The sequence below is a fragment of the Cibotium barometz genome, chromosome 58, assembly GCF_041138505.1.
Source record: "Cibotium barometz isolate CiBa-2024 chromosome 58, ASM4113850v1, whole genome shotgun sequence".
NCBI classification, from domain to species: Eukaryota; Viridiplantae; Streptophyta; class Polypodiopsida; order Cyatheales; family Cibotiaceae; genus Cibotium; species Cibotium barometz.
This window is the reverse complement of record NC_141103.1, coordinates 37670689-37742777: the sequence shown is the minus strand read 5'-3', so window position 1 is coordinate 37742777 and position 72089 is coordinate 37670689. Positions and strand designations below refer to the sequence as shown.

The 72089-nt window shown below is 32.2% G+C and overlaps 2 protein-coding genes across 2 annotated transcripts; both read left to right on the top strand.

Moving 5' to 3' along the window:
• The first annotated feature begins 7267 nt into the window (after positions 1–7267).
• Positions 7268–8575, top strand: LOC147606243 (microbial Terpene synthase-like protein 13). The gene has a single exon (XM_086792930.1). The coding sequence runs from the start codon at positions 7268–7270 to the stop codon at positions 8573–8575; it is 1308 nt and encodes a 435-aa protein (XP_086649056.1).
• Positions 8576–56763: 48188 nt separating this feature from the next.
• LOC147606242 (microbial Terpene synthase-like protein 13) lies at positions 56764–58071 on the top strand. Its single transcript, XM_086792929.1, has one exon. The coding sequence runs from the start codon at positions 56764–56766 to the stop codon at positions 58069–58071; it is 1308 nt and encodes a 435-aa protein (XP_086649055.1).
• The last annotated feature ends 14018 nt before the right edge of the window (positions 58072–72089 follow it).

Sequence of the window (72089 nt, the reverse complement as noted above, 5' to 3'; positions counted from 1 at the left end):
CCTCTTTCTTTTGATCTTTAGTGTAATTCACTTGAGCCATCTTGCGTAAAATATGTGTTGATTGTTAGTACATAGACAATGTACACATCATGTGTCATGATAATATGTGCGATGCATACCACACGTGCATGTCCTAAAATGTAAATACTAAACATGTATAATTACAACTTAGCATATTATGACTAATTTCCTAGAGTGTGCGCCATATTACATGCAATCCTAAATAAATTGAATTTATAAAATAAACATGTATATTCATAGCAAAACATTTTTGTAATTTGAAATGCGCTACAACATGCAATCAACTCATTCCATTCGAAATGAAACATAAAAAATGAAATAACAATCATGATTCACATGCAATGATGAAGCAATACAAAACATTGCTTGATTTTTTATTTTAAAAATGACAAAAAAATACATCGTAAAGTGTGCTCTGAAGTGTTCACTACATGCTCTACATGCCAATTAATAACACCCCATCATCGTGTTACTACTAATCTTAGCACTACAAATGGATGTGACTAAACGAGATCGGTGCTGCAATGCAAGGAGAGATGACACAACTGCCAAATGAATGACAAAGTGCCAAGCTCTCGTGTACTCGCATATCTATGTATGACAACACTAACGGTCGAGTAAATGACAAAAGTGCCGAACATTATCTCTACTTAAACACTCAAAAAATGACACATACAGCCGAGTGAACGACCATGTGCCGAATCTCGCTACCCCTCACTTCTAAGAACAACACCTACGACCGAATAAACGACATAGTGCCAAAATTTATCTATTATGTCATAAGTACCAGGTGTTAGTTTCAATGACACAAACGGCTGAAAATACGATCCATGGGCCAAAGAAACCAACATACTTATGCAAACAACACATTAGGTCGAAGATACGACCCTGTGCTAAGACATAAGTACCTTTGTATGTCCTAATTAATTAAATTAATTACTTAAAATGAGACAACCCTTTATGCCGAATTAATGATACAGAGCCAAATCTTACAACATTAAAACATTAAAAGCTAATACCTGAAGAGCTGCACGCGATTGAAGGGAAGCTGGGTGGTTGGTTGGCTGGCTGGTTGAAGGCTAGAAAGGTAAGAAAATAGGAAAGGGAGAGTGGCAGGAAAGGGTGGGTGGGCCCAGCGGGGGCCACTCTTTATATAATTTTAAGCATCGCCGGGCTTCTATGACGACCTCGGTGGGTCCCGCCAAGCTTTTTGTGAAATCCGGCAGGCCTTGGTAAGAGCCCACTAGGATCGTCATAGAAGCCCAGTAGGGTTTTTGTAGGTTACCAGGTCACTGGTGACTTGTTCATGACTGGCCTCTTGATCACGTTATCATGAGCCTTTGTGATAACGTTAAAATAACCAATGATCACGTAATTTTCAATCGCTGATCAAGAAAGGGGGTGAAATCTGGTCTTTTGAAAAGAAGTAGAGTCAAAATATTTTGAACTTATATTTTTTTGCTAAATTGTCCTTAAATGATTAGGGGTATCTTCACATTGATTCACTACTAAGAAAACATATGTATCACGGGTGTTCAAGAGGTATTAAAAAACATCCTTATTTAATGGGTTTGTAAAGGCCTCTTTTCTTCATAAATTTTCTTCTGCTTTTTGTGAAAATTGATTTTAGAACCCCTTTTGTTAATTTTTTTCACATTTCCAAATAAATAAACCCTCTTGTTGAACTCACGCAATAGATTAATATGTTTCTTAGTGAACACCCCAAGGTCTACCTCAATGTGTAGAGAGATGGTGAATAAAACAAGGAAGGTGTAGATGAAATGGAATCACACTAAAAACAATATAATTTAGGAACAATAGAGAGAAGGTGTAGATGAAATGGAATCACACTAAAAACAATATAATTTAGGAACAATAGAGATAGGGGTCTTCATTGTCATTACAATTTTCATGTTTTTAAACAAACTAACCAAGATAATGACTTGACTATTGAAAATGTAGAGAGACCAAAAACTCAATAAAGGAAAAAGTGAGAGATGAAGAAACTCATGACTTTTTAATAAGAAATGATACAACATAATGGTGGGGATGGGTATTTTTGTATTCATTGTGTTACCTTGCCCACATTTTTTCAGTGACTAATGTGATTGAAAATAATGGGGGGAAATGTCAATGAACACATATAATGGGGGATTCTTGTTTTCATTATGATACCTTGCCCACATTGTTTCAGTGACTAGTGTGATTGAAAATAATGGGGAAAAATGGCAATGAACATGTATATCTTCATTTTTGTTTTGTTTCCTTGTTTTCATGGGCCTCTTTATGTACTTCCTCCTCATTACTTTATCATTATGAAAAGTTTTTAACTGGTCATCATCTTTGTTTCTATTATTGCCCTCAGTTTCAAACCATCCGTCATTGTGTCCACATATATTGTTTTTGTCTTTTAAAATAATTGAGTTCATAAAAAACCAAGTTGTCTTCAAAAGTCCATTTGGTAAATTTCCCTTTAATTGAAAAGATGGTTACTTTGAAATATAAGGGCTAGTGTAGACTCTGTAAATTGAATTCATAACTTCTTTAGTTGAAAGTTGATGACCTTCTTCCTTCCTTATTCATGTCCTTTATGCAATTTTCTTCAAGTAGGCATATTTTTTTGCTATTATTGTCTTCATATGTAAACCATACCCATGTCCATCTCTATTTTTGTCATTGCATCAACGTAAGCTCCTTGTTTTCAATCCTCTTAAACCAATGGCATGAGTAGTTTTTTTAACATGCTTTATGTATAATAATAACGTTATTAGGAATATGAGTTATCGATTATCTACTTCCTATCTTAATTGTAGATAACAAAAGAAAAAACTTTGTCCAAATTTATCATTTTTTGATTTTGTTATTGAGTAATAAGTCTTATTTTTTTAATGAAACTTCAAATGAATAATTTTATTCCCTAGATTACTTATTGAAGTATTTCATGCCTTATATCATTTGAAGAAGAGGTAATCATATATATAAGGCATGAAATACTTCAATAAGTAATCAATTACTTTAGTATACTATAATAATAATTCTATCATTATACATAATGGTAGAATTATTATTAAAATATATTGAATTAATTGGTCAAGAGTCTAACATGTATTATACAAATTGTAACAAATAGGTGAGTGAAATTGGTAAAATTCATGTTTTTCATCTCAAAAGAAGTGTAGTGATTGGAAGGATTTCATGCAACACTAGCATTTACCAAACACATAGGTAGTCCCTTGAATATGAAATATAAAATTGTGGTATAAAATTTAACTATGAAATATCAACTTTGTACACAATTTTGCAATGGTGGGAAGTTTATTGATATTTATCATGCTCATTTGAGCTAAAATATAATTGTGTGTCGATTGGTATCTTTTGTACAAATGCTATATATGAGATAATGTTGCACCATCAAGAGTTTTGAAGGGAGTTTAAGTGTAGCCTTTCTGCACATGCAAGTCTAGTATATTTGTGTGGAGCTTTCATAATATTTTTGTCCGCATCAATTTCTTTATTTTCCTTGCTTATTTACTGCCCATGGCTTCTTGATGCTATGGTCCAAGGCTTGTCAGAAGAGAGCCTATGCAATCATCAATTTTGTGGCTATCCAAGGACTTGGTGGTATTTGAGCCATATAAGTGTGAATGTTTGTGCCCACATCTAAGTAATAACCACCCAATGGTACTTCATCCCATATATGTGCTATGAGCTTTTATGCACACATCTAAGTTGCACTAGCAAACTAGTACGGTGGTGTGGCCCATCATGAATTCCACCTCAAATGTTATAGACATGTCTTATTTTTCCTTGCCTCACAATCTTCAAGCTTGTTTGCTTTCTTACCTTGTAGCCTCTAATGGTTCTCTCGCAATCCATGATGATCTACACATGCATGATGATATGGCAATGCTGAATGAATCACAAAAGATAGAGACTAACTAGCTTGTGAAGTGAGAAAACAAGAAAATATGATAAGTGTAATGCACCCAAAGAGAAAGGGAGAGCATATCAAATGAAATTGTGCACTACACAAGGTCCAAACAACTAATAAGGGATATACTACCAAATGAAAGTGTATAGGTGCACAAGAAAAATAAGGAAGACATTACCACATGAAAGTTTCTGCTAAGCCCACATGTATAAGATTCAATATTTTCTAGAGTGAAAGGAGTGAAAAGTCACCTTGTTCAAGTTTTTCCACAATGAGAGGCATGAGAAAAAATCCCACTAGGTGGATGTGAAATTTTAGCTAATGTGGTTTTCCCCTCTAGCAATACATGTCTACATTTTTCCGTATACCATTAGCTCCCAAGTTAGCCTAAAACGTTTTGTTTTCTAAAATAAGACAAATCGCATGCTGGCTTAATTGATGTTGTGAATTATTAGATGTAATTGTGCCTTATTATAAGTAAGCTCATGGAAAAAGAATAATTTCAAAATTGAACTTAGTACTGGTTTTATTGAAAAATCTGTCCACATGCATGAATTGGTTGTTTTCTAATTCATCCATTTTATGCTGAATATATATACTAGCATCACCAAGTATCAGTGTTTTAAGACCATCATGCAATAGTATGGTTTTATTGAAAAATCTGTCCACATGCATGAATTGGTTGTTTTCTAATTCATCCATTTTATGCTGAATATATATACTAGCATCACCAAGTATCAGTGTTTTAAGACCATCATGCAATAGTATGGTTTAATTTCTTTAATGCTTTTTAGTTTTTAACAAATCAACAAAATTTATGGAGCCTACTCCCAAATGAGTGTGCATAAATTAACCACAACAATGGAGGCCCCATAAACTATATCGAATTCTCTCAATCAAGTGTTTCATCTTATTGAGAGGAAGCTCAATCAATGCACTTTTGAATTATTACTTGGTTTGATGTATGTGTACATAAAATTTTTGATCTATTTGACATAATTAATGCATCTTATATTTTTTGGGATACATGATTAGTCCCATATTTTTATGGTCTTATTTTTTAAGTTTGGAATTTGTACTACTTCTTGGAGGTCAAGTTTGTCAAATTTCAAGGAGCATTGCAAAAGTTATGGGCCGATCAAGTTACCCACATAAAAAAGACTCCTTGAATTACCCAAGCTTGCATCTACCCCCAAACTAATCATCTTTATTTGATATTTGAAGGCACCACTCTTTTTAAGAAAACATTTCTTTCTACTAGAAGTTTAAACATCAAGATTACTATTTGTTTATATAATATTAGAAATAAAGGATCAAAATTTTGGGCACAATCAGCTTGTTTTAATATCTATATTTTAGAAAAGAAGTAGAAAATAAAAAAACTATACATTCATCAAAATAATTCAACCATTTAGGAGAGAAGCATATCATTATTCACACCATGGGTATTAAAGTACATTGATGAAGCATACCACCCATGATCTAATCACAATATAATAACTAGAAATAGGCATAGATTTGGAAACTTTTAAAAATTAAAAAGAGAATAGTGTCCAATTTGATATTTTAAAAAATAAAATGCATGAACAATAAGAGAAGGTTGGTGTAGATGAATAAGCACATGGTCGAAAATAGTTAAAATGAGACAAAAGTGGAGGTGGGCATGTTCATCATCCATTTTCCCGATACTTTCAACCAAAATAGCCAAAATATTGTGGAAGTGGACGTGAGTTTATAAGAATGCATTAATATATTATATATCAATAAATATAAAATTCCTATCTTGAAGTAAATCATAAAAAAGTGGGATGAATTTTTGTCTTTTGAAAATATAATGATAATCTAAAATTTAACTTGTTTTTTTTCCTAAATTTCCATTTACACAAATTACGATTATCTTCTTTTTTTCTTCTTCTAAAGTTCCATTTAAACAAATTAGGGTTATCGTCACATATGAGAACTAGTGGTAATCCTCTAGATTTAGTTAAGTTCAAGATTATTTTGCTTTCAAGGGGTGAACTACTAAGAAACCTTTGCATCACTTGCATTCAAGAGGGATTTTAAAAAAAAACTTATTTAATGGGGGTTGTAATTGCCTCTTTTCTTCAGAAAATTTCACCTGATCATTTGATTTTAAAAACTCCTCTTCTTAAATTTTGTCACATTTCCAAAATAATAAACCCTTTGTGTTGAACTCATGTGGTACATTTACTTGTTTCTAGCTGAACCCTTTGAGGTTTGCTTCAATGGGTAGAGAGATGGTGAATAAAAGAGGTTGTATATGTAAGGGAATCACGCTAAAAACAAGATAATTTAGGAACAATGGAGATAGGGATCATCTTTGTCATTACAATTTTCAGGTTTTCAAACAAACTACCCAAGATAATAACTTGACTAGTTGAAAATGTATAAAAACCAGAAAATAAATTAATGAAAAAGTGAGAGATGAAGAAACTCATAACTTTTAAAAAAGAAATGATACAAGATAATGATTGGGATGTGGATTTTTGTGTCCATTGTTGTGATACCTTGCTCATATTTGTTTATTGACTAGTGTGATTGAACATGCTTGGGGAAAATGACAATGAGCACACATATATCTCCATTTTTATCTTATTTCCTTTTTTTCATGGGCATCTTTATAATGGACTTTTTCCTCCTCTTGTTGCTTCATCATTATGCAAATTTTCAAACCAGTCAACATCTTTCTTTCTATTATTGACCTTAGTTTCAAACCATTCATAATCATGTCACCTCTATTGTTTTCATTATGTACGTATGTGTGCTCTTCTCCACCATTATTTGCAATATAGACCATGGTGTTAGTAATTCCAGCCTTGTTCAATATATGGATTATATCTTTTCATAATGTAGTCAATACAATGGGGTGCCTCTTATCTTCTTTTCTTGAAATATAGACCAATGTGCAATATAGACCATGGTGTTACTAACACCATGCAATATAGACCATGGTGTTAGTGATTCCAGCCTTCTTCAATATATGGATTATATCTTTTCATAATGTAGTCAATACAATGGGGTGCCTCTTATCTTCTTTTCTTGAATGTGAGTAAGAAGTCCATTGTTTCAATTATTGAGGTAGAGAGATGGTGAATAAAAGAAGGTGTATATGAAAGGGAATCGCACTAAAAACAAGATAATTTAGGGACAATGGAGATAACATCTCATGTTCCTAGAATCATGCCTAAGGGGCTAGGGACACCCCTTGGAAGTACTATATGTAGTCCACACCCCTCGAGGGCTTTTCACCACACCCTTGCAGTTGTAGCAAGTAGCACACACCCAAGCAACGCAATGGAGAAAATCCTTGGCATCACACTCTCCTCATACTATCCTTCTCTCATGTGCCCTTGCAATGCCTTCTCTTCAGTATACACTCTTCCTCATTCGCTCCTAGTACATAGTAGCTCCACCAGCTGCCGTTTTATTCCCCTCCATAATGCACATTTGATCACCTGCAATGCCCAACCCATTCTCCATAATGTGGAGTTGCCATTGCCCACACTCCATAACGTCTCCCTCCCTATCATCCCCCCTCTCCAGTGTTCCTTCCCCTTGAATTGCCACCCTCACGTTCTCTCTATCATGGAAACTTGCGACTCTTGGTCTTTGTCTCACTTCAACCTGGACCCTCAATCCCCTGAGGGGAAGTTGTTCCTCACTTGCCAGTACCCTTTCCTCGGATGCCTCTTCTTTGCCAACAGTATTGATACGAAGCGTGTGACTGCAAGTGCCAAATATCTCACCTGGTATTGCTTCTTTGATGGCAAACTGGACGTGCCAGACCAGACCCTGCAGGCAACTGGCTCTTCGCGAGCTGAAGTCATCCGTGGTGCGGCCAGCTTCTTTCATTCAAAAACCATTTCTGATCTTGACAGCACCATCAATCCTGGTGTGGCCAGTGCTGTCATGCACAGTGGGTGGAGCTGGTGGACGGAAGTGATGGAGGATTTGACTCCTACACAGCAATCTCGACTGTTTCAGATCATGATAGACTTGGTTGCTGCTGCCGAAGATCATGGCCCGTTCCGCAAATCGGGAACAGTTCCACAAGTAGAAACGTTCATCCGAAATCGTGGGAAAGCCGTTGGTGTGAGGCCATTATGTCTCCTCATGGAGTACTCGCTACATATAGAGCTAGATGAAGAGACACTGTCCCATCCTCTTATTTGTCAACTCCATGAGGCTGTAATAGGCCATGTCGCCTGGGTGAACGATGTGTGTTCTTTTGAAGCCGAGGCTGCCAAGGGCGATTACTTCAATATCCTTGCCGTGATGTTACTCAATGACGAGTTCTCTAACCTGGAAGACGCCCTTTCCAAAGCTTGCGACTTGATAAAGCAGTGCGATTCTGAATGCGTCCGCTTAATGAACGAGATCAAACAATCCAGCCTAATCCAGAAACCGGGAGTGGAGAGTTACTTGGAAGCGCTAGGGAACTTGATGGCTGGAAATTACTACTGGACCAGTATCTCTTCCCGTTACACCCCGGATGGCATCCCTCGACAAGCCAATACTGCAAATCTCCCTTTCGACCCTGAATGGGTAGCTCATTTGGAGGAGCTCCAAGCCTCCAAAGGGAACTGCAGGGCTTCCTGTTAAGACAACTATGGAGCACAAATAAACATCGCACATGCTACTGCAATAAATCGGGCTCGTTCTGGCTGGGATTTCGCCCCGGAAATGTGACTATGAAGCACTCATAAACATCGCACATGCTACTGCAATTAACTAGGCTTTCGAGCACGTGAGTATATACGTATGCAAGAAACTTGCAATCACTTCTATGTACATATTGCTGATAATGTGAACTTCTCTACTTTAGCACGTTACTATGTACATATTGGTGATAATGTGAACTTCTCTACTTTTGTACATGACCTCATTTTTGCAAAAAATGTTGCGGATTACCCACTACATTCTTTGAATTTGTACACTTGGTGTGAGTTAAGGCTCCAACTTTCCCAAGTATGGTCAATGGACCATTAAGCGCTAGATATGATGCACAAATTAGATTCAAGCTGGTATCATTCACTCCAAACCTGCTTCACCTTCCAATGGGATTATCGAGACCATGGCATCATAAACAAAGGACGCAGAGATGGTGGAAGGCGATCAATGGGAGCCAGGAGCCTTAAACCGATCGATATAAATTCCAACTCATGTATAGCACTCTATGTATACATTCATGGTATTCAATACCCTACTATAGTAATCATTTAAGAGAGAGAGAGATGGATTTCCCATTTTTTGGAAATCAATGTACAAGGGAAAGAGGGAGAATTCAACTAGCAATTATGTATATTTGAGGGGTGTGCTCAGGTGGTGAAGGAGTCATGGGCAAAAAAATGGGTGGGCTTTGAGAAAAGGATGGATGGTGTGGGCAAGTAGGTTTGGATAATGGCTTATTGTGAGCTCATCCACCCAATGGTACTTCATCCCATATATGTGCTATGAGCTTTTATGCACACATCTAAGTTGCACTAGCAAACTAGTACGGTGGTGTGGCCCATCATGAATTCCACCTCAAATGTTATAGACATGTCTTATTTTTCCTTGCCTCACAATCTTCAAGCTTGTTTGCTTTCTTACCTTGTAGCCTCTAATGGTTCTCTCGCAATCCATGATGATCTACACATGCATGATGATATGGCAATGCTGAATGAATCACAAAAGATAGAGACTAACTAGCTTGTGAAGTGAGAAAACAAGAAAATATGATAAGTGTAATGCACCCAAAGAGAAAGGGAGAGCATATCAAATGAAATTGTGCACTACACAAGGTCCAAACAACTAATAAGGGATATACTACCAAATGAAAATGTATAGGTGCACAGGAAAAATAAGGAAGACATTACCACATGAAAGTTTTTGCTAAGCCAACATGTATAAGATTCAATATTTTCTAGAGTGAAAGGAGTGAAAAGTCACCTGGTTCAAGTTTTTCCACAATGAGAGGCATGAGAAAAAATCCCACTAGGTGGATGTGAAATTTTAGCTAATGTGGTTTTCCCCTCTAGCAATACATGTCTACATTTTTCCGTATACCATTAGCTCCCAAGTTAGCCTAAAACGTTTTGTTTTCTAAAATAAGACAAATCGCATGCTGGCTTAATTGATGTTGTGAATTATTAGATGTAATTGTGCCTTATTATAAGTAAGCTCATGGAAAAAGAATAATTTCAAAATTGAACTTAGTACTGGTTTTATTGAAAAATCTGTCCACATGCATGAATTGGTTGTTTTCTAATTCATCCATTTTATGCTGAATATATATACTAGCATCACCAAGTATCAGTGTTTTAAGACCATCATGCAATAGTATGGTTTAATTTCTTTAATGCTTTTTAGTTTTTAACAAATCAACAAAATTTATGGAGCCTACTCCCAAATGAGTGTGCATAAATTAACCACAACAATGGAGGCCCCATAAACTATATCGAATTCTCTCAATCAAGTGTTTCATCTTATTGAGAGGAAGCTCAATCAATGCATTTTTGAATTATTACTTGGTTTGATGTATGTGTACATAAAATTTTTGATCTATTTGACTTAATTTATGCATCTTATATTTTTTGGGATACATGATTAGTCCCATATTTTTATGGTCTTATTTTTTAAGTTTGGAATTTGTACTACTTCTTGGAGGTCAAGTTTGTCAAATTTCAAGGAGCATTGCAAAAGTTATGGGCCGATCAAGTTACCCACATAAAAAAGACTCCTTGAATTACCCAAGCTTGCATCTACCCCCAAACTAATCATCTTTATTTGATATTTGAAGGCACCACTCTTTTTAAGAAAACATTTCTTTCTACTAGAAGTTTAAACATCAAGATTACTATTTGTTTATATAATATTAGAAATAAAGGATCAAAATTTTGGGCACAATCAGCTTGTTTTAATATCTATATTTTAGAAAAGAAGTAGAAAATAAAAAAACTATACATTCATCAAAATAATTCAACCATTTAGGAGAGAAGCATATCATTATTCACACCATGGGTATTAAAGTACATTGATGAAGCATACCACCCATGATCTAATCACAATATAATAACTAGAAATAGGCATAGATTTGGAAACTTTTAAAAATTAAAAAGAGAATAGTGTCCAATTTGATATTTTAAAAAATAAAATGCATGAACAATAAGAGAAGGTTGGTGTAGATGAATAAGCACATGGTTGAAAATAGTTAAAATGAGACAAAAGTGGAGGTGGGCATGTTCATCATCCATTTTCCCGATACTTTCAACCAAAATAGCCAAAATATTGTGGAAGTGGACGTGAGTTTATAAGAATGCATTAATATATTATATATCAATAAATATAAAATTCCTATCTTGAAGTAAATCATAAAAAAGTGGGATGAATTTTTGTCTTTTGAAAATATAATGATAATCTAAAATTTAACTTGATTTTCTAAATTTCCATTTACACAAATTACGATTATCTTCTTTTTTTCTTCTTCTAAAGTTCCATTTAAACAAATTAGGGTTATCGTCACATATGAGAACTAGTGGTAATCCTCTAGATTTAGTTAAGTTCAAGATTATTTTGCTTTCAAGGGGTGAACTACTAAGAAACCTTTGCATCACTTGCATTCAAGAGGGATTTTAAAAAAAACTTATTTAATGGGGGTTGTAATTGCCTCTTTTCTTCAGAAAATTTCACCTGATCATTTGATTTTAAAAACTCCTCTTCTTAAATTTTGTCACATTTCCAAAATAATAAACCCTTTGTGTTGAACTCATGTGGTACATTTACTTGTTTCTAGCTGAACGCTTTGAGGTTTGCTTCAATGGGTAGAGAGATGGTGAATAAAAGAAGTTGTATATGTAAGGGAATCACACTAAAAACAAGATAATTTAGGAACAATGGAGATAGGGATCATCTTTGTCATTACAATTTTCAGGTTTTCAAACAAACTACCCAAGATAATAACTTGACTAGTTGAAAATGTATAAAAACCAGAAAATAAATTAATGAAAAAGTGAGAGATGAAGAAACTCATAACTTTTAAAAAAGAAATGATACAAGATAATGATTGGGATGTGGATTTTTGTGTCCATTGTTGTGATACATTGCTCATATTTGTTTATTGACTAGTGTGATTGAAAATGCTTGGGGAAAATGACAATGAGCACACATATATCTCCGTTTTTGTCTTATTTCCTTTTTTTCATGGGCATCTTTATGGACTTTTTCCTCCTCTTGTTGCTTCATCATTATGCAAATTTTCAAACTAGTCAACATCTTTCTTTCTATTATTGCCCTTAGTTTCAAACCATTCATAATCATGTCACCTCTATTGTTTTCATTATACGTATGTGTGCTCTTCTCCATTATTTGCAATATAGACCATGGTGTTAGTAATTCCAGCCTTCTTCAATATATGGATTATATCTTTTCATAATGTAGTCAATACAATGGGGTGCCTCTTATCTTCTTTTCTTGAAATATAGACCATGCAATATAGACCATGGTGTTACTAACACCATGCAATATAGACCATGGTGTTAGTAATTCCAGCCTTCTTCAATATATGGATTATATCTTTTCATAATGTAGTCAATACAATGGGGTGCCTCTTATCTTCTTTTCTTGAATGTGCGTAAGAAGTCCATTGTTTCAATTATTGAGGTAGAGAGATGGTGAATAAAAGAAGGTGTATATGAAAGGGAATCACACTAAAAACAAGATAATTTAGGGACAATGGAGATAACATCTCATGTTCCTAGAATCATGCCTAAGGGGCTAGGGACACCCCTTGGAAGTACTATATGTAGTCCACACCCCTCGAGGGCTTTTCACCACACCCTTGCAATTGTAGCAACAAATCGCATGCTGGCTTAATTGATGTTGTGAATTATTAGATGTAATTGTGCCTTATTATAAGTAAGCTCATGAAAAAAGAATAATTTCAAAATTGAACTTAGTACTGGTTTTATTGAAAAATCTGTCCACATGCATGAATTGGTTGTTTTCTAATTCATCCATTTTATGCTGAATATATATACTAGCATCACCAAGTATCAGTGTTTTAAGACCATCATGCAATAGTATGGTTTAATTTCTTTAATGCTTTTTAGTTTTTAACAAATCAACAAAATTTATGGAGCCTACTCCCAAATGAGTGTGCATAAATTAACCACAACAATGGAGGCCCCATAAACTATATCGAATTCTCTCAATCAAGTGTTTCATCTTATTGAGAGGAAGCTCAATCAATGCATTTTTGAATTATTACTTGGTTTGATGTATGTGTACATAAAATTTTTGATCTATTTGACTTAATTTATGCATCTTATATTTTTTGGGATACATGATTAGTCCCATATTTTTATGGTCTTATTTTTTAAGTTTGGAATTTGTACTACTTCTTGGAGGTCAAGTTTGTCAAATTTCAAGGAGCATTGCAAAAGTTATGGGCCGATCAAGTTACCCACATAAAAAAGACTCCTTGAATTACCCAAGCTTGCATCTACCCCCAAACTAATCATCTTTATTTGATATTTGAAGGCACCACTCTTTTTAAGAAAACATTTCTTTCTACTAGAAGTTTAAACATCAAGATTACTATTTGTTTATATAATATTAGAAATAAAGGATCAAAATTTTGGGCACAATCAGCTTGTTTTAATATCTATATTTTAGAAAAGAAGTAGAAAATAAAAAAACTATACATTCATCAAAATAATTCAACCATTTAGGAGAGAAGCATATCATTATTCACACCATGGGTATTAAAGTACATTGATGAAGCATACCACCCATGATCTAATCACAATATAATAACTAGAAATAGGCATAGATTTGGAAACTTTTAAAAATTAAAAAGAGAATAGTGTCCAATTTGATATTTTAAAAAATAAAATGCATGAACAATAAGAGAAGGTTGGTGTAGATGAATAAGCACATGGTTGAAAATAGTTAAAATGAGACAAAAGTGGAGGTGGGCATGTTCATCATCCATTTTCCCGATACTTTCAACCAAAATAGCCAAAATATTGTGGAAGTGGACGTGAGTTTATAAGAATGCATTAATATATTATATATCAATAAATATAAAATTCCTATCTTGAAGTAAATCATAAAAAAGTGGGATGAATTTTTGTCTTTTGAAAATATAATGATAATCTAAAATTTAACTTGATTTTCTAAATTTCCATTTACACAAATTACGATTATCTTCTTTTTTTCTTCTTCTAAAGTTCCATTTAAACAAATTAGGGTTATCGTCACATATGAGAACTAGTGGTAATCCTCTAGATTTAGTTAAGTTCAAGATTATTTTGCTTTCAAGGGGTGAACTACTAAGAAACCTTTGCATCACTTGCATTCAAGAGGGATTTTAAAAAAAACTTATTTAATGGGGGTTGTAATTGCCTCTTTTCTTCAGAAAATTTCACCTGATCATTTGATTTTAAAAACTCCTCTTCTTAAATTTTGTCACATTTCCAAAATAATAAACCCTTTGTGTTGAACTCATGTGGTACATTTACTTGTTTCTAGCTGAACGCTTTGAGGTTTGCTTCAATGGGTAGAGAGATGGTGAATAAAAGAAGTTGTATATGTAAGGGAATCACACTAAAAACAAGATAATTTAGGAACAATGGAGATAGGGATCATCTTTGTCATTACAATTTTCAGGTTTTCAAACAAACTACCCAAGATAATAACTTGACTAGTTGAAAATGTATAAAAACCAGAAAATAAATTAATGAAAAAGTGAGAGATGAAGAAACTCATAACTTTTAAAAAAGAAATGATACAAGATAATGATTGGGATGTGGATTTTTGTGTCCATTGTTGTGATACATTGCTCATATTTGTTTATTGACTAGTGTGATTGAAAATGCTTGGGGAAAATGACAATGAGCACACATATATCTCCGTTTTTGTCTTATTTCCTTTTTTTCATGGGCATCTTTATGGACTTTTTCCTCCTCTTGTTGCTTCATCATTATGCAAATTTTCAAACTAGTCAACATCTTTCTTTCTATTATTGCCCTTAGTTTCAAACCATTCATAATCATGTCACCTCTATTGTTTTCATTATACGTATGTGTGCTCTTCTCCATTATTTGCAATATAGACCATGGTGTTAGTAATTCCAGCCTTCTTCAATATATGGATTATATCTTTTCATAATGTAGTCAATACAATGGGGTGCCTCTTATCTTCTTTTCTTGAAATATAGACCATGCAATATAGACCATGGTGTTACTAACACCATGCAATATAGACCATGGTGTTAGTAATTCCAGCCTTCTTCAATATATGGATTATATCTTTTCATAATGTAGTCAATACAATGGGGTGCCTCTTATCTTCTTTTCTTGAATGTGCGTAAGAAGTCCATTGTTTCAATTATTGAGGTAGAGAGATGGTGAATAAAAGAAGGTGTATATGAAAGGGAATCACACTAAAAACAAGATAATTTAGGGACAATGGAGATAACATCTCATGTTCCTAGAATCATGCCTAAGGGGCTAGGGACACCCCTTGGAAGTACTATATGTAGTCCACACCCCTCGAGGGCTTTTCACCACACCCTTGCAATTGTAGCAACAAATCGCATGCTGGCTTAATTGATGTTGTGAATTATTAGATGTAATTGTGCCTTATTATAAGTAAGCTCATGAAAAAAGAATAATTTCAAAATTGAACTTAGTACTGGTTTTATTGAAAAATCTGTCCACATGCATGAATTGGTTGTTTTCTAATTCATCCATTTTATGCTGAATATATATACTAGCATCACCAAGTATCAGTGTTTTAAGACCATCATGCAATAGTATGGTTTAATTTCTTTAATGCTTTTTAGTTTTTAACAAATCAACAAAATTTATGGAGCCTACTCCCAAATGAGTGTGCATAAATTAACCACAACAATGGAGGCCCCATAAACTATATCGAATTCTCTCAATCAAGTGTTTCATCTTATTGAGAGGAAGCTCAATCAATGCATTTTTGAATTATTACTTGGTTTGATGTATGTGTACATAAAATTTTTGATCTATTTGACTTAATTTATGCATCTTATATTTTTTGGGATACATGATTAGTCCCATATTTTTATGGTCTTATTTTTTAAGTTTGGAATTTGTACTACTTCTTGGAGGTCAAGTTTGTCAAATTTCAAGGAGCATTGCAAAAGTTATGGGCCGATCAAGTTACCCACATAAAAAAGACTCCTTGAATTACCCAAGCTTGCATCTACCCCCAAACTAATCATCTTTATTTGATATTTGAAGGCACCACTCTTTTTAAGAAAACATTTCTTTCTACTAGAAGTTTAAACATCAAGATTACTATTTGTTTATATAATATTAGAAATAAAGGATCAAAATTTTGGGCACAATCAGCTTGTTTTAATATCTATATTTTAGAAAAGAAGTAGAAAATAAAAAAACTATACATTCATCAAAATAATTCAACCATTTAGGAGAGAAGCATATCATTATTCACACCATGGGTATTAAAGTACATTGATGAAGCATACCACCCATGATCTAATCACAATATAATAACTAGAAATAGGCATAGATTTGGAAACTTTTAAAAATTAAAAAGAGAATAGTGTCCAATTTGATATTTTAAAAAATAAAATGCATGAACAATAAGAGAAGGTTGGTGTAGATGAATAAGCACATGGTTGAAAATAGTTAAAATGAGACAAAAGTGGAGGTGGGCATGTTCATCATCCATTTTCCCGATACTTTCAACCAAAATAGCCAAAATATTGTGGAAGTGGACGTGAGTTTATAAGAATGCATTAATATATTATATATCAATAAATATAAAATTCCTATCTTGAAGTAAATCATAAAAAAGTGGGATGAATTTTTGTCTTTTGAAAATATAATGATAATCTAAAATTTAACTTGATTTTCTAAATTTCCATTTACACAAATTACGATTATCTTCTTTTTTTCTTCTTCTAAAGTTCCATTTAAACAAATTAGGGTTATCGTCACATATGAGAACTAGTGGTAATCCTCTAGATTTAGTTAAGTTCAAGATTATTTTGCTTTCAAGGGGTGAACTACTAAGAAACCTTTGCATCACTTGCATTCAAGAGGGATTTTAAAAAAAACTTATTTAATGGGGGTTGTAATTGCCTCTTTTCTTCAGAAAATTTCACCTGATCATTTGATTTTAAAAACTCCTCTTCTTAAATTTTGTCACATTTCCAAAATAATAAACCCTTTGTGTTGAACTCATGTGGTACATTTACTTGTTTCTAGCTGAACGCTTTGAGGTTTGCTTCAATGGGTAGAGAGATGGTGAATAAAAGAAGTTGTATATGTAAGGGAATCACACTAAAAACAAGATAATTTAGGAACAATGGAGATAGGGATCATCTTTGTCATTACAAATTTCAGGTTTTCAAACAAACTACCCAAGATAATAACTTGACTAGTTGAAAATGTATAAAAACCAGAAAATAAATTAATGAAAAAGTGAGAGATGAAGAAACTCATAACTTTTAAAAAAGAAATGATACAAGATAATGATTGGGATGTGGATTTTTGTGTCCATTGTTGTGATACATTGCTCATATTTGTTTATTGACTAGTGTGATTGAAAATGCTTGGGGAAAATGACAATGAGCACACATATATCTCCGTTTTTGTCTTATTTCCTTTTTTTCATGGGCATCTTTATGGACTTTTTCCTCCTCTTGTTGCTTCATCATTATGCAAATTTTCAAACTAGTCAACATCTTTCTTTCTATTATTGCCCTTAGTTTCAAACCATTCATAATCATGTCACCTCTATTGTTTTCATTATACGTATGTGTGCTCTTCTCCATTATTTGCAATATAGACCATGGTGTTAGTAATTCCAGCCTTCTTCAATATATGGATTATATCTTTTCATAATGTAGTCAATACAATGGGGTGCCTCTTATCTTCTTTTCTTGAAATATAGACCATGCAATATAGACCATGGTGTTACTAACACCATGCAATATAGACCATGGTGTTAGTAATTCCAGCCTTCTTCAATATATGGATTATATCTTTTCATAATGTAGTCAATACAATGGGGTGCCTCTTATCTTCTTTTCTTGAATGTGCGTAAGAAGTCCATTGTTTCAATTATTGAGGTAGAGAGATGGTGAATAAAAGAAGGTGTATATGAAAGGGAATCACACTAAAAACAAGATAATTTAGGGACAATGGAGATAACATCTCATGTTCCTAGAATCATGCCTAAGGGGCTAGGGACACCCCTTGGAAGTACTATATGTAGTCCACACCCCTCGAGGGCTTTTCACCACACCCTTGCAATTGTAGCAACAAATCGCATGCTGGCTTAATTGATGTTGTGAATTATTAGATGTAATTGTGCCTTATTATAAGTAAGCTCATGAAAAAAGAATAATTTCAAAATTGAACTTAGTACTGGTTTTATTGAAAAATCTGTCCACATGCATGAATTGGTTGTTTTCTAATTCATCCATTTTATGCTGAATATATATACTAGCATCACCAAGTATCAGTGTTTTAAGACCATCATGCAATAGTATGGTTTAATTTCTTTAATGCTTTTTAGTTTTTAACAAATCAACAAAATTTATGGAGCCTACTCCCAAATGAGTGTGCATAAATTAACCACAACAATGGAGGCCCCATAAACTATATCGAATTCTCTCAATCAAGTGTTTCATCTTATTGAGAGGAAGCTCAATCAATGCATTTTTGAATTATTACTTGGTTTGATGTATGTGTACATAAAATTTTTGATCTATTTGACTTAATTTATGCATCTTATATTTTTTGGGATACATGATTAGTCCCATATTTTTATGGTCTTATTTTTTAAGTTTGGAATTTGTACTACTTCTTGGAGGTCAAGTTTGTCAAATTTCAAGGAGCATTGCAAAAGTTATGGGCCGATCAAGTTACCCACATAAAAAAGACTCCTTGAATTACCCAAGCTTGCATCTACCCCCAAACTAATCATCTTTATTTGATATTTGAAGGCACCACTCTTTTTAAGAAAACATTTCTTTCTACTAGAAGTTTAAACATCAAGATTACTATTTGTTTATATAATATTAGAAATAAAGGATCAAAATTTTGGGCACAATCAGCTTGTTTTAATATCTATATTTTAGAAAAGAAGTAGAAAATAAAAAAACTATACATTCATCAAAATAATTCAACCATTTAGGAGAGAAGCATATCATTATTCACACCATGGGTATTAAAGTACATTGATGAAGCATACCACCCATGATCTAATCACAATATAATAACTAGAAATAGGCATAGATTTGGAAACTTTTAAAAATTAAAAAGAGAATAGTGTCCAATTTGATATTTTAAAAAATAAAATGCATGAACAATAAGAGAAGGTTGGTGTAGATGAATAAGCACATGGTTGAAAATAGTTAAAATGAGACAAAAGTGGAGGTGGGCATGTTCATCATCCATTTTCCCGATACTTTCAACCAAAATAGCCAAAATATTGTGGAAGTGGACGTGAGTTTATAAGAATGCATTAATATATTATATATCAATAAATATAAAATTCCTATCTTGAAGTAAATCATAAAAAAGTGGGATGAATTTTTGTCTTTTGAAAATATAATGATAATCTAAAATTTAACTTGATTTTCTAAATTTCCATTTACACAAATTACGATTATCTTCTTTTTTTCTTCTTCTAAAGTTCCATTTAAACAAATTAGGGTTATCGTCACATATGAGAACTAGTGGTAATCCTCTAGATTTAGTTAAGTTCAAGATTATTTTGCTTTCAAGGGGTGAACTACTAAGAAACCTTTGCATCACTTGCATTCAAGAGGGATTTTAAAAAAAACTTATTTAATGGGGGTTGTAATTGCCTCTTTTCTTCAGAAAATTTCACCTGATCATTTGATTTTAAAAACTCCTCTTCTTAAATTTTGTCACATTTCCAAAATAATAAACCCTTTGTGTTGAACTCATGTGGTACATTTACTTGTTTCTAGCTGAACGCTTTGAGGTTTGCTTCAATGGGTAGAGAGATGGTGAATAAAAGAAGTTGTATATGTAAGGGAATCACACTAAAAACAAGATAATTTAGGAACAATGGAGATAGGGATCATCTTTGTCATTACAAATTTCAGGTTTTCAAACAAACTACCCAAGATAATAACTTGACTAGTTGAAAATGTATAAAAACCAGAAAATAAATTAATGAAAAAGTGAGAGATGAAGAAACTCATAACTTTTAAAAAAGAAATGATACAAGATAATGATTGGGATGTGGATTTTTGTGTCCATTGTTGTGATACATTGCTCATATTTGTTTATTGACTAGTGTGATTGAAAATGCTTGGGGAAAATGACAATGAGCACACATATATCTCCGTTTTTGTCTTATTTCCTTTTTTTCATGGGCATCTTTATGGACTTTTTCCTCCTCTTGTTGCTTCATCATTATGCAAATTTTCAAACTAGTCAACATCTTTCTTTCTATTATTGCCCTTAGTTTCAAACCATTCATAATCATGTCACCTCTATTGTTTTCATTATACGTATGTGTGCTCTTCTCCATTATTTGCAATATAGACCATGGTGTTAGTAATTCCAGCCTTCTTCAATATATGGATTATATCTTTTCATAATGTAGTCAATACAATGGGGTGCCTCTTATCTTCTTTTCTTGAAATATAGACCATGCAATATAGACCATGGTGTTACTAACACCATGCAATATAGACCATGGTGTTAGTAATTCCAGCCTTCTTCAATATATGGATTATATCTTTTCATAATGTAGTCAATACAATGGGGTGCCTCTTATCTTCTTTTCTTGAATGTGCGTAAGAAGTCCATTGTTTCAATTATTGAGGTAGAGAGATGGTGAATAAAAGAAGGTGTATATGAAAGGGAATCACACTAAAAACAAGATAATTTAGGGACAATGGAGATAACATCTCATGTTCCTAGAATCATGCCTAAGGGGCTAGGGACACCCCTTGGAAGTACTATATGTAGTCCACACCCCTCGAGGGCTTTTCACCACACCCTTGCAATTGTAGCAACAAATCGCATGCTGGCTTAATTGATGTTGTGAATTATTAGATGTAATTGTGCCTTATTATAAGTAAGCTCATGAAAAAAGAATAATTTCAAAATTGAACTTAGTACTGGTTTTATTGAAAAATCTGTCCACATGCATGAATTGGTTGTTTTCTAATTCATCCATTTTATGCTGAATATATATACTAGCATCACCAAGTATCAGTGTTTTAAGACCATCATGCAATAGTATGGTTTAATTTCTTTAATGCTTTTTAGTTTTTAACAAATCAACAAAATTTATGGAGCCTACTCCCAAATGAGTGTGCATAAATTAACCACAACAATGGAGGCCCCATAAACTATATCGAATTCTCTCAATCAAGTGTTTCATCTTATTGAGAGGAAGCTCAATCAATGCATTTTTGAATTATTACTTGGTTTGATGTATGTGTACATAAAATTTTTGATCTATTTGACTTAATTTATGCATCTTATATTTTTTGGGATACATGATTAGTCCCATATTTTTATGGTCTTATTTTTTAAGTTTGGAATTTGTACTACTTCTTGGAGGTCAAGTTTGTCAAATTTCAAGGAGCATTGCAAAAGTTATGGGCCGATCAAGTTACCCACATAAAAAAGACTCCTTGAATTACCCAAGCTTGCATCTACCCCCAAACTAATCATCTTTATTTGATATTTGAAGGCACCACTCTTTTTAAGAAAACATTTCTTTCTACTAGAAGTTTAAACATCAAGATTACTATTTGTTTATATAATATTAGAAATAAAGGATCAAAATTTTGGGCACAATCAGCTTGTTTTAATATCTATATTTTAGAAAAGAAGTAGAAAATAAAAAAACTATACATTCATCAAAATAATTCAACCATTTAGGAGAGAAGCATATCATTATTCACACCATGGGTATTAAAGTACATTGATGAAGCATACCACCCATGATCTAATCACAATATAATAACTAGAAATAGGCATAGATTTGGAAACTTTTAAAAATTAAAAAGAGAATAGTGTCCAATTTGATATTTTAAAAAATAAAATGCATGAACAATAAGAGAAGGTTGGTGTAGATGAATAAGCACATGGTTGAAAATAGTTAAAATGAGACAAAAGTGGAGGTGGGCATGTTCATCATCCATTTTCCCGATACTTTCAACCAAAATAGCCAAAATATTGTGGAAGTGGACGTGAGTTTATAAGAATGCATTAATATATTATATATCAATAAATATAAAATTCCTATCTTGAAGTAAATCATAAAAAAGTGGGATGAATTTTTGTCTTTTGAAAATATAATGATAATCTAAAATTTAACTTGATTTTTTTTCTAAATTTCCATTTACACAAATTACGATTATCTTCTTTTTTTCTTCTTCTAAAGTTCCATTTAAACAAATTAGGGTTATCGTCACATATGAGAACTAGTGGTAATCCTCTAGATTTAGTTAAGTTCAAGATTATTTTGCTTTCAAGGGGTGAACTACTAAGAAACCTTTGCATCACTTGCATTCAAGAGGGATTTTAAAAAAAACTTATTTAATGGGGGTTGTAATTGCCTCTTTTCTTCAGAAAATTTCACCTGATCATTTGATTTTAAAAACTCCTCTTCTTAAATTTTGTCACATTTCCAAAATAATAAACCCTTTGTGTTGAACTCATGTGGTACATTTACTTGTTTCTAGCTGAACGCTTTGAGGTTTGCTTCAATGGGTAGAGAGATGGTGAATAAAAGAAGTTGTATATGTAAGGGAATCACACTAAAAACAAGATAATTTAGGAACAATGGAGATAGGGATCATCTTTGTCATTACAATTTTCAGGTTTTCAAACAAACTACCCAAGATAATAACTTGACTAGTTGAAAATGTATAAAAACCAGAAAATAAATTAATGAAAAAGTGAGAGATGAAGAAACTCATAACTTTTAAAAAAGAAATGATACAAGATAATGATTGGGATGTGGATTTTTGTGTCCATTGTTGTGATACATTGCTCATATTTGTTTATTGACTAGTGTGATTGAAAATGCTTGGGGAAAATGACAATGAGCACACATATATCTCCGTTTTTGTCTTATTTCCTTTTTTTCATGGGCATCTTTATGGACTTTTTCCTCCTCTTGTTGCTTCATCATTATGCAAATTTTCAAACTAGTCAACATCTTTCTTTCTATTATTGCCCTTAGTTTCAAACCATTCATAATCATGTCACCTCTATTGTTTTCATTATACGTATGTGTGCTCTTCTCCATTATTTGCAATATAGACCATGGTGTTAGTAATTCCAGCCTTCTTCAATATATGGATTATATCTTTTCATAATGTAGTCAATACAATGGGGTGCCTCTTATCTTCTTTTCTTGAAATATAGACCATGCAATATAGACCATGGTGTTACTAACACCATGCAATATAGACCATGGTGTTAGTAATTCCAGCCTTCTTCAATATATGGATTATATCTTTTCATAATGTAGTCAATACAATGGGGTGCCTCTTATCTTCTTTTCTTGAATGTGCGTAAGAAGTCCATTGTTTCAATTATTGAGGTAGAGAGATGGTGAATAAAAGAAGGTGTGTATGAAAGGGAATCACACTAAAAACAAGATAATTTAGGGACAATGGAGATAACATCTCATGTTCCTAGAATCATGCCTAAGGGGCTAGGGACACCCCTTGGAAGTACTATATGTAGTCCACACCCCTCGAGGGCTTTTCACCACACCCTTGCAATTGTAGCAACAAATCGCATGCTGGCTTAATTGATGTTGTGAATTATTAGATGTAATTGTGCCTTATTATAAGTAAGCTCATGAAAAAAGAATAATTTCAAAATTGAACTTAGTACTGGTTTTATTGAAAAATCTGTCCACATGCATGAATTGGTTGTTTTCTAATTCATCCATTTTATGCTGAATATATATACTAGCATCACCAAGTATCAGTGTTTTAAGACCATCATGCAATAGTATGGTTTAATTTCTTTAATGCTTTTTAGTTTTTAACAAATCAACAAAATTTATGGAGCCTACTCCCAAATGAGTGTGCATAAATTAACCACAACAATGGAGGCCCCATAAACTATATCGAATTCTCTCAATCAAGTGTTTCATCTTATTGAGAGGAAGCTCAATCAATGCATTTTTGAATTATTACTTGGTTTGATGTATGTGTACATAAAATTTTTGATCTATTTGACTTAATTTATGCATCTTATATTTTTTGGGATACATGATTAGTCCCATATTTTTATGGTCTTATTTTTTAAGTTTGGAATTTGTACTACTTCTTGGAGGTCAAGTTTGTCAAATTTCAAGGAGCATTGCAAAAGTTATGGGCCGATCAAGTTACCCACATAAAAAAGACTCCTTGAATTACCCAAGCTTGCATCTACCCCCAAACTAATCATCTTTATTTGATATTTGAAGGCACCACTCTTTTTAAGAAAACATTTCTTTCTACTAGAAGTTTAAACATCAAGATTACTATTTGTTTATATAATATTAGAAATAAAGGATCAAAATTTTGGGCACAATCAGCTTGTTTTAATATCTATATTTTAGAAAAGAAGTAGAAAATAAAAAAACTATACATTCATCAAAATAATTCAACCATTTAGGAGAGAAGCATATCATTATTCACACCATGGGTATTAAAGTACATTGATGAAGCATACCACCCATGATCTAATCACAATATAATAACTAGAAATAGGCATAGATTTGGAAACTTTTAAAAATTAAAAAGAGAATAGTGTCCAATTTGATATTTTAAAAAATAAAATGCATGAACAATAAGAGAAGGTTGGTGTAGATGAATAAGCACATGGTTGAAAATAGTTAAAATGAGACAAAAGTGGAGGTGGGCATGTTCATCATCCATTTTCCCGATACTTTCAACCAAAATAGCCAAAATATTGTGGAAGTGGACGTGAGTTTATAAGAATGCATTAATATATTATATATCAATAAATATAAAATTCCTATCTTGAAGTAAATCATAAAAAAGTGGGATGAATTTTTGTCTTTTGAAAATATAATGATAATCTAAAATTTAACTTGATTTTTTTTCTAAATTTCCATTTACACAAATTACGATTATCTTCTTTTTTTCTTCTTCTAAAGTTCCATTTAAACAAATTAGGGTTATCGTCACATATGAGAACTAGTGGTAATCCTCTAGATTTAGTTAAGTTCAAGATTATTTTGCTTTCAAGGGGTGAACTACTAAGAAACCTTTGCATCACTTGCATTCAAGAGGGATTTTAAAAAAAACTTATTTAATGGGGGTTGTAATTGCCTCTTTTCTTCAGAAAATTTCACCTGATCATTTGATTTTAAAAACTCCTCTTCTTAAATTTTGTCACATTTCCAAAATAATAAACCCTTTGTGTTGAACTCATGTGGTACATTTACTTGTTTCTAGCTGAACGCTTTGAGGTTTGCTTCAATGGGTAGAGAGATGGTGAATAAAAGAAGTTGTATATGTAAGGGAATCACACTAAAAACAAGATAATTTAGGAACAATGGAGATAGGGATCATCTTTGTCATTACAATTTTCAGGTTTTCAAACAAACTACCCAAGATAATAACTTGACTAGTTGAAAATGTATAAAAACCAGAAAATAAATTAATGAAAAAGTGAGAGATGAAGAAACTCATAACTTTTAAAAAAGAAATGATACAAGATAATGATTGGGATGTGGATTTTTGTGTCCATTGTTGTGATACATTGCTCATATTTGTTTATTGACTAGTGTGATTGAAAATGCTTGGGGAAAATGACAATGAGCACACATATATCTCCGTTTTTGTCTTATTTCCTTTTTTTCATGGGCATCTTTATGGACTTTTTCCTCCTCTTGTTGCTTCATCATTATGCAAATTTTCAAACTAGTCAACATCTTTCTTTCTATTATTGCCCTTAGTTTCAAACCATTCATAATCATGTCACCTCTATTGTTTTCATTATACGTATGTGTGCTCTTCTCCATTATTTGCAATATAGACCATGGTGTTAGTAATTCCAGCCTTCTTCAATATATGGATTATATCTTTTCATAATGTAGTCAATACAATGGGGTGCCTCTTATCTTCTTTTCTTGAAATATAGACCATGCAATATAGACCATGGTGTTACTAACACCATGCAATATAGACCATGGTGTTAGTAATTCCAGCCTTCTTCAATATATGGATTATATCTTTTCATAATGTAGTCAACACAATGGGGTGCCTCTTATCTTCTTTTCTTGAATGTGCGTAAGAAGTCCATTGTTTCAATTATTGAGGTAGAGAGATGGTGAATAAAAGAAGGTGTATATGAAAGGGAATCACACTAAAAACAAGATAATTTAGGGACAATGGAGATAACATCTCATGTTCCTAGAATCATGCCTAAGGGGCTAGGGACACCCCTTGGAAGTACTATATGTAGTCCACACCCCTCGAGGGCTTTTCACCACACCCTTGCAATTGTAGCAACAAATCGCATGCTGGCTTAATTGATGTTGTGAATTATTAGATGTAATTGTGCCTTATTATAAGTAAGCTCATGAAAAAAGAATAATTTCAAAATTGAACTTAGTACTGGTTTTATTGAAAAATCTGTCCACATGCATGAATTGGTTGTTTTCTAATTCATCCATTTTATGCTGAATATATATACTAGCATCACCAAGTATCAGTGTTTTAAGACCATCATGCAATAGTATGGTTTAATTTCTTTAATGCTTTTTAGTTTTTAACAAATCAACAAAATTTATGGAGCCTACTCCCAAATGAGTGTGCATAAATTAACCACAACAATGGAGGCCCCATAAACTATATCGAATTCTCTCAATCAAGTGTTTCATCTTATTGAGAGGAAGCTCAATCAATGCATTTTTGAATTATTACTTGGTTTGATGTATGTGTACATAAAATTTTTGATCTATTTGACTTAATTTATGCATCTTATATTTTTTGGGATACATGATTAGTCCCATATTTTTATGGTCTTATTTTTTAAGTTTGGAATTTGTACTACTTCTTGGAGGTCAAGTTTGTCAAATTTCAAGGAGCATTGCAAAAGTTATGGGCCGATCAAGTTACCCACATAAAAAAGACTCCTTGAATTACCCAAGCTTGCATCTACCCCCAAACTAATCATCTTTATTTGATATTTGAAGGCACCACTCTTTTTAAGAAAACATTTCTTTCTACTAGAAGTTTAAACATCAAGATTACTATTTGTTTATATAATATTAGAAATAAAGGATCAAAATTTTGGGCACAATCAGCTTGTTTTAATATCTATATTTTAGAAAAGAAGTAGAAAATAAAAAAACTATACATTCATCAAAATAATTCAACCATTTAGGAGAGAAGCATATCATTATTCACACCATGGGTATTAAAGTACATTGATGAAGCATACCACCCATGATCTAATCACAATATAATAACTAGAAATAGGCATAGATTTGGAAACTTTTAAAAATTAAAAAGAGAATAGTGTCCAATTTGATATTTTAAAAAATAAAATGCATGAACAATAAGAGAAGGTTGGTGTAGATGAATAAGCACATGGTTGAAAATAGTTAAAATGAGACAAAAGTGGAGGTGGGCATGTTCATCATCCATTTTCCCGATACTTTCAACCAAAATAGCCAAAATATTGTGGAAGTGGACGTGAGTTTATAAGAATGCATTAATATATTATATATCAATAAATATAAAATTCCTATCTTGAAGTAAATCATAAAAAAGTGGGATGAATTTTTGTCTTTTGAAAATATAATGATAATCTAAAATTTAACTTGATTTTTTTTCTAAATTTCCATTTACACAAATTACGATTATCTTCTTTTTTTCTTCTTCTAAAGTTCCATTTAAACAAATTAGGGTTATCGTCACATATGAGAACTAGTGGTAATCCTCTAGATTTAGTTAAGTTCAAGATTATTTTGCTTTCAAGGGGTGAACTACTAAGAAACCTTTGCATCACTTGCATTCAAGAGGGATTTTAAAAAAAACTTATTTAATGGGGGTTGTAATTGCCTCTTTTCTTCAGAAAATTTCACCTGATCATTTGATTTTAAAAACTCCTCTTCTTAAATTTTGTCACATTTCCAAAATAATAAACCCTTTGTGTTGAACTCATGTGGTACATTTACTTGTTTCTAGCTGAACGCTTTGAGGTTTGCTTCAATGGGTAGAGAGATGGTGAATAAAAGAAGTTGTATATGTAAGGGAATCACACTAAAAACAAGATAATTTAGGAACAATGGAGATAGGGATCATCTTTGTCATTACAATTTTCAGGTTTTCAAACAAACTACCCAAGATAATAACTTGACTAGTTGAAAATGTATAAAAACCAGAAAATAAATTAATGAAAAAGTGAGAGATGAAGAAACTCATAACTTTTAAAAAAGAAATGATACAAGATAATGATTGGGATGTGGATTTTTGTGTCCATTGTTGTGATACATTGCTCATATTTGTTTATTGACTAGTGTGATTGAAAATGCTTGGGGAAAATGACAATGAGCACACATATATCTCCGTTTTTGTCTTATTTCCTTTTTTTCATGGGCATCTTTATGGACTTTTTCCTCCTCTTGTTGCTTCATCATTATGCAAATTTTCAAACTAGTCAACATCTTTCTTTCTATTATTGCCCTTAGTTTCAAACCATTCATAATCATGTCACCTCTATTGTTTTCATTATACGTATGTGTGCTCTTCTCCATTATTTGCAATATAGACCATGGTGTTAGTAATTCCAGCCTTCTTCAATATATGGATTATATCTTTTCATAATGTAGTCAATACAATGGGGTGCCTCTTATCTTCTTTTCTTGAAATATAGACCATGCAATATAGACCATGGTGTTACTAACACCATGCAATATAGACCATGGTGTTAGTAATTCCAGCCTTCTTCAATATATGGATTATATCTTTTCATAATGTAGTCAACACAATGGGGTGCCTCTTATCTTCTTTTCTTGAATGTGCGTAAGAAGTCCATTGTTTCAATTATTGAGGTAGAGAGATGGTGAATAAAAGAAGGTGTATATGAAAGGGAATCACACTAAAAACAAGATAATTTAGGGACAATGGAGATAACATCTCATGTTCCTAGAATCATGCCTAAGGGGCTAGGGACACCCCTTGGAAGTACTATATGTAGTCCACACCCCTCGAGGGCTTTTCACCACACCCTTGCAATTGTAGCAACAAATCGCATGCTGGCTTAATTGATGTTGTGAATTATTAGATGTAATTGTGCCTTATTATAAGTAAGCTCATGAAAAAAGAATAATTTCAAAATTGAACTTAGTACTGGTTTTATTGAAAAATCTGTCCACATGCATGAATTGGTTGTTTTCTAATTCATCCATTTTATGCTGAATATATATACTAGCATCACCAAGTATCAGTGTTTTAAGACCATCATGCAATAGTATGGTTTAATTTCTTTAATGCTTTTTAGTTTTTAACAAATCAACAAAATTTATGGAGCCTACTCCCAAATGAGTGTGCATAAATTAACCACAACAATGGAGGCCCCATAAACTATATCGAATTCTCTCAATCAAGTGTTTCATCTTATTGAGAGGAAGCTCAATCAATGCATTTTTGAATTATTACTTGGTTTGATGTATGTGTACATAAAATTTTTGATCTATTTGACTTAATTTATGCATCTTATATTTTTTGGGATACATGATTAGTCCCATATTTTTATGGTCTTATTTTTTAAGTTTGGAATTTGTACTACTTCTTGGAGGTCAAGTTTGTCAAATTTCAAGGAGCATTGCAAAAGTTATGGGCCGATCAAGTTACCCACATAAAAAAGACTCCTTGAATTACCCAAGCTTGCATCTACCCCCAAACTAATCATCTTTATTTGATATTTGAAGGCACCACTCTTTTTAAGAAAACATTTCTTTCTACTAGAAGTTTAAACATCAAGATTACTATTTGTTTATATAATATTAGAAATAAAGGATCAAAATTTTGGGCACAATCAGCTTGTTTTAATATCTATATTTTAGAAAAGAAGTAGAAAATAAAAAAACTATACATTCATCAAAATAATTCAACCATTTAGGAGAGAAGCATATCATTATTCACACCATGGGTATTAAAGTACATTGATGAAGCATACCACCCATGATCTAATCACAATATAATAACTAGAAATAGGCATAGATTTGGAAACTTTTAAAAATTAAAAAGAGAATAGTGTCCAATTTGATATTTTAAAAAATAAAATGCATGAACAATAAGAGAAGGTTGGTGTAGATGAATAAGCACATGGTTGAAAATAGTTAAAATGAGACAAAAGTGGAGGTGGGCATGTTCATCATCCATTTTCCCGATACTTTCAACCAAAATAGCCAAAATATTGTGGAAGTGGACGTGAGTTTATAAGAATGCATTAATATATTATATATCAATAAATATAAAATTCCTATCTTGAAGTAAATCATAAAAAAGTGGGATGAATTTTTGTCTTTTGAAAATATAATGATAATCTAAAATTTAACTTGATTTTTTTTCTAAATTTCCATTTACACAAATTACGATTATCTTCTTTTTTTCTTCTTCTAAAGTTCCATTTAAACAAATTAGGGTTATCGTCACATATGAGAACTAGTGGTAATCCTCTAGATTTAGTTAAGTTCAAGATTATTTTGCTTTCAAGGGGTGAACTACTAAGAAACCTTTGCATCACTTGCATTCAAGAGGGATTTTAAAAAAAACTTATTTAATGGGGGTTGTAATTGCCTCTTTTCTTCAGAAAATTTCACCTGATCATTTGATTTTAAAAACTCCTCTTCTTAAATTTTGTCACATTTCCAAAATAATAAACCCTTTGTGTTGAACTCATGTGGTACATTTACTTGTTTCTAGCTGAACGCTTTGAGGTTTGCTTCAATGGGTAGAGAGATGGTGAATAAAAGAAGTTGTATATGTAAGGGAATCACACTAAAAACAAGATAATTTAGGAACAATGGAGATAGGGATCATCTTTGTCATTACAATTTTCAGGTTTTCAAACAAACTACCCAAGATAATAACTTGACTAGTTGAAAATGTATAAAAACCAGAAAATAAATTAATGAAAAAGTGAGAGATGAAGAAACTCATAACTTTTAAAAAAGAAATGATACAAGATAATGATTGGGATGTGGATTTTTGTGTCCATTGTTGTGATACATTGCTCATATTTGTTTATTGACTAGTGTGATTGAAAATGCTTGGGGAAAATGACAATGAGCACACATATATCTCCGTTTTTGTCTTATTTCCTTTTTTTCATGGGCATCTTTATGGACTTTTTCCTCCTCTTGTTGCTTCATCATTATGCAAATTTTCAAACTAGTCAACATCTTTCTTTCTATTATTGCCCTTAGTTTCAAACCATTCATAATCATGTCACCTCTATTGTTTTCATTATACGTATGTGTGCTCTTCTCCATTATTTGCAATATAGACCATGGTGTTAGTAATTCCAGCCTTCTTCAATATATGGATTATATCTTTTCATAATGTAGTCAATACAATGGGGTGCCTCTTATCTTCTTTTCTTGAAATATAGACCATGCAATATAGACCATGGTGTTACTAACACCATGCAATATAGACCATGGTGTTAGTAATTCCAGCCTTCTTCAATATATGGATTATATCTTTTCATAATGTAGTCAATACAATGGGGTGCCTCTTATCTTCTTTTCTTGAATGTGCGTAAGAAGTCCATTGTTTCAATTATTGAGGTAGAGAGATGGTGAATAAAAGAAGGTGTGTATGAAAGGGAATCACACTAAAAACAAGATAATTTAGGGACAATGGAGATAACATCTCATGTTCCTAGAATCATGCCTAAGGGGCTAGGGACACCCCTTGGAAGTACTATATGTAGTCCACACCCCTCGAGGGCTTTTCACCACACCCTTGCAATTGTAGCAACAAATCGCATGCTGGCTTAATTGATGTTGTGAATTATTAGATGTAATTGTGCCTTATTATAAGTAAGCTCATGAAAAAAGAATAATTTCAAAATTGAACTTAGTACTGGTTTTATTGAAAAATCTGTCCACATGCATGAATTGGTTGTTTTCTAATTCATCCATTTTATGCTGAATATATATACTAGCATCACCAAGTATCAGTGTTTTAAGACCATCATGCAATAGTATGGTTTAATTTCTTTAATGCTTTTTAGTTTTTAACAAATCAACAAAATTTATGGAGCCTACTCCCAAATGAGTGTGCATAAATTAACCACAACAATGGAGGCCCCATAAACTATATCGAATTCTCTCAATCAAGTGTTTCATCTTATTGAGAGGAAGCTCAATCAATGCATTTTTGAATTATTACTTGGTTTGATGTATGTGTACATAAAATTTTTGATCTATTTGACTTAATTTATGCATCTTATATTTTTTGGGATACATGATTAGTCCCATATTTTTATGGTCTTATTTTTTAAGTTTGGAATTTGTACTACTTCTTGGAGGTCAAGTTTGTCAAATTTCAAGGAGCATTGCAAAAGTTATGGGCCGATCAAGTTACCCACATAAAAAAGACTCCTTGAATTACCCAAGCTTGCATCTACCCCCAAACTAATCATCTTTATTTGATATTTGAAGGCACCACTCTTTTTAAGAAAACATTTCTTTCTACTAGAAGTTTAAACATCAAGATTACTATTTGTTTATATAATATTAGAAATAAAGGATCAAAATTTTGGGCACAATCAGCTTGTTTTAATATCTATATTTTAGAAAAGAAGTAGAAAATAAAAAAACTATACATTCATCAAAATAATTCAACCATTTAGGAGAGAAGCATATCATTATTCACACCATGGGTATTAAAGTACATTGATGAAGCATACCACCCATGATCTAATCACAATATAATAACTAGAAATAGGCATAGATTTGGAAACTTTTAAAAATTAAAAAGAGAATAGTGTCCAATTTGATATTTTAAAAAATAAAATGCATGAACAATAAGAGAAGGTTGGTGTAGATGAATAAGCACATGGTTGAAAATAGTTAAAATGAGACAAAAGTGGAGGTGGGCATGTTCATCATCCATTTTCCCGATACTTTCAACCAAAATAGCCAAAATATTGTGGAAGTGGACGTGAGTTTATAAGAATGCATTAATATATTATATATCAATAAATATAAAATTCCTATCTTGAAGTAAATCATAAAAAAGTGGGATGAATTTTTGTCTTTTGAAAATATAATGATAATCTAAAATTTAACTTGATTTTTTTTCTAAATTTCCATTTACACAAATTACGATTATCTTCTTTTTTTCTTCTTCTAAAGTTCCATTTAAACAAATTAGGGTTATCGTCACATATGAGAACTAGTGGTAATCCTCTAGATTTAGTTAAGTTCAAGATTATTTTGCTTTCAAGGGGTGAACTACTAAGAAACCTTTGCATCACTTGCATTCAAGAGGGATTTTAAAAAAAACTTATTTAATGGGGGTTGTAATTGCCTCTTTTCTTCAGAAAATTTCACCTGATCATTTGATTTTAAAAACTCCTCTTCTTAAATTTTGTCACATTTCCAAAATAATAAACCCTTTGTGTTGAACTCATGTGGTACATTTACTTGTTTCTAGCTGAACGCTTTGAGGTTTGCTTCAATGGGTAGAGAGATGGTGAATAAAAGAAGTTGTATATGTAAGGGAATCACACTAAAAACAAGATAATTTAGGAACAATGGAGATAGGGATCATCTTTGTCATTACAATTTTCAGGTTTTCAAACAAACTACCCAAGATAATAACTTGACTAGTTGAAAATGTATAAAAACCAGAAAATAAATTAATGAAAAAGTGAGAGATGAAGAAACTCATAACTTTTAAAAAAGAAATGATACAAGATAATGATTGGGATGTGGATTTTTGTGTCCATTGTTGTGATACATTGCTCATATTTGTTTATTGACTAGTGTGATTGAAAATGCTTGGGGAAAATGACAATGAGCACACATATATCTCCGTTTTTGTCTTATTTCCTTTTTTTCATGGGCATCTTTATGGACTTTTTCCTCCTCTTGTTGCTTCATCATTATGCAAATTTTCAAACTAGTCAACATCTTTCTTTCTATTATTGCCCTTAGTTTCAAACCATTCATAATCATGTCACCTCTATTGTTTTCATTATACGTATGTGTGCTCTTCTCCATTATTTGCAATATAGACCATGGTGTTAGTAATTCCAGCCTTCTTCAATATATGGATTATATCTTTTCATAATGTAGTCAATACAATGGGGTGCCTCTTATCTTCTTTTCTTGAAATATAGACCATGCAATATAGACCATGGTGTTACTAACACCATGCAATATAGACCATGGTGTTAGTAATTCCAGCCTTCTTCAATATATGGATTATATCTTTTCATAATGTAGTCAATACAATGGGGTGCCTCTTATCTTCTTTTCTTGAATGTGCGTAAGAAGTCCATTGTTTCAATTATTGAGGTAGAGAGATGGTGAATAAAAGAAGGTGTGTATGAAAGGGAATCACACTAAAAACAAGATAATTTAGGGACAATGGAGATAACATCTCATGTTCCTAGAATCATGCCTAAGGGGCTAGGGACACCCCTTGGAAGTACTATATGTAGTCCACACCCCTCGAGGGCTTTTCACCACACCCTTGCAATTGTAGCAACAAATCGCATGCTGGCTTAATTGATGTTGTGAATTATTAGATGTAATTGTGCCTTATTATAAGTAAGCTCATGAAAAAAGAATAATTTCAAAATTGAACTTAGTACTGGTTTTATTGAAAAATCTGTCCACATGCATGAATTGGTTGTTTTCTAATTCATCCATTTTATGCTGAATATATATACTAGCATCACCAAGTATCAGTGTTTTAAGACCATCATGCAATAGTATGGTTTAATTTCTTTAATGCTTTTTAGTTTTTAACAAATCAACAAAATTTATGGAGCCTACTCCCAAATGAGTGTGCATAAATTAACCACAACAATGGAGGCCCCATAAACTATATCGAATTCTCTCAATCAAGTGTTTCATCTTATTGAGAGGAAGCTCAATCAATGCATTTTTGAATTATTACTTGGTTTGATGTATGTGTACATAAAATTTTTGATCTATTTGACTTAATTTATGCATCTTATATTTTTTGGGATACATGATTAGTCCCATATTTTTATGGTCTTATTTTTTAAGTTTGGAATTTGTACTACTTCTTGGAGGTCAAGTTTGTCAAATTTCAAGGAGCATTGCAAAAGTTATGGGCCGATCAAGTTACCCACATAAAAAAGACTCCTTGAATTACCCAAGCTTGCATCTACCCCCAAACTAATCATCTTTATTTGATATTTGAAGGCACCACTCTTTTTAAGAAAACATTTCTTTCTACTAGAAGTTTAAACATCAAGATTACTATTTGTTTATATAATATTAGAAATAAAGGATCAAAATTTTGGGCACAATCAGCTTGTTTTAATATCTATATTTTAGAAAAGAAGTAGAAAATAAAAAAACTATACATTCATCAAAATAATTCAACCATTTAGGAGAGAAGCATATCATTATTCACACCATGGGTATTAAAGTACATTGATGAAGCATACCACCCATGATCTAATCACAATATAATAACTAGAAATAGGCATAGATTTGGAAACTTTTAAAAATTAAAAAGAGAATAGTGTCCAATTTGATATTTTAAAAAATAAAATGCATGAACAATAAGAGAAGGTTGGTGTAGATGAATAAGCACATGGTTGAAAATAGTTAAAATGAGACAAAAGTGGAGGTGGGCATGTTCATCATCCATTTTCCCGATACTTTCAACCAAAATAGCCAAAATATTGTGGAAGTGGACGTGAGTTTATAAGAATGCATTAATATATTATATATCAATAAATATAAAATTCCTATCTTGAAGTAAATCATAAAAAAGTGGGATGAATTTTTGTCTTTTGAAAATATAATGATAATCTAAAATTTAACTTGATTTTTTTTCTAAATTTCCATTTACACAAATTACGATTATCTTCTTTTTTTCTTCTTCTAAAGTTCCATTTAAACAAATTAGGGTTATCGTCACATATGAGAACTAGTGGTAATCCTCTAGATTTAGTTAAGTTCAAGATTATTTTGCTTTCAAGGGGTGAACTACTAAGAAACCTTTGCATCACTTGCATTCAAGAGGGATTTTAAAAAAAACTTATTTAATGGGGGTTGTAATTGCCTCTTTTCTTCAGAAAATTTCACCTGATCATTTGATTTTAAAAACTCCTCTTCTTAAATTTTGTCACATTTCCAAAATAATAAACCCTTTGTGTTGAACTCATGTGGTACATTTACTTGTTTCTAGCTGAACGCTTTGAGGTTTGCTTCAATGGGTAGAGAGATGGTGAATAAAAGAAGTTGTATATGTAAGGGAATCACACTAAAAACAAGATAATTTAGGAACAATGGAGATAGGGATCATCTTTGTCATTACAATTTTCAGGTTTTCAAACAAACTACCCAAGATAATAACTTGACTAGTTGAAAATGTATAAAAACCAGAAAATAAATTAATGAAAAAGTGAGAGATGAAGAAACTCATAACTTTTAAAAAAGAAATGATACAAGATAATGATTGGGATGTGGATTTTTGTGTCCATTGTTGTGATACATTGCTCATATTTGTTTATTGACTAGTGTGATTGAAAATGCTTGGGGAAAATGACAATGAGCACACATATATCTCCGTTTTTGTCTTATTTCCTTTTTTTCATGGGCATCTTTATGGACTTTTTCCTCCTCTTGTTGCTTCATCATTATGCAAATTTTCAAACTAGTCAACATCTTTCTTTCTATTATTGCCCTTAGTTTCAAACCATTCATAATCATGTCACCTCTATTGTTTTCATTATACGTATGTGTGCTCTTCTCCATTATTTGCAATATAGACCATGGTGTTAGTAATTCCAGCCTTCTTCAATATATGGATTATATCTTTTCATAATGTAGTCAATACAATGGGGTGCCTCTTATCTTCTTTTCTTGAAATATAGACCATGCAATATAGACCATGGTGTTACTAACACCATGCAATATAGACCATGGTGTTAGTAATTCCAGCCTTCTTCAATATATGGATTATATCTTTTCATAATGTAGTCAATACAATGGGGTGCCTCTTATCTTCTTTTCTTGAATGTGCGTAAGAAGTCCATTGTTTCAATTATTGAGGTAGAGAGATGGTGAATAAAAGAAGGTGTGTATGAAAGGGAATCACACTAAAAACAAGATAATTTAGGGACAATGGAGATAACATCTCATGTTCCTAGAATCATGCCTAAGGGGCTAGGGACACCCCTTGGAAGTACTATATGTAGTCCACACCCCTCGAGGGCTTTTCACCACACCCTTGCAATTGTAGCAACAAATCGCATGCTGGCTTAATTGATGTTGTGAATTATTAGATGTAATTGTGCCTTATTATAAGTAAGCTCATGAAAAAAGAATAATTTCAAAATTGAACTTAGTACTGGTTTTATTGAAAAATCTGTCCACATGCATGAATTGGTTGTTTTCTAATTCATCCATTTTATGCTGAATATATATACTAGCATCACCAAGTATCAGTGTTTTAAGACCATCATGCAATAGTATGGTTTAATTTCTTTAATGCTTTTTAGTTTTTAACAAATCAACAAAATTTATGGAGCCTACTCCCAAATGAGTGTGCATAAATTAACCACAACAATGGAGGCCCCATAAACTATATCGAATTCTCTCAATCAAGTGTTTCATCTTATTGAGAGGAAGCTCAATCAATGCATTTTTGAATTATTACTTGGTTTGATGTATGTGTACATAAAATTTTTGATCTATTTGACTTAATTTATGCATCTTATATTTTTTGGGATACATGATTAGTCCCATATTTTTATGGTCTTATTTTTTAAGTTTGGAATTTGTACTACTTCTTGGAGGTCAAGTTTGTCAAATTTCAAGGAGCATTGCAAAAGTTATGGGCCGATCAAGTTACCCACATAAAAAAGACTCCTTGAATTACCCAAGCTTGCATCTACCCCCAAACTAATCATCTTTATTTGATATTTGAAGGCACCACTCTTTTTAAGAAAACATTTCTTTCTACTAGAAGTTTAAACATCAAGATTACTATTTGTTTATATAATATTAGAAATAAAGGATCAAAATTTTGGGCACAATCAGCTTGTTTTAATATCTATATTTTAGAAAAGAAGTAGAAAATAAAAAAACTATACATTCATCAAAATAATTCAACCATTTAGGAGAGAAGCATATCATTATTCACACCATGGGTATTAAAGTACATTGATGAAGCATACCACCCATGATCTAATCACAATATAATAACTAGAAATAGGCATAGATTTGGAAACTTTTAAAAATTAAAAAGAGAATAGTGTCCAATTTGATATTTTAAAAAATAAAATGCATGAACAATAAGAGAAGGTTGGTGTAGATGAATAAGCACATGGTTGAAAATAGTTAAAATGAGACAAAAGTGGAGGTGGGCATGTTCATCATCCATTTTCCCGATACTTTCAACCAAAATAGCCAAAATATTGTGGAAGTGGACGTGAGTTTATAAGAATGCATTAATATATTATATATCAATAAATATAAAATTCCTATCTTGAAGTAAATCATAAAAAAGTGGGATGAATTTTTGTCTTTTGAAAATATAATGATAATCTAAAATTTAACTTGATTTTTTTTCTAAATTTCCATTTACACAAATTACGATTATCTTCTTTTTTTCTTCTTCTAAAGTTCCATTTAAACAAATTAGGGTTATCGTCACATATGAGAACTAGTGGTAATCCTCTAGATTTAGTTAAGTTCAAGATTATTTTGCTTTCAAGGGGTGAACTACTAAGAAACCTTTGCATCACTTGCATTCAAGAGGGATTTTAAAAAAAACTTATTTAATGGGGGTTGTAATTGCCTCTTTTCTTCAGAAAATTTCACCTGATCATTTGATTTTAAAAACTCCTCTTCTTAAATTTTGTCACATTTCCAAAATAATAAACCCTTTGTGTTGAACTCATGTGGTACATTTACTTGTTTCTAGCTGAACGCTTTGAGGTTTGCTTCAATGGGTAGAGAGATGGTGAATAAAAGAAGTTGTATATGTAAGGGAATCACACTAAAAACAAGATAATTTAGGAACAATGGAGATAGGGATCATCTTTGTCATTACAATTTTCAGGTTTTCAAACAAACTACCCAAGATAATAACTTGACTAGTTGAAAATGTATAAAAACCAGAAAATAAATTAATGAAAAAGTGAGAGATGAAGAAACTCATAACTTTTAAAAAAGAAATGATACAAGATAATGATTGGGATGTGGATTTTTGTGTCCATTGTTGTGATACATTGCTCATATTTGTTTATTGACTAGTGTGATTGAAAATGCTTGGGGAAAATGACAATGAGCACACATATATCTCCGTTTTTGTCTTATTTCCTTTTTTTCATGGGCATCTTTATGGACTTTTTCCTCCTCTTGTTGCTTCATCATTATGCAAATTTTCAAACTAGTCAACATCTTTCTTTCTATTATTGCCCTTAGTTTCAAACCATTCATAATCATGTCACCTCTATTGTTTTCATTATACGTATGTGTGCTCTTCTCCATTATTTGCAATATAGACCATGGTGTTAGTAATTCCAGCCTTCTTCAATATATGGATTATATCTTTTCATAATGTAGTCAATACAATGGGGTGCCTCTTATCTTCTTTTCTTGAAATATAGACCATGCAATATAGACCATGGTGTTACTAACACCATGCAATATAGACCATGGTGTTAGTAATTCCAGCCTTCTTCAATATATGGATTATATCTTTTCATAATGTAGTCAATACAATGGGGTGCCTCTTATCTTCTTTTCTTGAATGTGCGTAAGAAGTCCATTGTTTCAATTATTGAGGTAGAGAGATGGTGAATAAAAGAAGGTGTATATGAAAGGGAATCACACTAAAAACAAGATAATTTAGGGACAATGGAGATAACATCTCATGTTCCTAGAATCATGCCTAAGGGGCTAGGGACACCCCTTGGAAGTACTATATGTAGTCCACACCCCTCGAGGGCTTTTCACCACACCCTTGCAATTGTAGCAACAAATCGCATGCTGGCTTAATTGATGTTGTGAATTATTAGATGTAATTGTGCCTTATTATAAGTAAGCTCATGAAAAAAGAATAATTTCAAAATTGAACTTAGTACTGGTTTTATTGAAAAATCTGTCCACATGCATGAATTGGTTGTTTTCTAATTCATCCATTTTATGCTGAATATATATACTAGCATCACCAAGTATGCTGAATATATATACTAGCATCACCAAGTATCAGTGTTTTAAGACCATCATGCAATAGTATGGTTTAATTTCTTTAATGCTTTTTAGTTTTTAACAAATCAACAAAATTTATGGAGCCTACTCCCAAATGAGTGTGCATAAATTAACCACAACAATGGAGGCCCCATAAACTATATCGAATTCTCTCAATCAAGTGTTTCATCTTATTGAGAGGAAGCTCAATCAATGCATTTTTGAATTATTACTTGGTTTGATGTATGTGTACATAAAATTTTTGATCTATTTGACTTAATTTATGCATCTTATATTTTTTGGGATACATGATTAGTCCCATATTTTTATGGTCTTATTTTTTAAGTTTGGAATTTGTACTACTTCTTGGAGGTCAAGTTTGTCAAATTTCAAGGAGCATTGCAAAAGTTATGGGCCGATCAAGTTACCCACATAAAAAAGACTCCTTGAATTACCCAAGCTTGCATCTACCCCCAAACTAATCATCTTTATTTGATATTTGAAGGCACCACTCTTTTTAAGAAAACATTTCTTTCTACTAGAAGTTTAAACATCAAGATTACTATTTGTTTATATAATATTAGAAATAAAGGATCAAAATTTTGGGCACAATCAGCTTGTTTTAATATCTATATTTTAGAAAAGAAGTAGAAAATAAAAAAACTATACATTCATCAAAATAATTCAACCATTTAGGAGAGAAGCATATCATTATTCACACCATGGGTATTAAAGTACATTGATGAAGCATACCACCCATGATCTAATCACAATATAATAACTAGAAATAGGCATAGATTTGGAAACTTTTAAAAATTAAAAAGAGAATAGTGTCCAATTTGATATTTTAAAAAATAAAATGCATGAACAATAAGAGAAGGTTGGTGTAGATGAATAAGCACATGGTTGAAAATAGTTAAAATGAGACAAAAGTGGAGGTGGGCATGTTCATCATCCATTTTCCCGATACTTTCAACCAAAATAGCCAAAATATTGTGGAAGTGGACGTGAGTTTATAAGAATGCATTAATATATTATATATCAATAAATATAAAATTCCTATCTTGAAGTAAATCATAAAAAAGTGGGATGAATTTTTGTCTTTTGAAAATATAATGATAATCTAAAATTTAACTTGTTTTTTTTTCTAAATTTCCATTTACACAAATTACGATTATCTTCTTTTTTTCTTCTTCTAAAGTTCCATTTAAACAAATTAGGGTTATCGTCACATATGAGAACTAGTGGTAATCCTCTAGATTTAGTTAAGTTCAAGATTATTTTGCTTTCAAGGGGTGAACTACTAAGAAACCTTTGCATCACTTGCATTCAAGAGGGATTTTAAAAAAAACTTATTTAATGGGGGTTGTAATTGCCTCTTTTCTTCAGAAAATTTCACCTGATCATTTGATTTTAAAAACTCCTCTTCTTAAATTTTGTCACATTTCCAAAATAATAAACCCTTTGTGTTGAACTCATGTGGTACATTTACTTGTTTCTAGCTGAACGCTTTGAGGTTTGCTTCAATGGGTAGAGAGATGGTGAATAAAAGAAGTTGTATATGTAAGGGAATCACACTAAAAACAAGATAATTTAGGAACAATGGAGATAGGGATCATCTTTGTCATTACAATTTTCAGGTTTTCAAACAAACTACCCAAGATAATAACTTGACTAGTTGAAAATGTATAAAAACCAGAAAATAAATTAATGAAAAAGTGAGAGATGAAGAAACTCATAACTTTTAAAAAAGAAATGATACAAGATAATGATTGGGATGTGGATTTTTGTGTCCATTGTTGTGATACATTGCTCATATTTGTTTATTGACTAGTGTGATTGAAAATGCTTGGGGAAAATGACAATGAGCACACATATATCTCCGTTTTTGTCTTATTTCCTTTTTTTCATGGGCATCTTTATGGACTTTTTCCTCCTCTTGTTGCTTCATCATTATGCAAATTTTCAAACTAGTCAACATCTTTCTTTCTATTATTGCCCTTAGTTTCAAACCATTCATAATCATGTCACCTCTATTGTTTTCATTATACGTATGTGTGCTCTTCTCCATTATTTGCAATATAGACCATGGTGTTAGTAATTCCAGCCTTCTTCAATATATGGATTATATCTTTTCATAATGTAGTCAATACAATGGGGTGCCTCTTATCTTCTTTTCTTGAAATATAGACCATGCAATATAGACCATGGTGTTACTAACACCATGCAATATAGACCATGGTGTTAGTAATTCCAGCCTTCTTCAATATATGGATTATATCTTTTCATAATGTAGTCAATACAATGGGGTGCCTCTTATCTTCTTTTCTTGAATGTGCGTAAGAAGTCCATTGTTTCAATTATTGAGGTAGAGAGATGGTGAATAAAAGAAGGTGTATATGAAAGGGAATCACACTAAAAACAAGATAATTTAGGGACAATGGAGATAACATCTCATGTTCCTAGAATCATGCCTAAGGGGCTAGGGACACGCCTTGGAAGTACTATATGTAGTCCACACCCCTCGAGGGCTTTTCACCACACCCTTGCAATTGTAGCAACAAATCGCATGCTGGCTTAATTGATGTTGTGAATTATTAGATGTAATTGTGCCTTATTATAAGTAAGCTCATGAAAAAAGAATAATTTCAAAATTGAACTTAGTACTGGTTTTATTGAAAAATCTGTCCACATGCATGAATTGGTTGTTTTCTAATTCATCCATTTTATGCTGAATATATATACTAGCATCACCAAGTATCAGTGTTTTAAGACCATCATGCAATAGTATGGTTTAATTTCTTTAATGCTTTTTAGTTTTTAACAAATCAACAAAATTTATGGAGCCTACTCCCAAATGAGTGTGCATAAATTAACCACAACAATGGAGGCCCCATAAACTATATCGAATTCTCTCAATCAAGTGTTTCATCTTATTGAGAGGAAGCTCAATCAATGCATTTTTGAATTATTACTTGGTTTGATGTATGTGTACATAAAATTTTTGATCTATTTGACTTAATTTATGCATCTTATATTTTTTGGGATACATGATTAGTCCCATATTTTTATGGTCTTATTTTTTAAGTTTGGAATTTGTACTACTTCTTGGAGGTCAAGTTTGTCAAATTTCAAGGAGCATTGCAAAAGTTATGGGCCGATCAAGTTACCCACATAAAAAAGACTCCTTGAATTACCCAAGCTTGCATCTACCCCCAAACTAATCATCTTTATTTGATATTTGAAGGCACCACTCTTTTTAAGAAAACATTTCTTTCTACTAGAAGTTTAAACATCAAGATTACTATTTGTTTATATAATATTAGAAATAAAGGATCAAAATTTTGGGCACAATCAGCTTGTTTTAATATCTATATTTTAGAAAAGAAGTAGAAAATAAAAAAACTATACATTCATCAAAATAATTCAACCATTTAGGAGAGAAGCATATCATTATTCACACCATGGGTATTAAAGTACATTGATGAAGCATACCACCCATGATCTAATCACAATATAATAACTAGAAATAGGCATAGATTTGGAAACTTTTAAAAATTAAAAAGAGAATAGTGTCCAATTTGATATTTTAAAAAATAAAATGCATGAACAATAAGAGAAGGTTGGTGTAGATGAATAAGCACATGGTTGAAAATAGTTAAAATGAGACAAAAGTGGAGGTGGGCATGTTCATCATCCATTTTCCCGATACTTTCAACCAAAATAGCCAAAATATTGTGGAAGTGGACGTGAGTTTATAAGAATGCATTAATATATTATATATCAATAAATATAAAATTCCTATCTTGAAGTAAATCATAAAAAAGTGGGATGAATTTTTGTCTTTTGAAAATATAATGATAATCTAAAATTTAACTTGATTTTTTTTCTAAATTTCCATTTACACAAATTACGATTATCTTCTTTTTTTCTTCTTCTAAAGTTCCATTTAAACAAATTAGGGTTATCGTCACATATGAGAACTAGTGGTAATCCTCTAGATTTAGTTAAGTTCAAGATTATTTTGCTTTCAAGGGGTGAACTACTAAGAAACCTTTGCATCACTTGCATTCAAGAGGGATTTTAAAAAAAACTTATTTAATGGGGGTTGTAATTGCCTCTTTTCTTCAGAAAATTTCACCTGATCATTTGATTTTAAAAACTCCTCTTCTTAAATTTTGTCACATTTCCAAAATAATAAACCCTTTGTGTTGAACTCATGTGGTACATTTACTTGTTTCTAGCTGAACGCTTTGAGGTTTGCTTCAATGGGTAGAGAGATGGTGAATAAAAGAAGTTGTATATGTAAGGGAATCACACTAAAAACAAGATAATTTAGGAACAATGGAGATAGGGATCATCTTTGTCATTACAATTTTCAGGTTTTCAAACAAACTACCCAAGATAATAACTTGACTAGTTGAAAATGTATAAAAACCAGAAAATAAATTAATGAAAAAGTGAGAGATGAAGAAACTCATAACTTTTAAAAAAGAAATGATACAAGATAATGATTGGGATGTGGATTTTTGTGTCCATTGTTGTGATACATTGCTCATATTTGTTTATTGACTAGTGTGATTGAAAATGCTTGGGGAAAATGACAATGAGCACACATATATCTCCGTTTTTGTCTTATTTCCTTTTTTTCATGGGCATCTTTATGGACTTTTTCCTCCTCTTGTTGCTTCATCATTATGCAAATTTTCAAACTAGTCAACATCTTTCTTTCTATTATTGCCCTTAGTTTCAAACCATTCATAATCATGTCACCTCTATTGTTTTCATTATACGTATGTGTGCTCTTCTCCATTATTTGCAATATAGACCATGGTGTTAGTAATTCCAGCCTTCTTCAATATATGGATTATATCTTTTCATAATGTAGTCAATACAATGGGGTGCCTCTTATCTTCTTTTCTTGAAATATAGACCATGCAATATAGACCATGGTGTTACTAACACCATGCAATATAGACCATGGTGTTAGTAATTCCAGCCTTCTTCAATATATGGATTATATCTTTTCATAATGTAGTCAATACAATGGGGTGCCTCTTATCTTCTTTTCTTGAATGTGCGTAAGAAGTCCATTGTTTCAATTATTGAGGTAGAGAGATGGTGAATAAAAGAAGGTGTATATGAAAGGGAATCACACTAAAAACAAGATAATTTAGGGACAATGGAGATAACATCTCATGTTCCTAGAATCATGCCTAAGGGGCTAGGGACACCCCTTGGAAGTACTATATGTAGTCCACACCCCTCGAGGGCTTTTCACCACACCCTTGCAATTGTAGCAACAAATCGCATGCTGGCTTAATTGATGTTGTGAATTATTAGATGTAATTGTGCCTTATTATAAGTAAGCTCATGAAAAAAGAATAATTTCAAAATTGAACTTAGTACTGGTTTTATTGAAAAATCTGTCCACATGCATGAATTGGTTGTTTTCTAATTCATCCATTTTATGCTGAATATATATACTAGCATCACCAAGTATCAGTGTTTTAAGACCATCATGCAATAGTATGGTTTAATTTCTTTAATGCTTTTTAGTTTTTAACAAATCAACAAAATTTATGGAGCCTACTCCCAAATGAGTGTGCATAAATTAACCACAACAATGGAGGCCCCATAAACTATATCGAATTCTCTCAATCAAGTGTTTCATCTTATTGAGAGGAAGCTCAATCAATGCATTTTTGAATTATTACTTGGTTTGATGTATGTGTACATAAAATTTTTGATCTATTTGACTTAATTTATGCATCTTATATTTTTTGGGATACATGATTAGTCCCATATTTTTATGGTCTTATTTTTTAAGTTTGGAATTTGTACTACTTCTTGGAGGTCAAGTTTGTCAAATTTCAAGGAGCATTGCAAAAGTTATGGGCCGATCAAGTTACCCACATAAAAAAGACTCCTTGAATTACCCAAGCTTGCATCTACCCCCAAACTAATCATCTTTATTTGATATTTGAAGGCACCACTCTTTTTAAGAAAACATTTCTTTCTACTAGAAGTTTAAACATCAAGATTACTATTTGTTTATATAATATTAGAAATAAAGGATCAAAATTTTGGGCACAATCAGCTTGTTTTAATATCTATATTTTAGAAAAGAAGTAGAAAATAAAAAAACTATACATTCATCAAAATAATTCAACCATTTAGGAGAGAAGCATATCATTATTCACACCATGGGTATTAAAGTACATTGATGAAGCATACCACCCATGATCTAATCACAATATAATAACTAGAAATAGGCATAGATTTGGAAACTTTTAAAAATTAAAAAGAGAATAGTGTCCAATTTGATATTTTAAAAAATAAAATGCATGAACAATAAGAGAAGGTTGGTGTAGATGAATAAGCACATGGTTGAAAATAGTTAAAATGAGACAAAAGTGGAGGTGGGCATGTTCATCATCCATTTTCCCGATACTTTCAACCAAAATAGCCAAAATATTGTGGAAGTGGACGTGAGTTTATAAGAATGCATTAATATATTATATATCAATAAATATAAAATTCCTATCTTGAAGTAAATCATAAAAAAGTGGGATGAATTTTTGTCTTTTGAAAATATAATGATAATCTAAAATTTAACTTGTTTTTTTTTCTAAATTTCCATTTACACAAATTACGATTATCTTCTTTTTTTCTTCTTCTAAAGTTCCATTTAAACAAATTAGGGTTATCGTCACATATGAGAACTAGTGGTAATCCTCTAGATTTAGTTAAGTTCAAGATTATTTTGCTTTCAAGGGGTGAACTACTAAGAAACCTTTGCATCACTTGCATTCAAGAGGGATTTTAAAAAAAACTTATTTAATGGGGGTTGTAATTGCCTCTTTTCTTCAGAAAATTTCACCTGATCATTTGATTTTAAAAACTCCTCTTCTTAAATTTTGTCACATTTCCAAAATAATAAACCCTTTGTGTTGAACTCATGTGGTACATTTACTTGTTTCTAGCTGAACGCTTTGAGGTTTGCTTCAATGGGTAGAGAGATGGTGAATAAAAGAAGTTGTATATGTAAGGGAATCACACTAAAAACAAGATAATTTAGGAACAATGGAGATAGGGATCATCTTTGTCATTACAATTTTCAGGTTTTCAAACAAACTACCCAAGATAATAACTTGACTAGTTGAAAATGTATAAAAACCAGAAAATAAATTAATGAAAAAGTGAGAGATGAAGAAACTCATAACTTTTAAAAAAGAAATGATACAAGATAATGATTGGGATGTGGATTTTTGTGTCCATTGTTGTGATACATTGCTCATATTTGTTTATTGACTAGTGTGATTGAAAATGCTTGGGGAAAATGACAATGAGCACACATATATCTCCGTTTTTGTCTTATTTCCTTTTTTTCATGGGCATCTTTATGGACTTTTTCCTCCTCTTGTTGCTTCATCATTATGCAAATTTTCAAACTAGTCAACATCTTTCTTTCTATTATTGCCCTTAGTTTCAAACCATTCATAATCATGTCACCTCTATTGTTTTCATTATACGTATGTGTGCTCTTCTCCATTATTTGCAATATAGACCATGGTGTTAGTAATTCCAGCCTTCTTCAATATATGGATTATATCTTTTCATAATGTAGTCAATACAATGGGGTGCCTCTTATCTTCTTTTCTTGAAATATAGACCATGCAATATAGACCATGGTGTTACTAACACCATGCAATATAGACCATGGTGTTAGTAATTCCAGCCTTCTTCAATATATGGATTATATCTTTTCATAATGTAGTCAATACAATGGGGTGCCTCTTATCTTCTTTTCTTGAATGTGCGTAAGAAGTCCATTGTTTCAATTATTGAGGTAGAGAGATGGTGAATAAAAGAAGGTGTATATGAAAGGGAATCACACTAAAAACAAGATAATTTAGGGACAATGGAGATAACATCTCATGTTCCTAGAATCATGCCTAAGGGGCTAGGGACACCCCTTGGAAGTACTATATGTAGTCCACACCCCTCGAGGGCTTTTCACCACACCCTTGCAATTGTAGCAACAAATCGCATGCTGGCTTAATTGATGTTGTGAATTATTAGATGTAATTGTGCCTTATTATAAGTAAGCTCATGAAAAAAGAATAATTTCAAAATTGAACTTAGTACTGGTTTTATTGAAAAATCTGTCCACATGCATGAATTGGTTGTTTTCTAATTCATCCATTTTATGCTGAATATATATACTAGCATCACCAAGTATCAGTGTTTTAAGACCATCATGCAATAGTATGGTTTAATTTCTTTAATGCTTTTTAGTTTTTAACAAATCAACAAAATTTATGGAGCCTACTCCCAAATGAGTGTGCATAAATTAACCACAACAATGGAGGCCCCATAAACTATATCGAATTCTCTCAATCAAGTGTTTCATCTTATTGAGAGGAAGCTCAATCAATGCATTTTTGAATTATTACTTGGTTTGATGTATGTGTACATAAAATTTTTGATCTATTTGACTTAATTTATGCATCTTATATTTTTTGGGATACATGATTAGTCCCATATTTTTATGGTCTTATTTTTTAAGTTTGGAATTTGTACTACTTCTTGGAGGTCAAGTTTGTCAAATTTCAAGGAGCATTGCAAAAGTTATGGGCCGATCAAGTTACCCACATAAAAAAGACTCCTTGAATTACCCAAGCTTGCATCTACCCCCAAACTAATCATCTTTATTTGATATTTGAAGGCACCACTCTTTTTAAGAAAACATTTCTTTCTACTAGAAGTTTAAACATCAAGATTACTATTTGTTTATATAATATTAGAAATAAAGGATCAAAATTTTGGGCACAATCAGCTTGTTTTAATATCTATATTTTAGAAAAGAAGTAGAAAATAAAAAAACTATACATTCATCAAAATAATTCAACCATTTAGGAGAGAAGCATATCATTATTCACACCATGGGTATTAAAGTACATTGATGAAGCATACCACCCATGATCTAATCACAATATAATAACTAGAAATAGGCATAGATTTGGAAACTTTTAAAAATTAAAAAGAGAATAGTGTCCAATTTGATATTTTAAAAAATAAAATGCATGAACAATAAGAGAAGGTTGGTGTAGATGAATAAGCACATGGTTGAAAATAGTTAAAATGAGACAAAAGTGGAGGTGGGCATGTTCATCATCCATTTTCCCGATACTTTCAACCAAAATAGCCAAAATATTGTGGAAGTGGACGTGAGTTTATAAGAATGCATTAATATATTATATATCAATAAATATAAAATTCCTATCTTGAAGTAAATCATAAAAAAGTGGGATGAATTTTTGTCTTTTGAAAATATAATGATAATCTAAAATTTAACTTGTTTTTTTTTCTAAATTTCCATTTACACAAATTACGATTATCTTCTTTTTTTCTTCTTCTAAAGTTCCATTTAAACAAATTAGGGTTATCGTCACATATGAGAACTAGTGGTAATCCTCTAGATTTAGTTAAGTTCAAGATTATTTTGCTTTCAAGGGGTGAACTACTAAGAAACCTTTGCATCACTTGCATTCAAGAGGGATTTTAAAAAAAACTTATTTAATGGGGGTTGTAATTGCCTCTTTTCTTCAGAAAATTTCACCTGATCATTTGATTTTAAAAACTCCTCTTCTTAAATTTTGTCACATTTCCAAAATAATAAACCCTTTGTGTTGAACTCATGTGGTACATTTACTTGTTTCTAGCTGAACGCTTTGAGGTTTGCTTCAATGGGTAGAGAGATGGTGAATAAAAGAAGTTGTATATGTAAGGGAATCACACTAAAAACAAGATAATTTAGGAACAATGGAGATAGGGATCATCTTTGTCATTACAATTTTCAGGTTTTCAAACAAACTACCCAAGATAATAACTTGACTAGTTGAAAATGTATAAAAACCAGAAAATAAATTAATGAAAAAGTGAGAGATGAAGAAACTCATAACTTTTAAAAAAGAAATGATACAAGATAATGATTGGGATGTGGATTTTTGTGTCCATTGTTGTGATACATTGCTCATATTTGTTTATTGACTAGTGTGATTGAAAATGCTTGGGGAAAATGACAATGAGCACACATATATCTCCGTTTTTGTCTTATTTCCTTTTTTTCATGGGCATCTTTATGGACTTTTTCCTCCTCTTGTTGCTTCATCATTATGCAAATTTTCAAACTAGTCAACATCTTTCTTTCTATTATTGCCCTTAGTTTCAAACCATTCATAATCATGTCACCTCTATTGTTTTCATTATACGTATGTGTGCTCTTCTCCATTATTTGCAATATAGACCATGGTGTTAGTAATTCCAGCCTTCTTCAATATATGGATTATATCTTTTCATAATGTAGTCAATACAATGGGGTGCCTCTTATCTTCTTTTCTTGAAATATAGACCATGCAATATAGACCATGGTGTTACTAACACCATGCAATATAGACCATGGTGTTAGTAATTCCAGCCTTCTTCAATATATGGATTATATCTTTTCATAATGTAGTCAATACAATGGGGTGCCTCTTATCTTCTTTTCTTGAATGTGCGTAAGAAGTCCATTGTTTCAATTATTGAGGTAGAGAGATGGTGAATAAAAGAAGGTGTATATGAAAGGGAATCACACTAAAAACAAGATAATTTAGGGACAATGGAGATAACATCTCATGTTCCTAGAATCATGCCTAAGGGGCTAGGGACACCCCTTGGAAGTACTATATGTAGTCCACACCCCTCGAGGGCTTTTCACCACACCCTTGCAATTGTAGCAACAAATCGCATGCTGGCTTAATTGATGTTGTGAATTATTAGATGTAATTGTGCCTTATTATAAGTAAGCTCATGAAAAAAGAATAATTTCAAAATTGAACTTAGTACTGGTTTTATTGAAAAATCTGTCCACATGCATGAATTGGTTGTTTTCTAATTCATCCATTTTATGCTGAATATATATACTAGCATCACCAAGTATCAGTGTTTTAAGACCATCATGCAATAGTATGGTTTAATTTCTTTAATGCTTTTTAGTTTTTAACAAATCAACAAAATTTATGGAGCCTACTCCCAAATGAGTGTGCATAAATTAACCACAACAATGGAGGCCCCATAAACTATATCGAATTCTCTCAATCAAGTGTTTCATCTTATTGAGAGGAAGCTCAATCAATGCATTTTTGAATTATTACTTGGTTTGATGTATGTGTACATAAAATTTTTGATCTATTTGACTTAATTTATGCATCTTATATTTTTTGGGATACATGATTAGTCCCATATTTTTATGGTCTTATTTTTTAAGTTTGGAATTTGTACTACTTCTTGGAGGTCAAGTTTGTCAAATTTCAAGGAGCATTGCAAAAGTTATGGGCCGATCAAGTTACCCACATAAAAAAGACTCCTTGAATTACCCAAGCTTGCATCTACCCCCAAACTAATCATCTTTATTTGATATTTGAAGGCACCACTCTTTTTAAGAAAACATTTCTTTCTACTAGAAGTTTAAACATCAAGATTACTATTTGTTTATATAATATTAGAAATAAAGGATCAAAATTTTGGGCACAATCAGCTTGTTTTAATATCTATATTTTAGAAAAGAAGTAGAAAATAAAAAAACTATACATTCATCAAAATAATTCAACCATTTAGGAGAGAAGCATATCATTATTCACACCATGGGTATTAAAGTACATTGATGAAGCATACCACCCATGATCTAATCACAATATAATAACTAGAAATAGGCATAGATTTGGAAACTTTTAAAAATTAAAAAGAGAATAGTGTCCAATTTGATATTTTAAAAAATAAAATGCATGAACAATAAGAGAAGGTTGGTGTAGATGAATAAGCACATGGTTGAAAATAGTTAAAATGAGACAAAAGTGGAGGTGGGCATGTTCATCATCCATTTTCCCGATACTTTCAACCAAAATAGCCAAAATATTGTGGAAGTGGACGTGAGTTTATAAGAATGCATTAATATATTATATATCAATAAATATAAAATTCCTATCTTGAAGTAAATCATAAAAAAGTGGGATGAATTTTTGTCTTTTGAAAATATAATGATAATCTAAAATTTAACTTGTTTTTTTTTCTAAATTTCCATTTACACAAATTACGATTATCTTCTTTTTTTCTTCTTCTAAAGTTCCATTTAAACAAATTAGGGTTATCGTCACATATGAGAACTAGTGGTAATCCTCTAGATTTAGTTAAGTTCAAGATTATTTTGCTTTCAAGGGGTGAACTACTAAGAAACCTTTGCATCACTTGCATTCAAGAGGGATTTTAAAAAAAACTTATTTAATGGGGGTTGTAATTGCCTCTTTTCTTCAGAAAATTTCACCTGATCATTTGATTTTAAAAACTCCTCTTCTTAAATTTTGTCACATTTCCAAAATAATAAACCCTTTGTGTTGAACTCATGTGGTACATTTACTTGTTTCTAGCTGAACGCTTTGAGGTTTGCTTCAATGGGTAGAGAGATGGTGAATAAAAGAAGTTGTATATGTAAGGGAATCACACTAAAAACAAGATAATTTAGGAACAATGGAGATAGGGATCATCTTTGTCATTACAATTTTCAGGTTTTCAAACAAACTACCCAAGATAATAACTTGACTAGTTGAAAATGTATAAAAACCAGAAAATACATTAATGAAAAAGTGAGAGATGAAGAAACTCATAACTTTTAAAAAAGAAATGATACAAGATAATGATTGGGATGTGGATTTTTGTGTCCATTGTTGTGATACATTGCTCATATTTGTTTATTGACTAGTGTGATTGAAAATGCTTGGGGAAAATGACAATGAGCACACATATATCTCCGTTTTTGTCTTATTTCCTTTTTTTCATGGGCATCTTTATGGACTTTTTCCTCCTCTTGTTGCTTCATCATTATGCAAATTTTCAAACTAGTCAACGTCTTTCTTTCTATTATTGCCCTTAGTTTCAAACCATTCATAATCATGTCACCTCTATTGTTTTCATTATACGTATGTGTGCTCTTCTCCATTATTTGCAATATAGACCATGGTGTTAGTAATTCCAGCCTTCTTCAATATATGGATTATATCTTTTCATAATGTAGTCAATACAATGGGGTGCCTCTTATCTTCTTTTCTTGAAATATAGACCATGCAATATAGACCATGGTGTTACTAACACCATGCAATATAGACCATGGTGTTAGTAATTCCAGCCTTCTTCAATATATGGATTATATCTTTTCATAATGTAGTCAATACAATGGGGTGCCTCTTATCTTCTTTTCTTGAATGTGCGTAAGAAGTCCATTGTTTCAATTATTGAGGTAGAGAGATGGTGAATAAAAGAAGGTGTATATGAAAGGGAATCACACTAAAAACAAGATAATTTAGGGACAATGGAGATAACATCTCATGTTCCTAGAATCATGCCTAAGGGGCTAGGGACACCCCTTGGAAGTACTATATGTAGTCCACACCCCTCGAGGGCTTTTCACCACACCCTTGCAATTGTAGCAACAAATCGCATGCTGGCTTAATTGATGTTGTGAATTATTAGATGTAATTGTGCCTTATTATAAGTAAGCTCATGAAAAAAGAATAATTTCAAAATTGAACTTAGTACTGGTTTTATTGAAAAATCTGTCCACATGCATGAATTGGTTGTTTTCTAATTCATCCATTTTATGCTGAATATATATACTAGCATCACCAAGTATGCTGAATATATATACTAGCATCACCAAGTATCAGTGTTTTAAGACCATCATGCAATAGTATGGTTTAATTTCTTTAATGCTTTTTAGTTTTTAACAAATCAACAAAATTTATGGAGCCTACTCCCAAATGAGTGTGCATAAATTAACCACAACAATGGAGGCCCCATAAACTATATCGAATTCTCTCAATCAAGTGTTTCATCTTATTGAGAGGAAGCTCAATCAATGCACTTTTGAATTATTACTTGGTTTGATGTATGTGTACATAAAATTTTTGATCTATTTGACATAATTAATGCATCTTATATTTTTTGGGATACATGATTAGTCCCATATTTTTATGGTCTTATTTTTTAAGTTTGGAATTTGTACTACTTCTTGGAGGTCAAGTTTGTCAAATTTCAAGGAGCATTGCAAAAGTTATGGGCCGATCAAGTTACCCACATAAAAAAGACTCCTTGAATTACCCAAGCTTGCATCTACCCCCAAACTAATCATCTTTATTTGATATTTGAAGGCACCACTCTTTTTAAGAAAACATTTCTTTCTACTAGAAGTTTAAACATCAAGATTACTATTTGTTTATATAATATTAGAAATAAAGGATCAAAATTTTGGGCACAATCAGCTTGTTTTAATATCTATATTTTAGAAAAGAAGTAGAAAATAAAAAAACTATACATTCATCAAAATAATTCAACCATTTAGGAGAGAAGCATATCATTATTCACACCATGGGTATTAAAGTACATTGATGAAGCATACCACCCATGATCTAATCACAATATAATAACTAGAAATAGGCATAGATTTGGAAACTTTTAAAAATTAAAAAGAGAATAGTGTCCAATTTGATATTTTAAAAAATAAAATGCATGAACAATAAGAGAAGGTTGGTGTAGATGAATAAGCACATGGTCGAAAATAGTTAAAATGAGACAAAAGTGGAGGTGGGCATGTTCATCATCCATTTTCCCGATACTTTCAACCAAAATAGCCAAAATATTGTGGAAGTGGACGTGAGTTTATAAGAATGCATTAATATATTATATATCAATAAATATAAAATTCCTATCTTGAAGTAAATCATAAAAAAGTGGGATGAATTTTTGTCTTTTGAAAATATAATGATAATCTAAAATTTAACTTGTTTTTTTTCCTAAATTTCCATTTACACAAATTACGATTATCTTCTTTTTTTCTTCTTCTAAAGTTCCATTTAAACAAATTAGGGTTATCGTCACATATGAGAACTAGTGGTAATCCTCTAGATTTAGTTAAGTTCAAGATTATTTTGCTTTCAAGGGGTGAACTACTAAGAAACCTTTGCATCACTTGCATTCAAGAGGGATTTTAAAAAAAAACTTATTTAATGGGGGTTGTAATTGCCTCTTTTCTTCAGAAAATTTCACCTGATCATTTGATTTTAAAAACTCCTCTTCTTAAATTTTGTCACATTTCCAAAATAATAAACCCTTTGTGTTGAACTCATGTGGTACATTTACTTGTTTCTAGCTGAACCCTTTGAGGTTTGCTTCAATGGGTAGAGAGATGGTGAATAAAAGAGGTTGTATATGTAAGGGAATCACGCTAAAAACAAGATAATTTAGGAACAATGGAGATAGGGATCATCTTTGTCATTACAATTTTCAGGTTTTCAAACAAACTACCCAAGATAATAACTTGACTAGTTGAAAATGTATAAAAACCAGAAAATAAATTAATGAAAAAGTGAGAGATGAAGAAACTCATAACTTTTAAAAAAGAAATGATACAAGATAATGATTGGGATGTGGATTTTTGTGTCCATTGTTGTGATACCTTGCTCATATTTGTTTATTGACTAGTGTGATTGAACATGCTTGGGGAAAATGACAATGAGCACACATATATCTCCATTTTTATCTTATTTCCTTTTTTTCATGGGCATCTTTATAATGGACTTTTTCCTCCTCTTGTTGCTTCATCATTATGCAAATTTTCAAACCAGTCAACATCTTTCTTTCTATTATTGACCTTAGTTTCAAACCATTCATAATCATGTCACCTCTATTGTTTTCATTATGTACGTATGTGTGCTCTTCTCCACCATTATTTGCAATATAGACCATGGTGTTAGTAATTCCAGCCTTGTTCAATATATGGATTATATCTTTTCATAATGTAGTCAATACAATGGGGTGCCTCTTATCTTCTTTTCTTGAAATATAGACCAATGTGCAATATAGACCATGGTGTTACTAACACCATGCAATATAGACCATGGTGTTAGTGATTCCAGCCTTCTTCAATATATGGATTATATCTTTTCATAATGTAGTCAATACAATGGGGTGCCTCTTATCTTCTTTTCTTGAATGTGAGTAAGAAGTCCATTGTTTCAATTATTGAGGTAGAGAGATGGTGAATAAAAGAAGGTGTATATGAAAGGGAATCGCACTAAAAACAAGATAATTTAGGGACAATGGAGATAACATCTCATGTTCCTAGAATCATGCCTAAGGGGCTAGGGACACCCCTTGGAAGTACTATATGTAGTCCACACCCCTCGAGGGCTTTTCACCACACCCTTGCAGTTGTAGCAAGTAGCACACACCCAAGCAACGCAATGGAGAAAATCCTTGGCATCACACTCTCCTCATACTATCCTTCTCTCATGTGCCCTTGCAATGCCTTCTCTTCAGTATACACTCTTCCTCATTCGCTCCTAGTACATAGTAGCTCCACCAGCTGCCGTTTTATTCCCCTCCATAATGCACATTTGATCACCTGCAATGCCCAACCCATTCTCCATAATGTGGAGTTGCCATTGCCCACACTCCATAACGTCTCCCTCCCTATCATCCCCCCTCTCCAGTGTTCCTTCCCCTTGAATTGCCACCCTCACGTTCTCTCTATCATGGAAACTTGCGACTCTTGGTCTTTGTCTCACTTCAACCTGGACCCTCAATCCCCTGAGGGGAAGTTGTTCCTCACTTGCCAGTACCCTTTCCTCGGATGCCTCTTCTTTGCCAACAGTATTGATACGAAGCGTGTGACTGCAAGTGCCAAATATCTCACCTGGTTTTGCTTCTTTGATGGCAAACTGGACGTGCCAGACCAGACCCTGCAGGCAACTGGCTCTTCGCGAGCTGAAGTCATCCGTGGTGCGGCCAGCTTCTTTCATTCAAAAACCATTTCTGATCTTGACAGCACCATCAATCCTGGTGTGGCCAGTGCTGTCATGCACAGTGGGTGGAGCTGGTGGACGGAAGTGATGGAGGATTTGACTCCTACACAGCAATCTCGACTGTTTCAGATCATGATAGACTTGGTTGCTGCTGCCGAAGATCATGGCCCGTTCCGCAAATCGGGAACAGTTCCACAAGTAGAAACGTTCATCCGAAATCGTGGGAAAGCCGTTGGTGTGAGGCCATTATGTCTCCTCATGGAGTACTCGCTACATATAGAGCTAGATGAAGAGACACTGTCCCATCCTCTTATTTGTCAACTCCATGAGGCTGTAATAGGCCATGTCGCCTGGGTGAACGATGTGTGTTCTTTTGAAGCCGAGGCTGCCAAGGGCGATTACTTCAATATCCTTGCCGTGATGTTACTCAATGACGAGTTCTCTAACCTGGAAGACGCCCTTTCCAAAGCTTGCGACTTGATAAAGCAGTGCGATTCTGAATGCGTCCGCTTAATGAACGAGATCAAACAATCCAGCCTAATCCAGAAACCGGGAGTGGAGAGTTACTTGGAAGCGCTAGGGAACTTGATGGCTGGAAATTACTACTGGACCAGTATCTCTTCCCGTTACACCCCGGATGGCATCCCTCGACAAGCCAATACTGCAAATCTCCCTTTCGACCCTGAATGGGTAGCTCATTTGGAGGAGCTCCAAGCCTCCAAAGGGAACTGCAGGGCTTCCTGTTAAGACAACTATGGAGCACAAATAAACATCGCACATGCTACTGCAATAAATCGGGCTCGTTCTGGCTGGGATTTCGCCCCGGAAATGTGACTATGAAGCACTCATAAACATCGCACATGCTACTGCAATTAACTAGGCTTTCGAGCACGTGAGTATATACGTATGCAAGAAACTTGCAATCACTTCTATGTACATATTGCTGATAATGTGAACTTCTCTACTTTAGCACGTTACTATGTACATATTGGTGATAATGTGAACTTCTCTACTTTTGTACATGACCTCATTTTTGCAAAAAATGTTGCGGATTACCCACTACATTCTTTGAATTTGTACACTTGGTGTGAGTTAAGGCTCCAACTTTCCCAAGTATGGTCAATGGACCATTAAGCGCTAGATATGATGCACAAATTAGATTCAAGCTGGTATCATTCACTCCAAACCTGCTTCACCTTCCAATGGGATTATCGAGACCATGGCATCATAAACAAAGGACGCAGAGATGGTGGAAGGCGATCAATGGGAGCCAGGAGCCTTAAACCGATCGATATAAATTCCAACTCATGTATAGCACTCTATGTATACATTCATGGTATTCAATACCCTACTATAGTAATCATTTAAGAGAGAGAGAGATGGATTTCCCATTTTTTGGAAATCAATGTACAAGGGAAAGAGGGAGAATTCAACTAGCAATTATGTATATTTGAGGGGTGTGCTCAGGTGGTGAAGGAGTCATGGGCAAAAAAATGGGTGGGCTTTGAGAAAAGGATGGATGGTGTGGGCAAGTAGGTTTGGATAATGGCTTATTGTGAGCTCATCCACCCAATGGTACTTCATCCCATATATGTGCTATGAGCTTTTATGCACACATCTAAGTTGCACTAGCAAACTAGTACGGTGGTGTGGCCCATCATGAATTCCACCTCAAATGTTATAGACATGTCTTATTTTTCCTTGCCTCACAATCTTCAAGCTTGTTTGCTTTCTTACCTTGTAGCCTCTAATGGTTCTCTCGCAATCCATGATGATCTACACATGCATGATGATATGGCAATGCTGAATGAATCACAAAAAACAGAGACTAACTAGTTTGTGAAGTGAGAAAACAAGAAAATATGATAAGTGTAATGCACCCAAAGAGAAAGGGAGAGCATATCAAATGAAATTGTGCACTACACAAGGTCCAAACAACTAATAAGGGATATACTACCAAATGAAAATGTATAGGTGCACAGGAAAAATAAGGAAGACATTACCACATGAAAGTTTTTGCTAAGCCAACATGTATAAGATTCAATATTTTCTAGAGTGAAAGGAGTGAAAAGTCACCTGGTTCAAGTTTTTCCACAATGAGAGGCATGAGAAAAAATCCCACTAGGTGGATGTGAAATTTTAGCTAATGTGGTTTTCCCCTCTAGCAATACATGTCTACATTTTTCCGTATACCATTAGCTCCCAAGTTAGCCTAAAACGTTTTGTTTTCTAAAATAAGACAAATCGCATGCTGGCTTAATTGATGTTGTGAATTATTAGATGTAATTGTGCCTTATTATAAGTAAGCTCATGGAAAAAGAATAATTTCAAAATTGAACTTAGTACTGGTTTTATTGAAAAATCTGTCCACATGCATGAATTGGTTGTTTTCTAATTCATCCATTTTATGCTGAATATATATACTAGCATCACCAAGTATCAGTGTTTTAAGACCATCATGCAATAGTATGGTTTAATTTCTTTAATGCTTTTTAGTTTTTAACAAATCAACAAAATTTATGGAGCCTACTCCCAAATGAGTGTGCATAAATTAACCACAACAATGGAGGCCCCATAAACTATATCGAATTCTCTCAATCAAGTGTTTCATCTTATTGAGAGGAAGCTCAATCAATGCATTTTTGAATTATTACTTGGTTTGATGTATGTGTACATAAAATTTTTGATCTATTTGACTTAATTTATGCATCTTATATTTTTTGGGATACATGATTAGTCCCATATTTTTATGGTCTTATTTTTTAAGTTTGGAATTTGTACTACTTCTTGGAGGTCAAGTTTGTCAAATTTCAAGGAGCATTGCAAAAGTTATGGGCCGATCAAGTTACCCACATAAAAAAGACTCCTTGAATTACCCAAGCTTGCATCTACCCCCAAACTAATCATCTTTATTTGATATTTGAAGGCACCACCCTTTTTAAGAAAACATTTCTTTCTACTAGAAGTTTAAACATCAAGATTACTATTTGTTTATATAATATTAAAAATAAAGGATCAAAATTTTGGGCACAATCAGCTTGTTTTAATATCTATATTTTAGAAAAGAAGTAGAAAATAAAAAAACTATACATTCATCAAAATAATTCAACCATTTAGGAGAGAAGCATATCATTATTCACACCATGGGTATTAAAGTACATTGATGAAGCATACCACCCATGATCTAATCACAATATAATAACTAGAAATAGGCATAGATTTGGAAACTTTTAAAAATTAAAAAGAGAATAGTGTCCAATTTGATATTTTAAAAAATAAAATGCATGAACAATAAGAGAAGGTTGGTGTAGATGAATAAGCACATGGTTGAAAATAGTTAAAATGAGACAAAAGTGGAGGTGGGCATGTTCATCATCCATTTTCCCGATACTTTCAACCAAAATAGCCAAAATATTGTGGAAGTGGACGTGAGTTTATAAGAATGCATTAATATATTATATATCAATAAATATAAAATTCCTATCTTGAAGTAAATCATAAAAAAGTGGGATGAATTTTTGTCTTTTGAAAATATAATGATAATCTAAAATTTAACTTGATTTTCTAAATTTCCATTTACACAAATTACGATTATCTTCTTTTTTTCTTCTTCTAAAGTTCCATTTAAACAAATTAGGGTTATCGTCACATATGAGAACTAGTGGTAATCCTCTAGATTTAGTTAAGTTCAAGATTATTTTGCTTTCAAGGGGTGAACTACTAAGAAACCTTTGCATCACTTGCATTCAAGACGGATTTAAAAAAAAACTTATTTAATGGGGGTTGTAATTGCCTCTTTTCTTCAGAAAATTTCACCTGATCATTTGATTTTAAAAACTCCTCTTCTTAAATTTTGTCACATTTCCAAAATAATAAACCCTTTGTGTTGAACTCATGTGGTACATTTACTTGTTTCTAGCTGAACGCTTTGAGGTTTGCTTCAATGGGTAGAGAGATGGTGAATAAAAGAAGTTGTATATGTAAGGGAATCACACTAAAAACAAGATAATTTAGGAACAATGGAGATAGGGATCATCTTTGTCATTACAATTTTCAGGTTTTCAAACAAACTACCCAAGATAATAACTTGACTAGTTGAAAATGTATAAAAACCAGAAAATAAATTAATGAAAAAGTGAGAGATGAAGAAACTCATAACTTTTAAAAAAGAAATGATACAAGATAATGATTGGGATGTGGATTTTTGTGTCCATTGTTGTGATACATTGCTCATATTTGTTTATTGACTAGTGTGATTGAAAATGCTTGGGGAAAATGACAATGAGCACACATATATCTCCGTTTTTGTCTTATTTCCTTTTTTTCATGGGCATCTTTATGGACTTTTTCCTCCTCTTGTTGCTTCATCATTATGCAAATTTTCAAACTAGTCAACATCTTTCTTTCTATTATTGCCCTTAGTTTCAAACCATTCATAATCATGTCACCTCTATTGTTTTCATTATACGTATGTGTGCTCTTCTCCATTATTTGCAATATAGACCATGGTGTTAGTAATTCCAGCCTTCTTCAATATATGGATTATATCTTTTCATAATGTAGTCAATACAATGGGGTGCCTCTTATCTTCTTTTCTTGAAATATAGACCATGCAATATAGACCATGGTGTTACTAACACCATGCAATATAGACCATGGTGTTAGTAATTCCAGCCTTCTTCAATATATGGATTATATCTTTTCATAATGTAGTCAATACAATGGGGTGCCTCTTATCTTCTTTTCTTGAATGTGCGTAAGAAGTCCATTGTTTCAATTATTGAGGTAGAGAGATGGTGAATAAAAGAAGGTGTATATGAAAGGGAATCGCACTAAAAACAAGATAATTTAGGGACAATGGAGATAACATCTCATGTTCCTAGAATCATGCCTAAGGGGCTAGGGACACCCCTTGGAAGTACTATATGTAGTCCACACCCCTCGAGGGCTTTTCACCACACCCTTGCAATTGTAGCAACAAATCGCATGCTGGCTTAATTGATGTTGTGAATTATTAGATGTAATTGTGCCTTATTATAAGTAAGCTCATGAAAAAAGAATAATTTCAAAATTGAACTTAGTACTGGTTTTATTGAAAAATCTGTCCACATGCATGAATTGGTTGTTTTCTAATTCATCCATTTTATGCTGAATATATATACTAGCATCACCAAGTATGCTGAATATATATACTAGCATCACCAAGTATCAGTGTTTTAAGACCATCATGCAATAGTATGGTTTAATTTCTTTAATGCTTTTTAGTTTTTAACAAATCAACAAAATTTATGGAGCCTACTCCCAAATGAGTGTGCATAAATTAACCACAACAATGGAGGCCCCATAAACTATATCGAATTCTCTCAATCAAGTGTTTCATCTTATTGAGAGGAAGCTCAATCAATGCACTTTTGAATTATTACTTGGTTTGATGTATGTGTACATAAAATTTTTGATCTATTTGACATAATTAATGCATCTTATATTTTTTGGGATACATGATTAGTCCCATATTTTTATGGTCTTATTTTTTAAGTTTGGAATTTGTACTACTTCTTGGAGGTCAAGTTTGTCAAATTTCAAGGAGCATTGCAAAAGTTATGGGCCGATCAAGTTACCCACATAAAAAAGACTCCTTGAATTACCCAAGCTTGCATCTACCCCCAAACTAATCATCTTTATTTGATATTTGAAGGCACCACTCTTTTTAAGAAAACATTTCTTTCTACTAGAAGTTTAAACATCAAGATTACTATTTGTTTATATAATATTAGAAATAAAGGATCAAAATTTTGGGCACAATCAGCTTGTTTTAATATCTATATTTTAGAAAAGAAGTAGAAAATAAAAAAACTATACATTCATCAAAATAATTCAACCATTTAGGAGAGAAGCATATCATTATTCACACCATGGGTATTAAAGTACATTGATGAAGCATACCACCCATGATCTAATCACAATATAATAACTAGAAATAGGCATAGATTTGGAAACTTTTAAAAATTAAAAAGAGAATAGTGTCCAATTTGATATTTTAAAAAATAAAATGCATGAACAATAAGAGAAGGTTGGTGTAGATGAATAAGCACATGGTTGAAAATAGTTAAAATGAGACAAAAGTGGAGGTGGGCATGTTCATCATCCATTTTCCCGATACTTTCAACCAAAATAGCCAAAATATTGTGGAAGTGGACGTGAGTTTATAAGAATGCATTAATATATTATATATCAATAAATATAAAATTCCTATCTTGAAGTAAATCATAAAAAAGTGGGATGAATTTTTGTCTTTTGAAAATATAATGATAATCTAAAATTTAACTTGTTTTTTTTTCTAAATTTCCATTTACACAAATTACGATTATCTTCTTTTTTTCTTCTTCTAAAGTTCCATTTAAACAAATTAGGGTTATCGTCACATATGAGAACTAGTGGTAATCCTCTAGATTTAGTTAAGTTCAAGATTATTTTGCTTTCAAGGGGTGAACTACTAAGAAACCTTTGCATCACTTGCATTCAAGAGGGATTTTAAAAAAAACTTATTTAATGGGGGTTGTAATTGCCTCTTTTCTTCAGAAAATTTCACCTGATCATTTGATTTTAAAAACTCCTCTTCTTAAATTTTGTCACATTTCCAAAATAATAAACCCTTTGTGTTGAACTCATGTGGTACATTTACTTGTTTCTAGCTGAACGCTTTGAGGTTTGCTTCAATGGGTAGAGAGATGGTGAATAAAAGAAGTTGTATATGTAAGGGAATCACACTAAAAACAAGATAATTTAGGAACAATGGAGATAGGGATCATCTTTGTCATTACAATTTTCAAGTTTTCAAACAAACTACCCAAGATAATAACTTGACTAGTTGAAAATGTATAAAAACCAGAAAATAAATTAATGAAAAAGTGAGAGATGAAGAAACTCATAACTTTTAAAAAAGAAATGATACAAGATAATGATTGGGATGTGGATTTTTGTGTCCATTGTTGTGATACATTGCTCATATTTGTTTATTGACTAGTGTGATTGAAAATGCTTGGGGAAAATGACAATGAGCACACATATATCTCCGTTTTCGTCTTATTTCCTTTTTTTCATGGGCATCTTTATGGACTTTTTCCTCCTCTTGTTGCTTCATCATTATGCAAATTTTCAAACTAGTCAACATCTTTCTTTCTATTATTGCCCTTAGTTTCAAACCATTCATAATCATGTCACCTCTATTGTTTTCATTATACGTATGTGTGCTCTTCTCCATTATTTGCAATATAGACCATGGTGTTAGTAATTCCAGCCTTCTTCAATATATGGATTATATCTTTTCATAATGTAGTCAATACAATGGGGTGCCTCTTATCTTCTTTTCTTGAAATATAGACCATGCAATATAGACCATGGTGTTACTAACACCATGCAATATAGACCATGGTGTTAGTAATTCCAGCCTTCTTCAATATATGGATTATATCTTTTCATAATGTAGTCAATACAATGGGGTGCCTCTTATCTTCTTTTCTTGAATGTGCGTAAGAAGTCCATTGTTTCAATTATTGAGGCAGAGAGATGGTGAATAAAAGAAGGTGTATATGAAAGGGAATCGCACTAAAAACAAGATAATTTAGGGACAATGGAGATAACATCTCATGTTCCTAGAATCATGCCTAAGGGGCTAGGGACACCCCTTGGAAGTACTATATGTAGTCCACACCCCTCGAGGGCTTTTCACCACACCCTTGCAATTGTAGCAACAAATCGCATGCTGGCTTAATTGATGTTGTGAATTATTAGATGTAATTGTGCCTTATTATAAGTAAGCTCATGAAAAAAGAATAATTTCAAAATTGAACTTAGTACTGGTTTTATTGAAAAATCTGTCCACATGCATGAATTGGTTGTTTTCTAATTCATCCATTTTATGCTGAATATATATACTAGCATCACCAAGTATGCTGAATATATATACTAGCATCACCAAGTATCAGTGTTTTAAGACCATCATGCAATAGTATGGTTTAATTTCTTTAATGCTTTTTAGTTTTTAACAAATCAACAAAATTTATGGAGCCTACTCCCAAATGAGTGTGCATAAATTAACCACAACAATGGAGGCCCCATAAACTATATCCAATTCTCTCAATCAAGTGTTTCATCTTATTGAGAGGAAGCTCAATCAATGCATTTTTGAATTATTACTTGGTTTGATGTATGTGTACATAAAATTTTTGATCTATTTGACTTAATTTATGCATCTTATATTTTTTGGGATACATGATTAGTCCCATATTTTTATGGTCTTATTTTTTAAGTTTGGAATTTGTACTACTTCTTGGAGGTCAAGTTTGTCAAATTTCAAGGAGCATTGCAAAAGTTATGGGCCGATCAAGTTACCCACATAAAAAAGACTCCTTGAATTACCCAAGCTTGCATCTACCCCCAAACTAATCATCTTTAGTTGATATTTGAAGGCACCACTCTTTTTAAGAAAACATTTCTTTCTACTAGAAGTTTAAACATCAAGATTACTATTTGTTTATATAATATTAGAAATAAAGGATCAAAATTTTGGGCACATTCAGCTTGTTTTAATATCTATATTTTAGAAAAGAAGTAGAAAATAAAAAAACTATACATTCATCAAAATAATTCAACCATTTAGGAGAGAAGCATATCATTATTCACACCATGGGTATTAAAGTACATTGATGAAGCATACCACCCATGATCTAATCACAATATAATAACTAGAAATAGGCATAGATTTGGAAACTTTTAAAAATTAAAAAGAGAATAGTGTCCAATTTGATATTTTAAAAAATAAAATGCATGAACAATAAGAGAAGGTTGGTGTAGGTGAATAAGCACATGGTCGAAAATAGTTAAAATGAGACAAAAGTGGAGGTGGGCATGTTCATCATCCATTTTCCCGATACTTTCAACCAAAATAGCCAAAATATTGTGGAAGTGGACGTGAGTTTATAAGAATGCATTAATATATTATATATCAATAAATATAAAATTCCTATCTTGAAGTAAATCATAAAAAAGTGGGATGAATTTTTGTCTTTTGAAAATATAATGATAATCTAAAATTTAACTTGTTTTTTTTTCTAAATTTCCATTTACACAAATTACGATTATCTTCTTTTTTTCTTCTTCTAAAGTTCCATTTAAACAAATTAGGGTTATCGTCACATATGAGAACTAGTGGTAATCCTCTAGATTTAGTTAAGTTCAAGATTATTTTGCTTTCAAGGGGTGAACTACTAAGAAACCTTTGCATCACTTGCATTCAAGAGGGATTTTAAAAAAAACTTATTTAATGGGGGTTGTAATTGCCTCTTTTCTTCAGAAAATTTCACCTGATCATTTGATTTTAAAAACTCCTCTTCTTAAATTTTGTCACATTTCCAAAATAATAAACCCTTTGTGTTGAACTCATGTGGTACATTTACTTGTTTCTAGCTGAACGCTTTGAGGTTTGCTTCAATGGGTAGAGAGATGGTGAATAAAAGAAGTTGTATATGTAAGGGAATCACACTAAAAACAAGATAATTTAGGAACAATGGAGATAGGGATCATCTTTGTCATTACAATTTTCAAGTTTTCAAACAAACTACCCAAGATAATAACTTGACTAGTTGAAAATGTATAAAAACCAGAAAATAAATTAATGAAAAAGTGAGAGATGAAGAAACTCATAACTTTTAAAAAAGAAATGATACAAGATAATGATTGGGATGTGGATTTTTGTGTCCATTGTTGTGATACATTGCTCATATTTGTTTATTGACTAGTGTGATTGAAAATGCTTGGGGAAAATGACAATGAGCACACATATATCTCCGTTTTCGTCTTATTTCCTTTTTTTCATGGGCATCTTTATGGACTTTTTCCTCCTCTTGTTGCTTCATCATTATGCAAATTTTCAAACTAGTCAACATCTTTCTTTCTATTATTGACCTTAGTTTCAAACCATTCATAATCATGTCACCTCTATTGTTTTCATTATACGTATGTGTGCTCTTCTCCATTATTTGCAATATAGACCATGGTGTTAGTAATTCCAGCCTTCTTCAATATATGGATTATATCTTTTCATAATGTAGTCAATACAATGGGGTGCCTCTTATCTTCTTTTCTTGAAATATAGACCATGCAATATAGACCATGGTGTTACTAACACCATGCAATATAGACCATGGTGTTAGTAATTCCAGCCTTCTTCAATATATGGATTATATCTTTTCATAATGTAGTCAATACAATGGGGTGCCTCTTATCTTCTTTTCTTGAATGTGAGTAAGAAGTCCATTGTTTCAATTATTGAGGTAGAGAGATGGTGAGTAAAAGAAGGTGTATATGAAAGGGAATCGCACTAAAAACAAGATAATTTAGGGACAATGGAGATAACATCTCATGTTCCTAGAATCATGCCTAAGGGGCTAGGGACACCCCTTGGAAGTACTATATGTAGTCCACACCCCTCGAGGGCTTTTCACCACACCCTTGCAGTTGTAGCAACAAATCGCATGCTGGCTTAATTGATGTTGTGAATTATTAGATGTAATTGTGCCTTATTATAAGTAAGCTCATGGAAAAAGAATAATTTCAAAATTGAACTTAGTACTGGTTTTATTGAAAAATCTGTCCACATGCATGAATTGGTTGTTTTCTAATTCATCCATTTTATGCTGAATATATATACTAGCATCACCAAGTATCAGTGTTTTAAGACCATCATGCAATAGTATGGTTTAATTTCTTTAATGCTTTTTAGTTTTTAACAAATCAACAAAATTTATGGAGCCTACTCCCAAATGAGTGTGCATAAATTAACCACAACAATGGAGGCCCCATAAACTATATCCAATTCTCTCAATCAAGTGTTTCATCTTATTGAGAGGAAGCTCAATCAATGCATTTTTGAATTATTACTTGGTTTGATGTATGTGTACATAAAATTTTTGATCTATTTGACTTAATTTATGCATCTTATATTTTTTGGGATACATGATTAGTCCCATATTTTTATGGTCTTATTTTTTAAGTTTGGAATTTGTACTACTTCTTGGAGGTCAAGTATGTCAAATTTCAAGGAGCATTGCAAAAGTTATGGGCCGATCAAGTTACCCACATAAAAAAGACTCCTTGAATTACCCAAGCTTGCATCTACCCCCAAACTAATCATCTTTATTTGATATTTGAAGGCACCACTCTTTTTAAGAAAACATTTCTTTCTACTAGAAGTTTAAACATCAAGATTACTATTTGTTTATATAATATTAGAAATAAAGGATCAAAATTTTGGGCACAATCAGCTTGTTTTAATATCTATATTTTAGAAAAGAAGTAGAAAATAAAAAAACTATACATTCATCAAAATAATTCAACCATTTAGGAGAGAAGCATATCATTATTCACACCATGGGTATTAAAGTACATTGATGAAGCATACCACCCATGATCTAATCACAATATAATAACTAGAAATAGGCATAGATTTGGAAACTTTTAAAAATTAAAAAGAGAATAGTGTCCAATTTGATATTTTAAAAAATAAAATGCATGAACAATAAGAGAAGGTTGGTGTAGGTGAATAAGCACATGGTCGAAAATAGTTAAAATGAGACAAAAGTGGAGGTGGGCATGTTCATCATCCATTTTCCCGATACTTTCAACCAAAATAGCCAAAATATTGTGGAAGTGGACGTGAGTTTATAAGAATGCATTAATATATTATATATCAATAAATATAAAATTCCTATCTTGAAGTAAATCATAAAAAAGTGGGATGAATTTTTGTCTTTTGAAAATATAATGATAATCTAAAATTTAACTTGTTTTTTTTCCTAAATTTCCATTTACACAAATTACGATTATCTTCTTTTTTTCTTCTTCTAAAGTTCCATTTAAACAAATTAGGGTTATCGTCACATATGAGAACTAGTGGTAATCCTCTAGATTTAGTTAAGTTCAAGATTATTTTGCTTTCAAGGGGTGAACTACTAAGAAACCTTTGCATCACTTGCATTCAAGAGGGATTTTAAAAAAAACTTATTTAATGGGGGTTGTAATTGCCTCTTTTCTTCAGAAAATTTCACCTGATCATTTGATTTTAAAAACTCCTCTTCTTAAATTTTGTCACATTTCCAAAATAATAAACCCTTTGTGTTGAACTCATGTGGTACATTTACTTGTTTCTAGCAACCCTTTGAGGTTTGCTTCAATGGGTAGAGAGATGGTGAATAAAAGAATTTGTATATGTAAGGGAATCACACTAAAAACAAGATAATTTAGGAACAATGGAGATAGGGATCATCTTTGTCATTACAATTTTCAGGTTTTCAAACAAACTACCCAAGATAATAACTTGACTAGTTGAAAATGTATAAAAACCAGAAAATAAATTAATGAAAAAGTGAGAGATGAAGAAACTCATAACTTTTAAAAAAGAAATGATACAAGATAATGATTGGGATGTGGATTTTTGTGTCCATTGTTGTGATACATTGCTCATATTTGTTTATTGACTAGTGTGATTGAAAAGGCTTGGGGAAAATGACAATGAGCACACATATATCTCCATTTTTGTCTTATTTCCTTTTTTTCATGGGCATCTGTATGGACTTTTTCCTCCTCTTGTTGCTTCATCATTATGCAAATTTTCAAACTAGTCAACATCTTTCTTTCTATTATTGACCTTAGTTTCAAACCATTCATAATCATGTCACCTCTATTGTTTTCATTATACGTATGTGTGCTCTTCTCCATTATTTGCAATATAGACCATGGTGTTAGTAATTCCAGCCTTCTTCAATATATGGATTATATCTTTTCATAATGTAGTCAATACAATGGGGTGCCTCTTATCTTCTTTTCTTGAAATATAGACCATGCAATATAGACCATGGTGTTACTAACACCATGCAATATAGACCATGGTGTTAGTAATTCCAGCCTTCTTCAATATATGGATTATATCTTTTCATAATGTAGTCAATACAATGGGGTGCCTCTTATCTTCTTTTCTTGAATGTGAGTAAGAAGTCCATTGTTTCAATTATTGAGGTAGAGAGATGGTGAGTAAAAGAAGGTGTATATGAAAGGGAATCGCACTAAAAACAAGATAATTTAGGGACAATGGAGATAACATCTCATGTTCCTAGAATCATGCCTAAGGGGCTAGGGACACCCCTTGGAAGTACTATATGTAGTCCACACCCCTCGAGGGCTTTTCACCACACCCTTGCAGTTGTAGCAACAAATCGCATGCTGGCTTAATTGATGTTGTGAATTATTAGATGTAATTGTGCCTTATTATAAGTAAGCTCATGGAAAAAGAATAATTTCAAAATTGAACTTAGTACTGGTTTTATTGAAAAATCTGTCCACATGCATGAATTGGTTGTTTTCTAATTCATCCATTTTATGATGAATATATATACTAGCATCACCAAGTATGAGTGTTTTAAGACCATCATGCAATAGTATGGTTTAATTTCTTTAATGCTTTTTAGTTTTTAACAAATCAACAAAATTTATGGAGCCTACTCCCAAATGAGTGTGCATAAATTAACCACAACAATGGAGGCCCCATAAACTATATCCAATTCTCTCAATCAAGTGTTTCATCTTATTGAGAGGAAGCTCAATCAATGCATTTTTGAATTATTACTTGGTTTGATGTATGTGTACATAAAATTTTTGATCTATTTGACTTAATTTATGCATCTTATATTTTTTGGGATACATGATTAGTCCCATATTTTTATGGTCTTATTTTTTAAGTTTGGAATTTGTACTACTTCTTGGAGGTCAAGTTTGTCAAATTTCAAGGAGCATTGCAAAAGTTATGGGCCGATCAAGTTACCCACATAAAAAAGACTCCTTGAATTACCCAAGTTTGCATCTACCCCCAAACTAATCATCTTTATTTGATATTTGAAGGCACCACTCTTTTTAAGAAAACATTTCTTTCTACTAGAAGTTTAAACATCAAGATTACTATTTGTTTATATAATATTAGAAATAAAGGATCAAAATTTTGGGCACAATCAGCTTGTTTTAATATCTATATTTTAGAAAAGAAGTAGAAAATAAAAAAACTATACATTCATCAAAATAATTCAACCATTTAGGAGAGAAGCATATCATTATTCACACCATGGGTATTAAAGTACATTGATGAAGCATACCACCCATGATCTAATCACAATATAATAACTAGAAATAGGCATAGATTTGGAAACTTTTAAAAATTAAAAAGAGAATAGTGTCCAATTTGATATTTTAAAAAATAAAATGCATGAACAATAAGAGAAGGTTGGTGTAGGTGAATAAGCACATGGTCGAAAATAGTTAAAATGAGACAAAAGTGGAGGTGGGCATGTTCATCATCCATTTTCCCGATACTTTCAACCAAAATAGCCAAAATATTGTGGAAGTGGACGTGAGTTTATAAGAATGCATTAATATATTATATATCAATAAATATAAAATTCCTATCTTGAAGTAAATCATAAAAAAGTGGGATGAATTTTTGTCTTTTGAAAATATAATGATAATCTAAAATTTAACTTGTTTTTTTTCCTAAATTTCCATTTACACAAATTACGATTATCTTCTTTTTTTCTTCTTCTAAAGTTCCATTTAAACAAATTAGGGTTATCGTCACATATGAGAACTAGTGGTAATCCTCTAGATTTAGTTAAGTTCAAGATTATTTTGCTTTCAAGGGGTGAACTACTAAGAAACCTTTGCAT

Excerpts from the sequence above, each read along its gene's own strand:
- LOC147606243 (XM_086792930.1), top strand. The coding sequence starts at position 7,268 with ATGGAGAAAATCCTTGGCATCACACTCTCCTCATACTATCCTTCTCTC.
- LOC147606242 (XM_086792929.1), top strand. The coding sequence starts at position 56,764 with ATGGAGAAAATCCTTGGCATCACACTCTCCTCATACTATCCTTCTCTC.